This window comes from Emys orbicularis, chromosome 5 (genome assembly GCF_028017835.1).
Source record: "Emys orbicularis isolate rEmyOrb1 chromosome 5, rEmyOrb1.hap1, whole genome shotgun sequence".
Taxonomy (NCBI): domain Eukaryota; kingdom Metazoa; phylum Chordata; order Testudines; family Emydidae; genus Emys; species Emys orbicularis.
In genome coordinates, this window is record NC_088687.1 from 124,392,309 (window position 1) to 124,464,397 (window position 72,089).

The following is a 72,089-nucleotide window of genomic DNA, read 5'->3' on the forward strand; positions in this document are numbered from 1 at the left end:
TGTAAGAACAGATACTGCTAAAATATTCCATAACTTCTGCTTCTAGACCCAGCTCTTTGTCATTTGTTGGCTACTCTGACATTTATTCAGATTTTCAATATGGGTTCAGTTCAAGTCCATTTCTGAAAATAGTAGGTGACGTTTCAGGGCTCGGGGTTGGGGGGTTCATTTTATCTAAACTTGTTAACTAATCCCTTACAGCTAATCAGTCTGAAAACTGCTTCTTTATAAACATTAAATATACCTGGGTTTCAAATGCAATAATGTCTGGTGCAGAGACTTAAACTTGGAAATTCATTTAGGCATTGGCAAATTGCACGTCTTTTTAAACAGAATGTTACTTTCCGAATAAAAATGGAGTGTAACATTGTTTTAAAGGATGTGCTATGAAGCGTAAGGTTAATCACTTTTCAAGAAAATAGGCCTGGTTCTCCACTGAATTGTTCCAGTTTCTTGTCAGTTTAACTCCATTATAACTCCATTGAAAACTGAAGTCACACAGTGGTGATTCAGGCCTGAAAAGTTTAAGAAAATAAGAAATTGAGGTGTGGTGGGAGGTTTATTTTCCTCCTACAATATTTCACAGTATTGAAACCACCTAAAATGCTTTTTTGAAACAAAACCTAGTGTGTCTTGTGGAGCAGTATGCAAAATAGAAGTGCTACCTTTTAACAATTCTTTGCAAAAGTCCTCATTTACATTATACTATATTTTTTGCTTGATGGGATTTTCTTTACAATTGCATTATGTTTTTTAGATGTACTGTTGCAACAGTGAAAAGTATATACACAAAACACTGAGACACAACTGACTGACTGAGCGCACACAGTTTTTTAATTGAAAAAACCCCAAACAATCAGACCCCTGGTTTATTGAAGGACTGTACGACATATATAAACTCTTCTCAGTCCCCTAAAATTAAATTGAAACAATGCTGTTCTAAACACTGGAATTAAATGCATTTCTAAATACTGCAGTTCTGTACACTGGGAATTAGAACCATGTTGTGATATAAAAAGTAAAGTTTCTGATGTTTTTCAGATTCTTTAAAACTTGTGATTAAAACCTGTGGTTTGAATTACTTGCTTTTGCTTTTTCTTTCCTAATCCTATCCATTATGACCAATGCTTTATATATGACAATGACATGGGAAATAAATAGTCTGCACTAAAGTTAGCAATTTCTATCAAACTGTCAACTTATCATTTCCCCTAGAGATTAGCATAAGTCTCCTGACACATTAGCCTTGGTTTCCACATATGTCAAATGAAGATCACACTGGGAAGATTAGTATACCAATCCTTTTAGTTCAAAAGAAATTATTTTATACTGTAATAGATCTACTCTGTATTATTTAGAGATTTATATCTTCTGCACATTTCCCAGACATTGTGCTGAATAATGCTCTAAAAATGTACTGATTTCTCTGCTGCATTGTTAAGTTTTCCCAAGTAAGAAGGAACACACAATGAAACTGGGGGAAAATGCTGTCTAATAGATTTAATTCTGCAGAATTAAGTTTCCTAAATCTGCCCTCAGATGCAGAAGCATAGCTCCATCTAATTCTGTGAGACAGAGAGACTCACACATCTTAAGGCAGAAATCAGCACTTACTACTTAAAATCACCACAAATCTGTTTATTGCTGAAACCGTTATTTTGCTGGCAGGGTGACACAGCCATCCCCCAATCTAAAGAGGACTCCTGGCTCAGGAAGTACTTCTGAGATCTGTTTGAGAGCGTGTGAAGGTTACGGCAATACAGCAGCAGGAAGGTGAGCTGTCTGTGCCCTGCTTTTCAGCATTAAAAGACTTGTTCCTTTCCTGAATGATCTTGTCCTTGCTCTCATTTTTCTAGAATCTGTGCCTGCTTGTGCTAGTTCACCAATAAACTTACCATGACATCGCATAAGACCACAGAGATACAATACCAGGTACTACTAATATTTTTAAACGTTATGAGTTCCTTGATCTTTGCTTTATCCTCCCATAGTCTGTTCAACTGAATTCCAAAATAAGCTTTTTATAAAAAATTCCTAAAATAGATATAATGCCATGTATACTGTATACAGTACCAGAAACATGACCTGAATAATCCTATCCATATTTTGGCATTTAAAAGGTCTCCAAGCAGCCCTGTTCAAAGAAAAACAGGAAGATTGAATAATCAGAGAGCTAATGGTGTGGAAATATATTATCCCTCCTATATTTTTTTCTTTCTTAGCAATGTGTTAGTGTAACCCATGTGCCTAATAGGGAGAGATCTCTTTAAGAGACCCACAGGGCTGGTGCTACCATTTAGGCCAACTAGGCAGTTGCCTAGGGCGCCAAGATTTGGGGGCGCCAAAAAGCGGTGCCCCCAATTTTTTTTTTTTTTACAGCGGCCGCTGCGCTGGGAGGGAGAGGGAGTCTGAGCCGCCGGCAGGCAGCCCAGGGGTTCCCCTGGGTCAGCGCGCTGCCGGCAGCCCAGGGGAACCCCTGGGTCAGCGTGCCGCTGGCAGCCCAGGAGTTCCCCTGGGTCAGAGCTGCCGCACGGATCCCCGGGCCAGGGGGTGGGGAGCTGCCACGGGGGGGTGCCTCAGGGTGCGGGGGGAGCTGCCGCATGGCTCCCTGGGCCGGGGGGGGGGAGCTGCCACGGGGGGGCGCCTCAGGGCAGGGGGGGGAGCTGCTGTGGGGGGGGCGCCTCAGGGTGGAGGGGGGGGCGGGGAGCTGCCACAGGGCTGGGGGGGGGGGCGCAAGGTGGAAGTTTCGCCTAGGGCGCGAACCTTCCTCGCACCGGCCCTGGGGGTCAGGAGGAGGAGTGAGTTGTGTCTGGGTCATTGTTGCTAGGCAGATTTAGCACTCCACATCCAGAAGCTTCTGGATGTTGGGTGTGGTAGTTTTGGGTATGCTCCCATAGGTTCCCAGTTGCTGGGGTCAGACTCCATGAGGACAAGCAGTCAGAGTAACTGCTTTACAAAGGGCCATGTGCCCTGTGTGAGTTGGGAGAAGTTGAGCCCAGGAGCAGAAAGCAGGCTGGTGTCCCTAACTCTGAAGGATTTATATTGTTAACCCTTTAACAAGGAACCATGGGCAATGCTAATTATAGCAAGGGGAAATTGGGAGGCGGAAATAATTTGTTCTATTTTAATTGTATACTTTGTTTTTAGCCAAACTGTTTGTTATATTGTCTCAACTAGTATGAATCCCCAACTTTTCTTTGAATCTAGTAATGGGGAAAAGGTCATTTATATTTTGCTAGTCTCGGTTTTGTATTTTCTTGTAACAGGGTGGGCTTTTTTTTAAATCAATACACTTAACTGAGTGATTGGCTAATCAGTTAGCTGATTGGCTAACAGTGATTTCAGCAGAGGAAGAGTCTGCATGGATTCCAATGGAAGATTCCCACAAGCAAGTGGAGGGAAGATGTTGTTTTTGGCTCAGCAGACTGTATAGATTTGGTCAACAAAAACTCTAACTGAGACTCAGGTGAACTCAGCCTAAGCTTTTGGGAATTCTCAGTTCCTTCTCACTGCGTTTCTGTGGGGACTGGCCCGTTTAGATTTAGTTTGTTTTCTTCATTTATGTTTGTGTAAGTGTATAATGTAAGTGGATTATAAAATAGCCATGTTGTACATATTGGTATTACTATTATTGTTTCTTTATTCTAAGATTTTATAAGTTGTTAATTTATTAAATTCATTTCTTTAGTTCCTTTTGGGACTTGAATGTGGGGAGATTGACCCTGTGCAATCCTTGCTGAAAATCCTTAGAGACTGAATTCTGGGTCTCCAGCTACTTTTCTATAGGAGTTGGGGGGTTTTAGGCACTGGAGAAGGGCAATGAAGAGAACTCTAGCCCACCAAAAGGTTACATTAGGAAAGCCATTTTTTAACAAGTTTACTTTGATGAAGTTTCATCTCCTAATCTATTGCCATAGGGTGCTGCAGCTGAATGAGAATGTAAAAAATCACCAGGAAACCTAACTTTAATGAAAAAGTCTTTTAGAATGTAATAGGGATGAATCCATTAAGGCTGATGGACAAAAAGGATGTCTTTTCAACCATGTTAGCTCATTTGAGTTAGTGTAACATGATTGAAAAGCCCTGTCAATATGAAGGCTAATGTATCAAAGGCATATTTATAGCTCTTATTGTAGCCTAGGATGATAGCCCAGGCTACAACATAGTCAGATAATATGGCCTCAGACTAGTTAACCTATATCTTAATGGGTTTTTCAGTCATGTTAAATGAGCTCAATTGAACTAACATGATTGAAAAAAACACAATCATTTTGTCCATTGTGACACTATGGCTCTAGAAAAAATGTAGAAGATTTCTCTATAAAATAACCTTAAAACCCACAGAATGTCCATTCTAAGGAATATTTAAACCATTTTATGGAATTTAATTAGGAATTATACCCTTGCTGAACATTGATATAGGCTGGTTTAAAAATTCTGTAGAAAGATTATTCAGTATTAAATATTATCAGACTGTAAGAAAATAGTTACAGCAAGTACCAGATATCACAAATGCTACAGATTATTTAAATGTATCCAAAAAATTTATGTTGGACTCTGACCACATGATGTTTGAAACTGAGCTAGTTACAACTGTATTGAGACCTTACTGTTGCTAACATGGGTCTGTCATAGTTCCCTAACCAGTGTGGCAGAGATTTTTCTGACAACCATTGGTGACCGAATACATGTAGGCATCCTTTTAGCAAGGTTATATCACGTTTCCCTGAAAAAAAACAATCTCCATTTACACTGGTTCTGGAAACTGTGCTAACAAGAACTGTGTTTTAACACAATTTGTTGCTAATGTGGGGCCTAATCCAAACCCTACTGAAGTCAATGGAAATAACTCCCCTTGATGTCCCCCTATAAAAGCGGAAAGATGCCTGTTGATTTTAATGAAAGCTGGATGAAGCTCATGTTTTCCACCACCACGTTGATAGAGCTAAAAGGGAGAATGCTACCGCCACCTCAGTTGCTGCCCTCACTCCTGTCACTGACTCCTGCTATCAGAGAGAGATCTCCTGATAACAGCACACTGATGTGTTCAATTTCAGCTTGAGAGGAAAAAACAATCATAGATCATAAGTGACAGCTTTTTCCTTCCTAAACCGACTGATTTGACTTAGCAGACAGAGCTGCAGTAGATATAAAAAGAAATATTTCAAAAAAACCTTACGCCATGACATGCTGGCCCGGTTCCAGTTCAGTGTCACACCAGATAAATGGCCAGAACGTATGTATTCTTGTGTCTAGTGCCTCTGCCCTAAGGTGCTTAATCAGCTCAGTTTATAGTGACTGGCTGATGCCACCATATAAGTCCTCTGCATGCATTTTTAGTGAATAAAGATATCTCCTCCCTATCCATCACATGTCAACTTTCCATGCACAATAGCTGCTTAAACAGGTCAACAGTAGTTGGCTGAAATGAGAATTCACTACTAACTCCAAGCTTTCCCTAACTAAGCTTCTAGAACAGGGGTTCTCAAAGTGGGGGTCGGGACCCCTCAGGGGGTTGTGAGCTTATTACATGGAGGGTTGCAAGCTGTCAACCTCCACCCCAAACCCCGCTTTGCCTCCAGCATTTATAATGGTGTTAAATATATAAAAAAGTTTTTTTAATTTATAAGGGGGGTCACACTCAGAGGCTTGCTATATGAAAGGGGTCACCAGTAAAAAAGTTTGAGAACCACTGCTCTAGAAGAATGGGTGTTTGGACACTCCTCTGTTACCATGGAGACCCAGAGAAGTCAACATACTCTAAGTCAGTGTTTCTCAACTGCGACCACCAGGGTCTTTTCTTGTGGCCACAGCCTCCTGGGCTGTGATTTGGGAGGGGGAAAGCAATGGCCCCTCTCCCAGGGCCACCAGCAGGGATTGGGCCCTGTCCCCTTCTGGAAACACAAAAGCTGGAGGTTCAGGCAGCTGGTGAATTTCCCACTTTCGTGGGGGGCAGGCTTTGGCAGTGGGGTTTCAGGCTCCATACATGCGGTAGAAGGCTCTGGTTCCAGGCTCTGATCCCAGGCTCACCATCGACACTAACGTCCCTCGTCCCTTTGGCCTCCCTGCCCACCTCCCCATCCAGGGCTTAATTTCTCCCAAGGCTTGCTGAGGCTGAGTAAATCTGCTGTGAAAAGTGATATTAACAAACATACAAATATCACTTTTCACAGTAGCAGACTTAGTATCTAGCAAGTTTTTTTTAAAAAAGCAAAAGAAACAACAACAAAAAGACAAAAACATGCAAAGCACCTTATCTGTGTTTCTATTCTGTTTAGGTCTAGTAAAGAATACAGACCACTGTACATTATTTTTATTACTGAGTCTGAAAAAAACCCTACATAAATAATTTACAATGATTTGGACGTGTATATATGCATATTTATTTGTTTTTTCCTAAAATTAATTAAGTATTTTAGGAAAAAATTGTCAGCGTGGCCACCAGCAAGAGTTGGTGGCCGCACTCGGAGGCCACCAACAAATTTGTTGTGAGAACCTCTGCTCTAAGTCCCACTGTAGTGTACATGACAGTTCTGCATCGCCATAGTAACAGAGGAGCTTCTAAATCCACCCTCCCCATCGCTGCGTGAAAGAGAAGTGTTTGAGAATAGAACTGCAAACAGGCCAGATGAGGAGAGTGGCTCAGCAGAGTGGAGTCAGATTACATAAAATTATAATAAATAATAAGAGGTATTTTAGTTATATAAAAGAATAAGGAAGAATGAGGTTGAGTCACTATGTGCCGTGGATGGGGAGGAGATTAATGATACTCTAGGATGGCCCAAAAATAAATGAATGCTTTGCCTCAATTTTCAGTGAGGATGATAATATGGGCATAAAGGTAGGGTGGCTAATGAAAAAAAGTGTATAGAAATGGAAATTACCACATCTGAAGTAAAAGGGAAACTTAAATAGCTTAATGTGTTCAAACCAGGGGGACCAGAAAATTTCCACCTAAAAATACCAAAAGAACTGAAATATAAAATTGTTAGTCCAGTAGCAAGGATTTTTCAAGCATAGTACCATATGACTGGAGAATAGCTAACATCATACCCATATTAAAGAAAGGGGGAAAAGTAACTCAGACAATTGCAGACCTGTTATTCTGACCTCAGTAGTATGCAAGGCTTTAGAACAAATAGTGAAGGAATGAATAATTAAATTCATGGAGGTAAAAGGAAAAGGGGATGTAATGCAACATGGGTTTAACAAAGATATATTGTGCCAGACTAACCTGATTTTCTTCTTTGAGAAAATACCTCATTTTTTTAAATAAGGGAAATGTGGTATATCCAATATACTTGGACTTCAGTAAAGCATTTGACATGGTACCACATGTGAAATTACTAGTTTAAATCAGAGAAGACAGGGATTAGTACAAGAATTTTAAGGTGGAAAAGGAACTGGCCATGGGGAGAAGGCAGTAGGTTGTGCTGAAAGGTGAACTATCAGACTGAAGAGAGGTTACTAGTGAAGTTCCTCAAGGATCGGTCTTGAGACCAATCTTATTCAACATTTTTATTACTGGCCTTGGCACAAAAAGTGGAAGCAGGCTAATGAAATTTGATGGTGATAAATTCGATGGGCGGCATCCTCAGTACAGGAGGAGGATTGGAATATTATATAGGAAGATCTGGATGACCTTGAAGACTAGAATGACAGAAATGGGATGAAATTCCATAGTACAAAGTGCAAGGTCATGACTTAGGGTCTAATAATAAGAATTTCTACAAGCTGGGGGCTCATCAGCTGGAAGTGACATAGGAGGAGAGACATCTGAGTGTGTGGGTCAATCACACGATGACTGTGAGCCACCAATGTTGTGCAGCTATGGAAAAGGCAAATATGATGCTAGGATGTGTAAGGTGAGGCCTTTTCAGTACAGCTGGAGAAGTATTGGTGCCATTGTACAAGACACTGGTAAGAGCTCATGTGGAATACTGTATATAATTCTAGTCACCCATGTTCAAGAACAATGAATTCAAACTGGAACTGGTGTGGAGAAGAGCTACGCAGATGATTAGGGAAATGGAGGGCCTGTCCTATCAGAGGAAACTGGAGGAGATTGGTGTGCTTAGCCTAGCAAAATGAAGTTTCAGAGGGTATATGATTGGTATGTATAAATACATCAGGGGGTAAATACCAGAGGGGGTGAAGAACTCAAATAGGCAACATCGGCACAAGAACAAATGAGTATAAACTGGCCATGAACGAGTTCAGGCTGGAAATTAGAAAGTCTCTAACCCAATAAGAGCTGTGGGGGCAAACAACTTAATTAGTTTTTAATGAGAACTGAACACATTTATTTGTGGGATTGTCTGATGAGGTTGCTTCTGCTGGTAGGGCCTTATCGTGGTAGGGTTCAGCCGCCCTGGGAGTCCCTTGCACTTTAGGTCTTATGTTCCTAAAATCTCATGCTTCAAGGGTCAGATGGTCACCTGAAGAGGTCAGGAAGGAATTCCCCACACCTCTAATATATTATTTTGTCGTTGTTGTTGTTTTTCCTGAGATGGGGAAATGGATGGGATGGGCCAGTGCTCTGAGGTAGCACCGAGCAATCTCTCTCTCAAGTGTTTGGCTGGTGGATCTTGCTAACATACTCAGGGGTTCCTGACCGTAGTGGTTGCATGACCCCATTTTGAGATTTTACTGTTTTCTGTGAGCTCTGACAACAAAGGAACATAACAACCAAGGAATTTACACATTAAGCATGTTATGTAATGCTCTCTAATGTGATATATGGGCTTGTGTGTTGCAACACAGCTTCTCTAAGTCCAGGGATGTGGTAGAAATTGCACATCTAATCTCCAGTGTCACATCAATAGTAGATCTTGATGGACACAATTGAGCTGAATCCAGCTTCACACAAATACATGCTCACAAAAGGCACTATCAGTTTCAAGGTATGTGTTAAGGATGCAGGATATTCATTCTTGACAATGAACCAGAACTCGTTGACATAAAGTTCGGCATATGTGCCTCACAAGAATCGGTCCCAGGAAAATTCAATAAGCTGTTTGATTTCAACTGATGGCAAATTCATGGCATCAGGTTTGCACTGAAAGTGTGTTTTGCATCCAACCATACTTTGTCGTGTTCAAGTTGGGGAAAAAGGATGAAAACTGTCCCAACTGGCTGAAATGCTCAGCCATCACCTGTGTGGTAGGCTGAAAAATTTCATTGTCAGCCAGGAACTTGCAAAGCTTTGGGAAGGATTCATAGTTTGTTTCTGGAAGAATAATCTATTGAAGACCATATTCTTCATGAATCCTGTGATTCGGTCAATCAGCTGAAAGATGTGGGTGTTCTTTCCTTGCAGACCTGTATTCAATTCATTCCATTTCCCAAATATGTCTGTGACATAGGCAAGAAGGCACATCTTTATTTGGTCACATAGAAAACCAAAGAAGTCACTGTTTTTGCAGTCCATTGCATAGGCATGCAGCTTGTCTCTCAATTCAAAAAATCATCCCAGTACTTTTCCTCTCAAGAGTCAATGAATTTCAGTGTGGAACAACAATATGTCATGATCAAACCCCATTTCTTCACACAGTTTTGCAAACAAATGTGTGTGAAGAGACAGAGTATTGCTGTCACAATAGATGAGACCTGCTAAAAAACTTTACCTAGCTCTGGGCTCAGAGCTTTAGATGCCAGTTGTTCTCTGTGACTCATTCAGTGAGTCCACACAGCAGATGGAGCAACTTTCTTCACCAAGGCATGCAGACCTGCTTTGCGGCTTGCCATAGACAGAGCTCCATCTGTACAAAAGCCCACCATGCAATCACATGGTATATTTTTGTCTTGCATGTAGCCATGTGGCACATCGAACATTCCATATGCCGTCTCATATACGGGAAGAAGGAGACAGAACAGAATGTCTTCAAGAATTTCTCCCTCCCATGTGTATTTCACAAAAGCCAAAAAATGTTCATCACGATCCTCCGTGCTCACATCAACTTGAAGAGCAAAAGGATCCATGTTTTTCAAATGCTCCACCAGTGTGTTTTCCTCGTCTGCTATCACTTCAGCCCTTCACTTCACTGTGTTGTTGGAGAGTGGTTTGGCTTTGAGTGTGTTTGCCTCAGTTTCTTCACACATTACCTTCACCACATTGACTGCAGCTGGCAAAATCGAAGTGTTTACAACAATTGGCCTGTGCAATGTTGTAATTCACCTCAAATGATGCCTTTTGAGCTTGGTCAGAAATGGACATGGCTTTCTTGAGTTGCAATTGTTGACGTGAAAGTTATTCTTCCTGGTGCTGGAAAAGTGACCTTGGTTTTCCTATGTGTTCCTTGTGAAGGGTTTCCAAGGGATGATTAAGTTTATTAGGCCTCATGCTTTCGTGTGACATAGTAGGCATTTTGGCCTCTCTTTGTTCTTGACCAAAACACTGGTGAAGCCATAAGCAAAGAACGCCTCATCGTATTTGCGAGCACGTTTCTTGCACTCTTGTTTTTCATTCAGAACTTCATTGCTAGACTCACTGCTGGAGGCTGAAGAAAATACTCTGGATAAAAATGAGTCCTTTGTGTTTATTATCAAAAATCAGAAAAAGGAATTCACTGTTAAGCAAATGAGGCCAGGATTTAGGGAGGCTCTGTGCAGTGATACTAAAGCAGCACAGAAACAGTGACTTACAATGATTCTTTATCCTTGAGTGCCAACAGGCATTTAGGGTGGCATAAAAGAAAGTATGGGACCTGTCTTAAGGAGCTTACAAGCCACTGCAGAGTCCCATCTCAGAAAAAGCTAGCACAGGCTCCTACCAGCAGAGAGGATGCCCTGTTGATGAGGCTGCTGCCCACAGATAAGGATCTTCTCCATTCAAGTCCCTCAGCCTGATGTTTGCATACGCAGATGGTGCAAATGGCCAAATTGGCATCCATGCAGCCACCTCCACACAGCCAATGTGTCTGGACCTGCTCCACAAATGCCGCACCAAGCCACTGTTTTGAACTACAAAATGGCGATGTCTACACAACCTGACCTCACATGCAAAGTACGGATGAGGTCACGCTGTGCGTAGGCTGCCATTTTGTAGCTCATAATGGTGGCCTCTTGATCTGGCATTTGTGGAGCAGGTCCAGATATGTTTGGGGGCAGATGGCATCATCTCACGGGTTGAATCTGGCCTATTGGACCCACAACCTCATCTGCTAATGGCTTGACCCTACTTGGGGTCGCAATCCACAGTTTGGGAACCTATGGTCTAATTGATTTCCCCCCCAGATCAGATTTGCAGTGAAGTTGGGGAGGTTTCACCTTTCTCAGCAGCATACGGTGCAGGTCACTTGCCGGGATTCTTTACATGTCTCTCACTTAATCAATTCCCTGCCATTTCAGGGACACTAGGCATTGCTGCACCTCAGTCCCTTCTATTCTCTGCTTGTGGCACAAAACAGTTTAGTCTCTTGACGACTGTAATACTTTGGTCTAATTTTGGTTGCTGGGTTTAGTTTGTGAGTGCTGCTCGGTGTTGGTGGCCAGTAATATACAGGAGCTCAGCCTAGACGATCTAATGGTCTCTTTTGGCCTTAAACTGTATGACTCTACATAAAGACAATGATCCTACCTTCTTTTGGCCCTTACTTGAGAAGCACCAAGTGATGCAATTCACCTTACCAATGCTGGGAGCCTGGGTGACAAACAAGAGGAATTGAAATTGCTCATTTATGAGCATAAATTTGATCTAATTAGTATTATTGAAACCTGGTGGGATGATTCGCACAATTAAAATGTTAAAAGCAATGGTTTAACCTATCTAGGAAGGATCGAGTGGGCAAAAGGGGAGGAGGGAGTGGCACTCTCCTATGTTAAAAATGGCATTACCTGAGTCACTGATAACTCAGAAGAAAATGATCTTGAATGCTTATAGATAATTTTACTAATAAAGCACAAGATGGGATATTAGTTGGTGTCTGCTACAGACTGCCAAATCACAACCGGGAACAAAATGACCATCTCCTTATGCACCTAGGGACTGCAATTTGATTGACTTTGATTGACATATGCTGGAGATCTCCTGCTGCCAGTACTAAAATACCCTTGGAATTTATAAACATTATACATGACAATTTTCTAATTCAAAAAGAGTTGCAGCCAACACAGGAATTCTTTATTAGACCTTGTATCCTAACAGACAAATAGGAACTGATCACTAAAAATTAATGGTAGCTTCACTACAAGTAATCATGAACTGATCACATTTATAATGTGCAAGTGGAATAATGTCCCGACCAGTAATGTAATATACTTAGTGCTTTAATGGGGCCAATTTCACAAAGCTGAAAACAATTAGGAGTCAAGTCAGCTAGGAGGGAATAATTCAATCAGGAAAATATGAATGATCATTGGGAATAATTTAAGAACACCTTACTAGATGCCCAAAATTGAGGAAGAAGGCTGAGCTAGCTTTAAAAAACAACCTGGCTTAGAGGGGAAGTTAGCAATTGTAGAAAATTGATAAGGAAAGCAAAGGGACACAAGGAGAAATCTATGACCAGCAGAATTAAGGATTGTAAAAAGGAGTTTTTTAAAATAATTAGGAACAAGAAGTATCCTGAAAATGGTATTGGTCCATCACTAGATGGGAATGGTAGAATTACCAATAATGATGCAGAAAAGGAAGAAAGATTTAATAAATATTTCTGTTCTGTATTTGGGGTAAAAACAGATGATGTAGTCTTATCATATGGTGATGATAATACTCTATCCATTCCACTAGTATCTCTGGAGGATGCTAAAGTTAGACATTTTAAAACTCTTGGACCTGCTGATTTAAAAAGTGGTTGTGGCACTTACTGGACCATTAATGTTGATTTTCAATAAGACTTGGAGCACTGGGGAAGTTCCAGAGGACTGGAAGAAAGCTAATGTGCCAATTTTTAAAAAGCGTAAATGGGATATCCCAGGTAATTATAGGCCTGTCAGGGGGTGGATCACTTAATAATTGCTCTGTTCTATTCATTCCCTCTTAAGTATCTGGCATTGGCCACTGTTGAAAGACAAGACACTGGGCAAGATGGATCATTGGTCTGACCCAGTTTGGCTGTTCTTATGTTCTTCTTTTTAATAGTGAGGGTGATTAACCATTCAAACAGATTACCAAGGTTCGTGGTGGATCACTGATCATTTTAAAATCAAGATTGCATGTTTTTTTCTAAAAGATCTGCTCTAGGAATTATTTTGGGGAAGGTCTATAGCAAGGGTAGGCAACCTAGGCCAAAGGCAGCACGTGAGCTGATTTTCAGTGGCACTCACACTGCCCGGGTCCTGGCAACCGGTCCAGGGAGCTCTGCATTTTAATTTAATTTTAAATGAAGCTTCTTAAACATTTTAAAAACCTTATTTACTTTACATACAGCAATAGTTTAGTTATATATTATAGACTTATAGGAAGAGACCTTCTAAAAACGTAAAACTGTATTACTGTCACACGAAACCTTAGAGTGAATAAATGAAAACTCAGCACACCACTTCTGAAAGGTTGCCGACCTCTGGTCTATGATGATAATAAAGTGTCTAGAGCATTATTTTCAATTTAATTATTTTGAAATTTGATGTAAAATATGTTAGATTAATTTATCAAATATTTGCATGATTTAGTTAATGATATTAACTAAGACTCGGATGCCAGTAACCATATAGGGGCATAGCCCCAAGAAAGGCACAGTGCCTTCTGGAACCTTCCCCAGTTGTGCTTTGCAGGGTATAGCAACCTTCCACTTGGAGCACTTGGATACGTGAAAGGGCACATCATCAGTGCTGCAGCATTAATAACAATAATCAGGGCCTTCGGTGGAGTCAGAGGAAAGGAGTGCGTAAGGGTGGGGAAGGGAACAGCGACTGAGTACATTACCCATATGTACACAGACTGTCTCTCTCTATCCCCCTCTAGTGGCTGGACTACAGACGTTTATAATTCTGCTACTGCCTCTGCTCACAAACCTGTGCCTTTTAGCGCAGATAGTAGAGACTCATGCTTTAGATCCAGAAGCATCACACTGCAGTTGTGTGTAGACCCATTTCCCCCTTTCTTCTGACAAAAATTGCACCAGTTGGTAAAAGTCTTCCAAACCTCCATGGGATTTTTTTTCAAAAGCATGGTCTCGGCCTGAATAAAGCTTGGCAGACTGGGTCTTTCTCTACATTAACTCTGAATAGAAGGACCCAGCACTGACTGCACAAAACATTAAGGGAAGAAAAAATCTTGAAAAGGTCCTGAATGAATCTTCGAACAGCTGCTCACTGTTTATGCAAAGATATGCTTTGTAATTGTATATGGAGCGTGGAAACAAACAGGACTGTAACAATGAGTTGACTATCATTCAAATATGTCAAGTGAAACAGTAAAGCAAATCAAAGTGCCAGAGGGTAGAGCTGAAGCTCAGTAATGGGCAATTAAAAGAGAAAATCAGCCAGAGTGACAGAAAAACAGGACAAAAGTGACAAAAACAGGGTGACAAAAACATAACAGGAAGCAAACCAACTTCATACCCAAAGGCAATACATTGTTCAGTGCTTTCATTGTTGGCTTTTGAGTTGTGGAGGCCTGATCCACCACCAAGGGGATTTTGGTAACAGATGTTCTGATAATACATTCAGTAAGGGCAAAGGGAAACTAGAAACAGAACAGGCGTGGTTTTCAGCAGGTTCAAGGTGGGGACCTTTTAGCTATGTCAAGATAACTGTAAAAAGGTAAAGGTGCTGCAGTATGTAAAAGGTTAACAGGTCCCAGCTGATCACATAGCTGCAGGGGGCCGAGTATAATAGGAAAGGGAAGCTGGACTGACTGATGGAACACAAGTCTGAGCATTATTGTCGAGTGTTTTTCAGTTGATTTGTGACCCCTTACTGGATAATAACACAACACTGAGAAAAAGGCCTTAAAAGGACTGAAGCTTGGAGCTTTATTTCCCTTCCCTGGCTGGTAACACTTCCCACCAGCTAACAGTAACCCAGAAAAGTTTATAGAGAACACAGGGTAATGATTAAAATGGTACACTGTTTGTGTAACCTTGGGATACAATGCTGTGCTTTGTTATAGTACCTTTTGAGCTAGATGGCTGCTTGTAGAATTACATATAACACAGTTGCATACAGGGTTTGATCTGCTTCTGTGCAAGTCCAGAGAAGGAGTTTTACCATTTCATGCCCACAAGGAACAAAACTGAACCCACATACATTAGAGATGGAAAAGACCATAGTTTATCTGGTTAAATTATTACTATTTATTAATAATTGATTTCATGCTGTGTTTTGTATAAGGCATAGACATAAAGGCAGTCCCTGCCACAGAGAATTGTTGTAATAATTGGGCCTACAAATTTACCCTAATTGTAAGCTTAATTGTAAAAGATATATGAACATTTATAAAATATTACAATAAGCTATAATAACAAATGTTGATGGAAAGTAGGTCACGTTGCTTTTAATAATGAATGTTATGAACAGTGCAAAGAGAATCAGACAGAGACAAAATTACTCCAAACCGGAAAAAAAAGCAACATTACTATAATTCAAGGACTATGTTAAAATCATGCTTGGTAAACACAAAAGATGTGAAACCAAAAATTAACCAAAATCGGTATGTTGAACATAGGCCTAACTGTTGAACAAAATATTAGGGTGACCAGATGTCCCGATTGTATAGGGACAATCCCAATTTTGGGGTCTTTTTCTTATATAGGCTCCTATTACCCCCCACCCTCTGGTCCCGATTTTTCACACTTGCTATCTGGTCACCCTAACAAAATAATGACAGGATGATCTATTCTTCTCATCATTCCCTTTGCAGGTCCTTAAAGAAAGCAACTGTGGGGGGAGAATAAGGCAGAAAAGATGGAGGCTACTGAAGCGAGCTTCACCATCCTGGCTGCCACCCCCAGCATCACCTGGGATCCCAGACCTTATTTGTTCTAATCCTAAGAAATGTCCTGACCAGACTGGGCCAAAGAGTGGGACCCAAATAACATCGCCACTTCTACTGGCTCCAGCTGAATCCCAAACACCACCAGGGATGAAATGGGATCAGACTTTGACAGTAGCAGCAATAACAACAGCTCCGGCCCATCTCAATAAATTCCTTCTCTTTTCCCCAAAAGAACAGTTTCAGGCTTTAACAACAATAACAGCTCCAGCTTATCTCAACTACGTGAAAGGACAATTACCATCTTTAATACCATCTGAGAGACTGGTATTAACAGTCTCTCAGATGGTAACCTCCAGTAACCCTCAGATGGTAACCTCCAGTAACAAGGAGGTTTTCCTTTTAAAAGCTCTCTCCAGCTACAGGGAAAGGGAACAAGAAATATCATTAAAATGAAAGCCTTACTTAACACTTTACATTTCAAATACTTGAACTGTTTTTCCTTCTCTATATCTTTAATAAAAAGTTAAAAGTATTTTAATGGTGTGTTTGCTAATGGTACTAAGAAGGTCTCTGTCTACCAAAACCTCAACTTGTTTAATATTAGATAGTAACTGGGTTATGATAACACCATTAACCCATACATTCCATCTAAATTAACACAACAGAGCTTGCAGTCTAAAAGATAAACGCAGAAAGCTAAAATAATCTGGGAGATTGAGTGAGTTACTTTAGATCAATCTCATGCATCAGGCCTTAAGTTTCTCTCTACCTGTTAGGGGTTAAGAGTAAACTCCCCTGTTGGGCAGATTACCCTATGTCAGTTTACTGGCGGATACTTGAACCTTCTTCTTAAGCATCTGGTACTGGCCACTGTCAGATAAGAACTGCCATAGTTGATCAGGCCCAGGGTCTATCTAGTCCAGTATCCTATGTTCCTAAATGTGATTGTCATTTCTTTCACGCAGGAAAGAGGTTTGTCTTTAGGAAAGACTGGATAGCACAGTGACACTCAGACTGAGGATCGCGAGCCAAAAGTGGCTCTTTAGTGTGTCTCCTGCGGCTCTTTGCAGCACATGATATTAAAACACTGTGTGATTTAATTATTAACCAATCTAAGTTATTAACCAATCAGGATGTTTTTACTATGTTATTAACCAATAGTAATAGTTGATAAAATATTAATACTTGGCCAGTCATTTGGATGAATTCACACTACTGTGGCTCTTTGGAATAATGTTGATCGCTAATTTTCAAAAAGGTCTGAGGATCACTGAAATAGCATGTTTGGACTATGCATTTTGGGATTGGGATCGGATCTCCATGACAATCCATGGCCGGATTGCTCCATATTGCACATTTAGTAGGGTTAAGTCACATTTTAATAGTCCAAACTGGACAAAACACTAAAGCAGCGGTAGACAACCTATGGAACGCGTGCTGAAGGTGGCACGTGAGCTGATTTTCAGTGGCACTCACACTGCCCGGGTCCTGGCCACCGGTCCGGGGGGCTCTGCATTTTAATTTAATTTCAAATGAAGCTTCTTAAAATTTTTTAAAACTTTATTTACTTTACATACAACAATAGTTTAGTTATATATTATAGACTTATAGAAAGAGACCTTTTAAAACGTTAAAATATATTACTGGCACACGAAACCTTAAATTAGAGTGAATAAATGAAGACTCGGCACACCACTTCTGAAAGGTTGCCGACCCCTGCACTAGAGTATGTGCCACGAGCATGCATCAGCAGAGGAACTGACTATAAGACCATAGAAGGTCTTTTCTATTCCTAACATCTGTGGGACTGCTCCTGCTCCTATGGAAATGAACTGTAAAGTTTCTCTTGACTTTTATAGAGTAAGGATTAAGTCTGAAATCTTCTTCTAAGCTTCCTCTCCACCTTTATAAAACATGTAAGTATTGAACCATTAATGGTCCAAAACATAGTAGTAAGATCGTTAGGGCCACTTGTGTAGGAATCTTATAGGATAATGTTTAATGTTAGTATCCCATTCCACTGCACTGTATATCATGCCATCAAAGCAGCACAGCTCACTTGACCCCTCTGGAAAAGATGCAGCCATCATCCCCATCACAATCCTACCTCCAATTCATAGTGGAAAGAACCAGCCATTTTCATTTTAAGGTTTCACCTTTTCTCCTCCCTATATAAACCTTTCCAGCCTAGTTGAACATTTTCATTTACATTTTATCAGACTTTAAAGCTTTGTTCCAAATCTCACTCTTTCCCAACTTTTAAAATAAAATAAATAATAATAATCAAACCTTGTGCTTTGATGTTAGATAATGTTTCTTAAAGGTTAATTTTCTATTAAAAATCTTCCTCCTTATTCCTCTTCTTTCAGCTTTCTGTGCTATTAGCCGCAATATGTTCCTAACTCTTTTTTTCAGCTCCCCAAGCTCTCAACCTCCTGTTTTTCTTCCCTGGTTTCTAACAGAGTTCTTTTCACTCTATGACTTAACTTGGTTGATCTCCCATTTCTATTCTTTGGCAATATGTGTTTCATTATAATTTCCATAATCCATTTAGGTACTCAAAGCTGTTATCTGATTTATCTCAGAAACACTCCTAATTCCAAACACGTAGTATTATATGTGGTGAAAGCTCAGCTCTTTGTTCTTGTCAATAATGGTAACATATTATGCTCTCTTTGCCTTCTAAGTATAAAATACGTCTCAAATGATGTGTTAATTAATACAATGCCTCTTTGAAGATCTGAAAATTGTCTACTTTCTCTGAAATTCTGGTTTGCAGTGCCAGAGACCCTTTCCTGAAAACTCTTATGAATGTGCTTAACTTTACACATGTCAGTAGTCCAAACTGAAGTCAAAGGAATCTATATTTGTTATTCATTTGTTTGAAGTCAAACGGGACAAATGCTGTGGGTAAAGTTAGGCATGTAGGTAAGTGTTTGCATGACTGGGCCGTAGTCTGTGGACTTGTGTGATTAAAGTAAGGCATCCAATACATGATTTTTCTATTTATCCCCATCCTCCATTCTAAACTATTTCTCTGTTCTTATATAGAGCCCATGTCTGTAATATCTGAGCACTGACTATGGCTCTGATCCTGCATTGGGATATGCCAATGTCAACTTCTGCAATCATATGAAGTACCACTGAAGTCAATGAGATGTCTGCCTGGACACACATTTCTGCACTAGTGGATTTGATGCAGGATGAGGGCCTATGTTAAGTAGTCACAGAGTTTAAGGCCAGAAGGGTCCACCAGATCATACAGACTTATGTTCTATATATCATAAGCCACCAATACCACCTAGTCCCCACACACTAAACCCAACAACAAAAATTAGACCAAAGTCTTATGGCCCAAAGGAGACTGTAGTTGCTGCAATCTGCTGGAAATCCGCGTGGTTTCCTGCCAGCTCTTCCAACTTCCTTAGCAACTTCCTTAATTCTTCCTTAGCAGTGCTGGGCCAACTCACCAGGTAGACTGTTCCAGAGCAAGCTTCCAGGGTCCTGGCTCACAGGTTTCCCGATCTGTCTGGCTCTCAACCTGAGCTTCCAGGTCTCTGGGCAGCTTCAGGAGACATTTCAAAAAAGCCAAACTGAAATGTCATTTTGGCTTTTTCAAAACAAACTTTTGGAATTGCTGTTCAGTGGGAAATTACATTATTTCATTTTTTGTTCCATTCCAGAATGATTTATTTTTATTTTTGAATTTCCTATAGAATGGGAATTTACACATCTGGTCAGCTCTGCTGAGAAATGTTCAGGTATTTTTCCTACACTGATACTTTGGAGCATTTCTTACCCCTACCCATATAAGACCATGTCATCTGAATCTTAGGTCACAATCATTTGAAATGTTTATTGCTGTTTCCAAAGTGACACCAAAAGATGTCCCTGACCCCATCTTCCCTGATAAAAGTGCTAGGGAAGGGAAGGACACCACCATCATATGACCCGGATGTTTTCTGAATCACTTCTTAGCTTCTGCTTAATTGTGTAGCTCCTAAAGATCTTCTAGTCAACAACTCCAAGGCTTAGTTTCTATAGCAACAGTTAATCCATGTTCTGCTATTTGGGGTCTTTATGCAAATACATATTTTGCATATAGAAGCCTTGTTTTATGTTAATTTTTGGCCTGCAACAAGGATTTTATCTAGAAATGTCACAATACTTAAACAGGCAGAACAGAAAAGAGGTAAAATAACTACCATTCAGGTTTTGCCTCTAAAGACCAAGTTGGAGTGGCTCTGATAAAAACTGGATTTCACTTCTTGCTGTCTGCCTTTGCTATTTTTTTCCTTGTATAATAAATACAAGACATCAATATTAGAACCTTGTCTAGTGAAGAGCTATTCTCTGACATTGTAACATAGCACAAAACAATCATTTCATAATGTTCATATTCTCTGTCAACCACAGTTTTGAAACCCCCCCAAAGATTTATTTTCATTATTCACCAGTCAGTGTCATCCACACTGGTGCCCATCTTCTTCAATCCTCCTGTTTCAAGAAGTTTTTCCCATTAGTACAATGTAATCTATTGTAAATTCTTTGGGGGCAGAAAACATGTCTCATCTATGGAGTAGAATCTTCCACCCTTACTCAAATTGTATAGTGCTTTACTCCTAAAATAGTCCCATTCCTTTTAAAGAAGCCATTTGTAGAGAAAAATAGTGCTCACCGTGAGTAAGAGTGTCAGAATCTAGTTCAAAGAGCCAGATTCTGAATAGTCTTACTCACATTAAGTAGTACTTTACTACATGAGTGGTCCCAGTGATTTCAATGAGACTACTCCTGTGAAATAGTATTAAATAATACACTGAACAGAGATAAGTGAAAAATAATTCTTTTTTGAACACTGTCATTAAGCTGCAATCCTGAACATTGTGAAGCAGGGATAGCTCAGTGGTTTGAGCACTGGCCTGCTAAACCCAGGTTTGTGAGTTCAATCTTTGAGGGGGCCACTTAGGGATCTGGGGCAAAAATCTGTCTAGGTATTGGTCCTGCTTTGAGCAGGGGGGTTGGACTAGATGACTTCCTGAGGTCCTTTCCAACCCTGATATTCTATGATTGATGCTTAGAGATAAGGTAGTAGCCCTGGAAAGCTCAGTGATCAGTATAGAGATTTAGTGATGACACATGGCTACATTTAGGCTTACAAGGAGTTATAGAAGAGATTGAGGAGGAGGATCAATTGAGAGAGTTGTAGAATGAATTCATTGGGGGCAGAGAAGAAAAAAGAGGGTGATGTGAAAAGCAATGACTAAGTAACTGTGAAGTAAAGAGCATTTGCTTGCAAAGCTAACTTTCACTGAAATCTGGGAGTTGTACATGAAAATGAAGGCAGATGGAATGTTTAATGCTACCAAAAGAGATCATGTCAATTTCTATGAATTTCACAAACATTTGTACTTTTAACATAAGTAAGGCTTCTATCCTGCATGTAGCAACTTTATGAATATCAAAGGAACTAGCCAGTGTTTAAAGTTAAGCAGATGCATCTTTGCAGGAATGGGGCATAAAACATCAGTAATTTTTCATTAGAGCTGAGTGAAATTTGGAATTTCTGTGCTGAGGAAAATTCCAACATTTCAAAACTTGTTTTAAAAGTTGAGATTTTATTGGAATGGAAATTGGAAACAGATTTTGATTTGGAAATTTCTAAACATTTCATTTTGATATTTTCAGTCGAAATGAAACATTTTGACATTTTCCAAATAAAAATGTTTTGCTTCAGTTTGTTGAAATGATCCAGAACAGTTCCTTTAGAGTCATTTCAATATTAAAGTGCATTTTCCTATGGCACATTGCCTTATGGGAATTGTAGTTCTCGCCCTCATTCTCTCCTTGCCAGACTATATATCCCACATGTACTCAAAGTCATGTGACTCCCATGATGCCCCACACAGACAGAAATCTATTTGCATTATAGAAGATGTAGTCCTCTAGGGAGTTTGGCCCATAGAAGAGAATGAGGGTTGGAACCCCCTTTAAGGCAATGTGACACTAGGGAATGCAATTTAACTGTTGTTAATTGATTTGAAATTAAACATGATGGGCTAGTTCAAAAATGAAATATTCCAATTTGGGTCAAACTGACCCCAAATTAAATATTTCAATTTGATTTTTCCAATGGAAAATCAATAATTTGGGACAAAATCAAAATTTTACCATGGCAAAGTTTGCTTCTGCAGAAGCTGCATTTTCCATTGGAAAATTGTTCTAAAGGAAAATTCCCAACCAGCTGTACTTTTCCAGCCTTTGACAGACCTCAGGTAGAGATACACCAAAAGGGCAGAGTTTGGATTTGAAATTTTCTATATAATAACTTGGGGATGTTCAATCCAGCATTTTAGTTTAAGACCATCACTTGTTTCAGGAATTGTATGTTACTTACAATGGTTCAAATGAGACTTGTTAATACAAACATAGTGAGTAAGGCCTTGCCTAGAGCTAGTCAAAACTTGGAATTTCTATTTCATGGGAAAATTGGACACTTTGAAATTTGTTTTTGTTTCAAATTAGAACAAAAGCAATTTTTTTTTTAAAATTTCCCACAAAACATAAATTCAAACAAAACTGTTTTGAAATGAAAAAATTGTTTTGAAATAGAATTTTCAATTTGTCTTTTCATTCTTATAATTTTTTTAATATATCAAAGGATCTCCTGTTTGTGTTGTAATGAAACAGTTTTAGACTTTGAAAATTTGAATAAGAAAAGAAGATAAGCACTCAGTGTAGTAATTAGAGGAGTAGCTGTTTAATATCCTTGTATTTGCCTGGAATAATTTTTCTAGGATACTGACAACAGCTGCTCTTCTAATTAGTTCACTGAGTATTTACCTTCTTTTCTTGTTCGAAGTGTTCAAATAGGAGACACTTTTATTTAGAAAATAAGATGCACGGAAGGATTTTAAAAACACATTTTTCAACTCATCATAGTATGACATCATAAAACAATGTAAAAATAAAAAGTAATATGAAAACAAAAAATAAATTTCAAAATTTTTCTGAAACAAAATTTTCCATTTTTTTAAATTTCAAGGCCCTGGACTGGGACCCAGTGGAGTAGGAAGGGCCCGGGTACCCCTACACTGGCCCCCACCCCTTTGGGTGATGGCCCACCCCCCTCTGGCTGATAGGGTGGAGAGCCCCGCTAAAGAGGATAGCCATATTGACCCTGGCCGCTAGGCCACACAGCCTTGCGAGGGAGGGTGGTCAGGTGGACATAGCCATGGGGCTACATCACTCTTGCCCTGCCCCCAGAAGAGGGACGGGGTGTACACGCCCCGGGATAGGATGCATCCAGCGTCACCTGAATTCAGTGTCTTTTGGTATTTTAGGCAACAACAAAAATGATTTGTTAAGCATTGTAGCCACTGCATCTTATAACCTGTGTTTTGGGAAGGGTTGTCTGAGAGTAATTCACTTTCACAGCAATATAAAAACAATTTACATCATCAGAGATTCATTTACAAAGTGCTAATTATGGAATATTGACATACTAATTAAATTAGTTGCAACCACAGTGTAATTTTAAATCAATTTAATATGTTTTTCTTCAATGTTTTCCTCAGTACTGTAACACAGTCTTTGTAATGTGAAAAATGAATTTCTTGGCCTTTAAAATCCCTTGGGTCCTGGTGGAGGAATTCTTCTGAATGACAACAGACTTCCTGTAAAAGAAACAAGGAATATTAGAGTAAAGAATTTGCATAGCCAAACTTTGCCCTCAAACACGAAATCATCTGTAGTCAATGGGTGTCAGGGACCAGGGCGTGAGCGGTCTGATCTAGTGTTTAGCGCCAGAGACTGGCCCACAGGTTAGAGCTGGGGTCTGGCATAATGGTTGGAGCCAGAAACAGGAAGTCAGAGCAAAGCAGTCAGGAACCAGGAAACAAGCCAAGGGTCAGAACTGGAGTCAGGAACTGGACAAGGGTGCAGAGCAGAAGCAGCCTGGAATCAGACAGGGGCAAGGCTGGGAACAAGGCTGACATCACAGCTGCAGGAGTAAGTGTTGCTCACCCAGCAACCTGCCACTGCTGCTGAGCTTAAATGCAGACCTGTAGGCTCCTTGCAATCAACTGGGTGGGCTGGCCAATGAGATCAGTGGTGACCAATTGGTTGATCGCGATTGACTGGTCGAACCTGGAGACTCTCCCAGTCGATTGCGATCTCCAGCTGCTAAAAGTCTGGCAGTGCAGTGAGGCTGCCACTAAAGCAGGCTTCCTACCTGCCCCAGCCCCACGCCACTCCCAAAAGCGGCCAGCACACCCCCGTGCCCCTGGGGGAGAGGTGTGTAGGGGTGTCCCTCCGTGGGCTGCTCCTGCCTGCAAGCACTGCCCTCGTAGTTCCCATTGGCCAGGAATGGGCAACTGTGGCCAATGGGAGCTGTGGGGGTGGTGCCTGCAGAGGGGCAGCGCGTGAAGTGACGTGCCCCCTCTCCCCCCCAGCAGCCACAGGGGTGTGTTGGCCCCTTCCGGGAGCGGTGTGGGGCCGGAACAGGCAGGGAGCCTGCCTTAGCCCCGCTGCACTGCCGACCAGGAGCGGCCCGAGGTAAGTGCTGCCCAGCGGGAGCCCACACCCCAACCCCCAGCCCTGAGCCCCCTCCAGGAGCCAGCACCCCGTACCTCCTCCTGCACCCCAACACTCTTCCCCAGCCCAGAGCCCCCTCCTGCACCCAAACAACCTCCAAGAGCCTGCACCCCTCACCCCCTCCTGCACTCCAATCCCCTGCCCCAGGATCAGCCCGGAGCCCCCTCCCACACTCTGAACTCCTCGGCTCCAGCCCAGAGTCCGTACCCTCTCCCAAATCCCAACCCCCTGCCCCAGCCTGGTGAAAGTGAGTGAGGGTGGGGGAGAGTGAGCGAAGGACAAATGGGGGGATGGAGTGAGCGTGGCTTTGGGGAAGGGGCGGGGACTCGGGGAAGCATTGGGGTAGATCCTGGGTTGCACATAAATTCAAAATGTGATCTTGTGCGTAAAAAGGTTGGAGACCATTGAATTAGGTGATCTTGCTGCAGTGTGGCTGAGCTTATTAACTGGTCCGAGGGCTGATATGGCTAGTCCCAGGTTCAGATGAGGGAATTAAAGCCCATTGTTTCTGACAATGGGAGTTGCATATATATTTCTGAGGATAGAATTTGGTCCATTATATTTGCATGTTACATTGTAGACATTCTTAAACATAGGAGTATGTGATTAGGCACCAAAGCAGGAGTAAACAGCAGAGGAGAGGAGGCTGGTAGTAGAGAATCTAGATGAAATGTATTTTCAAAAGAGGGAGAAGTTTTGCCTGTAAGTCAGCGCTTTCTGGGAGTGTGTGGGGCGATATCTGTGGTGTGGTGTGGTTCTATAATAAAAGAAAAATCATGCTAGAGTTCCAAGAGCTCTTTCTACAGGAACACTGGAATTATACATTCTGCAAGTGTGAGACATGGAATACGCCTTCATTTTCAGAATGAGAATTCCCTTAGAATAACATATTGGAGAAATTATTTCCTTTTGGCTTTTTACCACAAGACTTCTACACTTTCATGCTTTCATCCAGCCTAAAGGAAAGGTTATATACGCTTCATTTAAAACAATCACAAACCAAAACACCTGTCTTGAACCTTGGCTACTGTAAGTGATGTAGCTACATGAAATCAATAAAGCTAGGCCAATTTACATTAGTTGAGGCTCTGGCCTTCTGGAGCCAAACATCCTTGAACTTTTGGGAAATTTGGATATGAATTTGAATTCAGCGGACATCCATCTCTATCATGGGCCAAAAAATAAATATAAAACCTCGGCTTCTTCTACCAGTCCTTCAAATTTCAGGAAAGTTTGGATCCAGAGGCAGACTTTTACAATCAGATCCATCTCTACTTTTCACATTAACTGCAATGTGAAACAGAGTTTTACTGCCTCTCTGTGTGGAAGTCCCCTACACTTAAAAAAAAAATCAGTTAATTCTAATACATCTTCTCTGCCAAAAGAGGGGGGAGGGATAGCTCAGTGGTTTGAGCATTGGCCTGCTAAACCCAGGATTGTGAGTTCAATCCTTGAGGGAGCCACTTACGGACCTGGGGCAAAAGTCAATATTTGGTCCTGCTAGTGAAGGCAGGGGGCTGGACTCAATGACCTTTCAGGGTCCCTTCTAGCTCTATGAGATAGGTATATCTCCATATACACCTCTACCCTGATATAACACTGTCCTTAGGAGCCAAAAAATCTTACCGTGTTATAGGTGAAACCATGTAATATCAAACTTGTTTTGATCCACTGGAGTCCCCAGCCCCCCAGGATCACTGCCTTACTGCATTATATCCAAATTCATGTTATATCAGGGGAGAGGTGTATTTTTTGGGGAAGGATAGCTCAGTGGTTTGAGCACTGAAAGCTATAAGCTAGAAGACTCTGTTAATTGGCTGAGCCTTAGTCAGTGGGTGGGGCTATCAAGAAGGCCAGGGCTTTTTAAAGCAGTGCGCAAGCAACCAGGGAGCTTTGTGACCAGGGGCTGCTAACAGGGAGTTTCGCAAGGGAGTTCTCCAGGTGAAGGAGGAGGAAATACAGCACCCTTGGGGTAAGTGGCTGTCTGTAGTGTGTGTTTGTGTTTGGGGGTTACTTGCTGTGTGCTGAGCTTGTGTTTGTCTGTCTGTTTGGGTGTTTGTTTGAAGGACTGTGTGCTGTGGCTGGCAGTTGGAAGCTGTGAGCTTCAAAGTAAGGTTTGAAAGCTAGAAGCCTCTGTTAATTGGCTGAGCCTTAGTCAGTGGGTGGGGCTATCAAGAAGGCCAGGGCTTTATAAAGCAGTGTGCAAGTGACCAGGGGCTGCTAACAGGGAGTTTCACAAGGGAGTCTGGAAGGGGGCAAGGTTCACTTGCTGTTCTTTAAAACCTGTAAACTAAACTACATTCAAAACTTCTTGATTTAAACAAAACCCCTTCATTAACTAGGTAGCTGCAGGAGACAATGCAGGCAGAAGCCTAGCAGCAGAGTGGGGGCTATCCAGTTTATTGCGCTGAGTGCAGCATGTATGATTACCTGCCCTGTGGGCGGGTGGCATATGTGTGCATTCGGTGCAAGGAGCTCCTGGCCTTCAGAGACCGCGTACAGGCTTTGGAGGCCAGGGTGGTGGAACTGGAGGAGCTAAGGGAGGCAGAGAGGTATGTTGATGAGGCTTTCCAGGACACTGTAGAATTGTCCCACCTCCGGTCAGACAGCCACTGCGCTGTTGAGGAGGATGAAAGGCCCAGGGAAGCAGAGCAGTCAACTGGAGCAGTGGGAAACCTTCCCATAGTTGGGACCCTCCTTACAGATAGTGTTAGGGTATCCTCTTGCACTGAGGTTACCTCTCCAGGGGAGGGAACTCCAGTCACTAGGAAAAGGCAGGTGTTAGTAATGGGAGATTCGATCATTAGAAACCTAGATAGCTGGGTTTGTGATGACCGGGAAAACGGTATGGTGACTTGCCTGCCTGGTGCGAAGGTTGCGGATCTCTCGAGGCATCTGGATAGACTTATGTGTAGGGCTGAGGAGGAGGCCGGTGGTTGTGGTACATGTAGGTACCAATGACATAGGGAAGGGTAGGAGAGACATCCTGGAGGCCAAATTTAGGCTGCTAGGGAAGAGATTGAAATCCAGGACCTCTATGGTGGCATTCTCAGAAATGCTCCTAGTTCCACGCGCAGGGCCAGGTAGGCAGGCAGAGCTTCAGAGTCTCAATGCGTGGATGAGACGATGGTGTAGAGAGGAGGGGTTTAGATTCATTAGGAACTGGGAAAACTTTTGGGATGGGGGGAGCCTATACAGGAGAAATGGGCTCCACCTAAACCAAAGTGGCACCAGACTGCTGGCACTTAACATTAAAAAGGTTGCAGAGCAGTTTTTAAACTAGGAGATGGGGGAAAGCCGACACAGAGGAGCATGTGGATTGGACAGAGACTTCTCTTAGAGGAGAGTCTATTGATAGAGATTCTCTAGGTTATAGTCAGGAGCAGAGGAGGGAAGAGGATAATGTAAGGACCAGGTCAGATAAGAAACGTTCACATAAAGAATCGGACACATGAGAAAAGGGCAGACAGATAAACAGTGACAAGTTTTTAAAGTGCTTGTACACAAATGCTAGAAGTCTAAATAATAAGATGGGTGAACTAGAGTGCCTCGTGATAAAGGAGGATATTGATATAATAGGCATCACAGAAACCTGGTGGACTGAGGACAATCCTGGTGGACTGGGACACAATCATTCCGGGGTACAAAATATATCGGAAGGACAGAACAGGTCGTGCGGGGGAGGAGGGGAGTGGCACTATATGTGAAAGAAAATGTAGAATCAAATGAAGTAAAAATCTTAAGTGAATCCACTTTCCATAAAATCTCTGTTTAATTTCATGCTCTAATAAGAATATAACATTAGGGATCTATTATAGACCACCTGACCAGGACAGTGATAGTGATGATGAAATGCTAAGGGAAATTAGAGAGGCTATCAAAATTAAAAACTCAATAATAATGGGGGATTTCAGTTATCCCCATATTGACTGGGAACATGTCACCTCAGGAAGAAATGCAGAGACAAAATTTCTCGATACTTTAAATGACTGCTTCTTGGAGCAGCAGGTACAGGAAGCCACAAGGGGAGAGGCAACACTCGATTTAGTCCTGAGTGGGGCGCAGGAGCTGGTCCAAGAGGTAAGTATAACAGGACTGCTTGGAAATAGTGACCATAATATAATAACATTTAACATCCCTGTGGTGGGAAGAACATCTCAACAGCCCAACGCTGTGGCATTTAATTTCAAAAAGGGGAACTATGCAAAAATGAGGGGGTTAGCTAAACAGAAGGTACAGTGGCTAAAGTGAAATCCCTGCAAACTGCATGGATACTTTTTAAAGACACCATAATAGAGGCCCAACTTAAATATATATCCCAAATTAAGAAACACAGTAAAAGAACTAAACAAGAGCCACTGTGGCTTAACAACCATGTAAAAGAAGCAGTGAGAGATAAAAAGGCATCTTTTAAAAAGTGGAAGTCAAATCCTAGTGAGGTAAATAGAAAGGAGCATAAACACTGCCAAATTAAGTGTAAAAATGTAATAAGAAAAGCCAAAGAGGCGTTTGAAGAATGGCTAGCCAAAAACTCCAAAGGTAGTAATAAAATGTTTTTTAACTACATCAGAAGCAGGAAGCCTGCTAAACAATCAGTGGGGCCCCTGGATGATCGAGATACAAAAGGAGCGCTTAAAGACAATAAAGTAATTGCGGAGAAACTAAATAAATTCTTTGCTTCAGTCTTCACGGCTGAGGATGTTAGGGAGATTCCCAAACCTGAGCCGGCTTTTGTAGGTGACAAATCTGAGGAACTGTCACAGATTGAAGTGTTACTAGAGGAGGTTTTGGAATTAATTGATAAACTTAACATTAACAAGTCACCGGGACCAGATGGCATTCACCCAAGAGTTCTGTGAAATGTGAAATTGTGGAACTATTAACTAAGGTTTGTAACCTGCCCTTTAGCTATCTTCCAGTCATTGGGTACAGAAGCAGATTTAATGTAATGCCAATATTTAAAAAGGGCTCTAGAGGTGATCCCGTCAATTACAGACCGGTAAGTCTAACGTCAGTACTGGGCAAATTAGTTGAAACAGTAGTAAAGAATAAAATTGTCAGACACATAGAAGAACGTAAATTGTTGGGCAAAAGTCAACATGGTTTCTGTAAAGGGAAATCATGTCTTACTAATCTATTAGAGTTCTTGAAGGGGTCAACAAACATGTGGACAAGGGGGATCCAGTGGACATAGTGTATTTAGATTTCCAGAAAGCCTTTGACAAGGTCCCTCACCAAAGGCTCTACGTAAATTAAGTTGTCATGGGATAAAAGGGAAGGTCCTTTCATGGATTGAGAACTGGTTAAAAGACAGGGAACAAAAGGTAGGAATAAATGGTAAATTCTCAGAATGGAGAGGGGTAACTAATGGTGTTCCCCAAGGGTCAGTCCTAGGACCAATCCTATTCAACTTATTCATAAATGATCTGGAGAAAGGGGTAAAAAGTGAGGTGGCAACGTTTTCAGACGATACTAAACTGCTCAAGATAGTTAAGACCAAAGTAGACTGTGAAGAACTTCAAAAAGATCTCACAAAACTAAGTGACTGGGCAACAAAATGGCAAATGAAATGTAATGTGGATAAATGTAAAGTAATACACATTGGAAAAAATAACCCCAACTATACATACAATATGATGGGGGCTAATTTAGCTACAACGAATCAGGAAAAAGATCTTGGAGTCATCGTGGATAGTTCTCTGAAGACGTCCACGCAGTGTGCAGAGGCAGTCAAAAAAGCAAACAGGATGTTAGGAATCATTAAAAAGGGGATAGAGAATAAGACAGAGAATATATTATTGCCCTTATATAAATCGATGGTATGCCCACATCTTGAATACTGCATACAGATGTGGTCTCCTCATCTCAAAAAGGATATACTGGCACTAGAAAAGATTCAGAGAAAGGCAACTAAAATGATTAGGGGTTTGGAACGGGTCCGATATGAGGAGAGATTAAAGAGGCTAGGACTTTTCAGCTTGGAAAAGGAGACTAAGGGGGGATATGATAGAGGTATATAAAATCATGAGTGATGTGGAGAAAGTAGATAAGGAAAAGTTATTTACTTATTCCCATAATACAAGAACTAGGGGCCACCAAATGAAATTAATGGGCAGCAGGTTTAAAACAAATAAAAGGAAGTTCTTCTTCACACAGCACACAGTCAACTTGTGGAACTCCTTGCCTGAGGAGGTTGTGAAGGCTAGGACTATAACAGCGTTTAAAAGAGAACTGGATAAATTCATAGAGGTTAAATCCATTAATGGCTATTAGCCAGGATGGGTAAGGAATGGTGTCCCTAGCCTCTGTTTGTCAGAGGGTGGAGATGGATGGCAGGAGAGAGATCACTTAATCATTACCTGTTAGGTTCAGTCCCTCTGGCATTGGCCACTGTTGGCAGACAGGATACTGGGCTAGATGGACCTTTGGTCTGACCCAGTACGGCCGTTCTTATGTTCTTATGAATACCAGCAAGAGGAAGAGAGCTGCATGAGCTCTCTAAATGAATATTGAGTTATTTTTATATTTTACTGTGGTGCTGCGAGAAGGATATTATAAATTTGGGGTATGCACAGATAAATGTAAGAAAAGGAAATAATTCCATTTTATAACTTGTAGTTTCATGGGATTTTTTTTATTACTGTCATTGCTCAATAGACTTGAATGTTTTGGTTTGCATACCACATTAACACTGAGTCTGTCACTTAAGGGTGAATTACAAGTCAAGGGGTTAAAAGCATTGAACCATGTGAAGGATTTACCGTTATAGTATGAGCTGGAGAAGCAGAAATGATACAACTAATTTCAGTGCTCAGCTAATATATACATAACAGCATGTACCTGAAATGTGTGACAGCTGTTTTGTAAGTGCCTGGTTGTAGTCTACTATTATATGAAGAGGACCATCTTCGGAGCCCATCACTTACTGGGTTCAATTTATAAATACTTAGCTTTATTGAATAATAATGATTTGGGGCTATTTATTATGGCCCCACCTAGCAGCCAAGGCCCCATTGTTCTGAGCACTGCACAAAGATGATGTCGTACAATTTCATGGTCTCCTTTTTCATGCATTTTCACCTATAAGCAGTCAGAGTACTCAGAATAATGACACAAGCATGAGCTTGGTAAAAGCAGAACCACATCTGTTTATTACCAGAGGAGGGGACAGAGGCAGTTCCTCTCCTGCTGATGATGTTGCATACAAAACCAGTTTTGTTTTCTGGCCAAAGCAGGGTCCAGACACATCGCTGAACTTCTGTATGGTCAGTGCAGACAGCAACTCCACCAGTAGATGGTGCTGTATCTTAGCATGAAGTTGTTTTGTTTGGACAAATATTTCTGATGGGAGGTGTTTGAAGGAAGTTCAGGCCTGCCTGTGCATGCTAGGTTTGGAAACCCTCCAGTTTTGTCCTGAATTTCCAGGAATTAATCTTTAATTAAAGATTATGTCATGTTATGAAACTTCCAGGAATACATCCAAGTAAAATTGGCAACCCTAGCGCATGCTGGAGTTGTTAGTTGCAGTGTCCAAATAAATCTTGCAATTTCTATAGCGAGTATTACATGCCATTTCAGAATTGCTTCTGCCCCTCTGGGATGAGCCACACCCTCTAGGGGCTGTGTGTGAGTATGTACCAAGAAGCACTCCCACACCTAACTAGCCCAGTAATTGTCAGCAGAGGGGAAAGACTTTTCCAAGTGAAAGCTGTAGAGCGCAGTCTGCTTGTGTGTAGTCCGGTCGTTCGACGATGACGTTTTCATGCTCTCTCTTTTTGTGGATTCTTGAGTGACTCTGAAGTCCAAAACGTGACGCACATCCTCATGAGCAGATTGAACAAAGTCATTGGTGAGCGTCTTGGTAGCTATTGCAGTAGTATAATGCTTTTTTCTTGCAGCTAACAATCAATTATTTCTGTCCTCTTCAAAGGCTTGGAAAGCTCTGAGTGTTGTGTGTTGCCATGCTGATCTATTTAACGCAGCCTTCTCAAGATCATTCAGTTTTATTGCACCAAAGTGTATGCTATTTTTGATGCTCTCCTTGTGGCGCTTTCTGGGACGACCTTGATTCTGGTGTCCTTGTGCCAATTCTCCATAGAAAATTTTTATGGGGAGTCAATATTCAGGCATCCTAATGATGTGTCCAACCCAGCATAGTTGGGCTTTTATCAGCATGGCCTCGATGCTTGTGGCATTTGACTTTTGGAGAACTACCAGCCTGGTAATTTTTTCCTGCCAGCGGATCCCCATAATGGCACGTAGAAACCACATATGGAAGGCGTCTAGCTGTTTGATATGCCTTTTGTATGGTGTCCAGGTCTCACAGCCATAGAGGAGAGATGTGAGCACAAATTAATTATAAAGTTTTATTTTTGTTGAGAGGGTTATGTTGTGGGATTTCAGGACTTTGTTACGGCACTTTCCTAATGACTGAGAAGCTTCTGTCCAGTTCGTGATCTCTTTGTCAAGACGGTCCACAGGCACGGCCACCTGCAGCTCCCAGTGGCCGCGGTTCGCCGTTCCTGGCCAATGGGAGCTGTGGGAAGCGGCGCAGGCCGCAGGGACGTGCTGTCCGCCCCTTTCTGCAGCTACCATTGGCTGGGAACAGTGAACCACAGCCACTGGGAGGTGTGGGCGGCCATGCCTGCAGATGGTCAATGTAAACAAACTGTCTCGCGGCCCACCAGCGGATTACCCAGGTGGCCCACCACTGTCTTTGTGCCTCCTTCAATTTTCATCTCACCTGTCACTGCAAACTGAGCAGATGTCCAAGGAAGAAGTTTCTCTCTCTATCATGGAATATCTCTATATAGCAGATACAGTAGAATAAATGCATCCAGATTAATCCCACACCTTCTTAGGAAGGGAGACATCTCAGCCTGATGGATCCAAGTTTCAGTTCAAACCATTCTCTAGCAACAATTTTTGGAGGGTAGAGAGAAAAATTCAACTTTTCGAACATTCAAGGAAAGGCAGGAAATGAAACATCAGCTAGATATGCGCTGTCCATACCAGCTTTGGATGCTGTCCCAGTTAAAATTTGGGGTTTGGACTTCTATCTTGGTATTGTCAGCAGTCCCCAGTCCAATGCTTGATCTGGCATCAGAAATGAAGTGGCAAGTTTCCCATCTCACTATCTCCACACTCACTTGGCCCCTTAATTCATCCACTCCCGGTTCCCCAGCAGCCTCCACTTATTGTTGCTGTCTTCTGGGAAATGGCCCATAAGTTCCACCCCTGGCTCTTGGGCTTTCCAGAGAGGTGTCAACTTCAGAATTGTCAAGTCAGTCTTTCCTCTGCTCCCAGGCCCACAATCCAGTTGGAAGCATCTTCAAGGTACAGTAGTTGGCCCAATGCTGTCTGCCCTACACCTGCGCGCAGCACAAGGGAAAGGCACGGTCTGGTACAAGCTGCTGGCAAACCCAACCAGGACCAAAACAAACCCCCAAAAGCGCTTGTGTGATTCATTGCTTTTGAATCCTGAAGCCAAAACTAACATTAGGTATTATGGTACTGGTAGATGTAATAGAGATAGCTTTAACACATGAGATAAAAGAAGGATTCAGAGTTTGGAGGTGTTCAGATATAGCGTTTCCATTTGGATGTTTTTCTAGAATCAACTTGTGGAGACCACACAGAAGGAAACCAAAAAGAGCCTTTATTTGATACCAAAACAAAAGCTGCAAATTCTGGGGGAGTGGAAGATAGGAACTGAGCTGCCACAACCTTAATCGGAGCCAGAGAAGCATGCCCGCTATAGCTCATTATGAGGTATTATGCCTACATGTGATTTGCATTCACTGTAAATTAATGTAACCAGAAATGTTGACACTGAGATTATGGAAAACATTATGCACTCGCAGTGTACTTGGCTTAAAAAAAAATGAACTACTTAGGAGCCAGTATAAATAAAGGATTGAAAAATTAGGCCACAGATATTTGAAGACTAGACAATTCCAAAATTTTCTGGAGGATCAGTGAAATGGGGACAGCTAAATTCAAATCTATGGGTAGGGTTCATGTTATAAAGATGGTAACCGCACCATAATTTATTTAATACTTGTTCCTAAATGCTGCCAATGGTTTCTTTGTAAATATTGAAAGCAAACTCTCATCCTATTTGTAACAAAATAAAAAAGCCCAGATTAAAATTAATCAAGTTATGTGATGCTTTAAACAATAAAAGTTGAAACTGACAAATATAACATTATATCAAATAGCTTTTACTGCAGCAGAGATAAATACTTTACAATTACAAGATGGAACATGAAAGTCCTTTGGCAGAATAGAATAGACACGCAGGAGTCTGCTTAGTTAAATCATGTAAAGATTTACACTCCAATAATCTAAGGGTCTAATTCTCCTCTCATTTATGCTAGTTCAATCAGGAGAAACTCCACATACTTCAGTTCAGTTACTCCTATGAAAAACTGATGTGAGAGGAGAGTTGGATCCATATGGGAAAAACATACAGATGTTACATTGATGGGTTCTATTATAAGAATTTAGATAAAATAAGATAGAAGTAGACTGAAGAACAAAATTACCGCATGGGGAACTCAGTCATATATCAGAGGGGTAGCCGTGTTAGTCTGAATCTGTAAAAAGCAACAGAGGGTCCTGTGGCACCTTTAAGACTAACAGAAGTATTGGGAGCATAAGCTTTCGTGGGTAAGAACCTCACTTCTTCAGATGCAAGAAGTGAGGTTCTTACCCACGAAAGCTTATGCTCCCAATACTTCTGTTAGTCTTAAAGGTGCCACAGGACCCTCTGTTGCTTTTTTCAGTCATATATGTCATAAGTGAGGCTGGTGGTGCTGCCTATTATTAAAGTTGTTTGGACTCTCCCTAAAGCAAGATCCTGTTTTCAGTTGTTTACAACTTTGTCAGACATTAACCATTCAGGCTAAAGTTTTACATGCTATGTGTCTGCCCCAGGCTGAAGTGTTCTGGAAAATCTCGGCTAAATTTTGGCACTCAGTTTTGTTCCTCGGCACAGACTACAAAGTCGTAGTGAAAGCCATCTCGCTGCGGCTCAGGTCTGTGCTAGACAATGTGATTTACCCCACCAGACCCACACTGTCCAGGGCCAGACCATCTTTGACAACCTCTATCTGGTCCAGGATCTACTCCATTTAGTGTGTAGGATGGGTCTGTCACTTGCCCACCTGTCCCTGGATCAGGTGAAGATGTTTGATAGGATGGATTACAGGTATTTCATGAGCACTCTGTGGCATTCAGCTTCAGGCTACATTTTGTGGGGTTTCTGCAGATGCTGTATTCCTCTGCGGAGTGTCTGATCAAGCTCAACTGGGCCTTGACCACACCTGTCACTTTCAGTCAAGACTGCCCCCAGTTCGGCCAGCTCTATCCCGTCACTATCTAGCCCTTCCTCTTCTCCTCCACAAGAGGATGATGAGGTTGGTCCTTCGTGATCTGGACTTGTGGATGGTCCTGTCAGTGCCAATGATGTGTTCCTCATAGCCCAGTACTTGGGAGACCGGGCAGGAGTGGAGGCTTGTCAAGCTCTGTTTGGTGGCTTCTCACAGATCAACTGGGTCAAGAGCTGTGGTCTGATGATCGGGGATGGGTGGCATGTGGGTTCCCTCCCACCCACATTCTGTGCCATCTGGTGGGGTACAGATCTGCTCCTTTATCTGGGCATGTGCATTTCTACCACCAATACCTCCTCTCTTGAGAACTGGAGCAATCTAGAGGCTAGGGTTTCTGACCAGTTGTGGAGGTGGATGGGGCAGCTCTGGTACTTTTTCCTTTAGGGAAGGGTGCTGGTGCTCAACCAACTGGCCCTGTCCATGCTCTGGCATCAATTCAACACTTTAGCCCACCCCTCAGGAAGCCTGACCAGCCTCAAGAAAAAGATCCTGGAGGGCTGCACTAGGTCTCTGTGGGTGTCCTGAGCCTACCCCTAGGGGAGGGCAGACAGAACCTGGTCCATATCCACAGCCAGGTCCATGCCTTTCCTCCAACCCTGCAAAAGTCCCTTTATACTGCAGGTAGTCTGGCATGGAGTGTGTTGGCTCATGCCTTCTCCTGCTGCCTTTGATACAACCAGCAGCAAAGCTTTGAGTCCTCATCAACCTCCTCCTGGCACTGGCCAAGATGGCCACCCATCACATCAGGAGGAGGAAGCTGGACAGGGGGTGCTCTGCAACTGTGGGGCCTATCTCTGGTCCCTTGTTAAGTCATGCACCCAAGTAGAGTTCCTCTGGATGGTGTCTTCTGACTCCTTAGATGACTTTGAGGAGCAGTGGGCACAGCCGGAGCCCTTTGCTCGGTGTCCTCTTTCATTTCCCTAAATTTTACCCTTTGAACTTCACTCCCATCCCTGTTTTTTCATTTGTTGTCCCCAGTAGTTACTTGTGGCCTGGCTTCAGTGGCCTCTCCCACTCAGTTGAGTGGCGGGGTCTTTAGCTATGGGTGGGCGTAGGCCTGCTGTCTCCTGGCAATCACAATAGTACACACCTTTCAACCTCTGCAATGAATGAGGCAGAAGTCCAACCGATAGCAGCTTCCTTCACAATCCTGCTTCTCTGACAGCAGAGGAATGCAGAGATTCAGTAATGCTGGGGCCAGTTAGAATCCTCGCATTCAGAAACCTTTCCTGATCATTTTTCTATTATTAAGGAATCTCATCTTTACTGCCAATGGATGAATGTACTATATATCTAGAAACCTGGCAAAGTATTATATTAAGATTTGAAGGTGAAACGGTGTTATTGGTAGGTGCATCAGGAAGTTGAACTAGGGAAGTAAACCCTGGTTTTCTCTGCTGCCAGATGATGGTTTTGTGTTTTTTAGTTATTTTTCATTGACCTATGTTATTTAAAATCAAAAGATGAAACATGCAGCATAATAAATACTAGAGAATCCCTTAAAATATCCAATGTCATGATCTGCCCAGTAGGAAACTAAGGGTTTGTCTATGCTGACTTTTAAAACCCACTGCAGTGAGTCTCAGAGTCCGTGTTGACAGCCTGGGGCTCACAGGGCTTATGCTATCACACTAAAAACAGCTGTGTGAATGTTGCAGCTTGGGCTCTGACTTCCCTGAGCTTCAGAGCCTAAGCTCCAGCCCAAGCCTGAACATCTATACAAATGTTTTTTTGCACTGTAGTGTGAGCCCCATGAGCCCCAATCTATAGACCCAGGCTTTGATGGTAGACATCTCATACCCAAAAAGGGTTTTGGTTTATTCCCATTGAAATACATCAACATTTTCACTGATGTCAATGGGACAAGAATCAGACCCAAAATGTCTTAACTGAGTTTTAACCCCAATTGTGAAAAGATTAATGACCGAATCAAATGTTGGAGGTGGGAGGAGGAAAAATTCTATCTAGAGTTTCTATTTGACAAACTCTAATGAACCAATTTTCCCTATTTGAAGGTTCAGAGAATAAAACAATATATCTTAGTTACTGCATTACAGGATGAAGATTTAGATGTCCACTTGCACTAGAGAATTATAAGATACAGCCGTCATATTGTATAATGGGACAGTAGTACAGGCTTTGAGATTCTATAGATTTTAACTGATTAGTAAGCTCACTTGATCCACTCCATCCTCTCTGCATTCTTAATAGCATCCCAGTCTAGACAAAAAATATCAGAGGAAAATGAAACAGGAAGAGGCAACTGAGAGATCAAACCATTGTCCAACCATCAGCCCAAATCCAATTTTGCCTCTGAAGATCATGAAGCCCCCGTATTTATTCTATTTTTTCTCCAGCCGTGGCAGATTGATGAAACTTTCAATGTTCAGAATTTGAAATTCTGGGTTAAGTGAACCAATCCATCCTTAAAGAACCATTGGAACAGCTGAGAAGCCCAACTTCTTTAGTATGTTTCAGGCCATGTCATTGCCCATTGGGACTGCTTTCTGCTACTAATCCTTGCATCATTCAGTGAGAAATCAATGGGAATTAGGTGTCTAGGTACTTCTGAAAATCCCACTAGGCACCAACCTGCATCTTTAGGCACCTAAGTACTTTTGAACATCTGGCTCTGAGTGACTTAGGGAGCTTAGCTAAGCCCCTTTGAAAGTCAATAGTACTTAGACGCTTTTGAAAGTTTTACCCAAAATGAGGAGTGAGGAGGCGTGTAAGTTACATGTTGGTAAATGGGTGCGAGTCTACGTAAGTCAAGTAGTTTAGTCTCCTTTGAGCTATAATAGTTTGGTTGTTGGGTTTAGTGTGCATGTGCTGGGTAGTGTTGGTGGCTCGTGATATACAGGAAACACTGTTCTACAGCCAAAATGCTTCTGAAATAAATGTAGTCAAACTTTACTAATTCTGGGTCACTGAGAACGAAAATGATGCTTAAAATTGTTGATTGGCTCTAGTTTTCAAGATATGCTATTGGGTCAGTATATACGACCCTTGACTTGGGAATGGCGGAGGATAAGTGAGTTATAAAGGGAAGGGATCTCAATTTAAACCAGAAATGAGTAAAATACATCTTTGACTGGATCTATGAATAAATCTATGACTGGGTTTGGACAGTACTTGCTTTTTAGGCAAAACAATGAATGATGCAATCTGAAGCTGGTATTGCGTCATACATGATATGAATTGCATCATGTTATTCCTAGAAGTCATGGATGATGCAATCATAACGAAGCTTACATCACTCTGCTGAACAAATTGCCCTATATCAGCTCTAGAAATCATCCAGTGCCGTGCTCTCTTATTTGTCAGTGTTTGATTTTGCAAAGGGACACATTTCTGTTTAGCCAAAGTGAGCAGAGATGCCTCGTACTTGTGTGAACAGTGCAGATAACTTCTGCTATGTTTGTGGTGAAGTGACTTTTGCATCACAAAAGCGCAGTATAACCACTATGGTTAAGAAAGCCTATCACCTTTATTTTGGCTGCAAAATTGGAGATCAGGACAAGAGGTGGGCCCCACAAATATGCTGCAACACTTGTGCAACAAATCTTCGCCAGTGGTTGAACAGGAAAAGGAAATCTATGCCTTTTGCAGTGCCAATGATTTCGAGAGAGCCATCATACCAGCAATTGTTACTTCTGCATGGTGCCTCCAGTTGGGAAAGGTGTGTCAAAGAAGAAAAAGTGGACTGTGCATTATCCAAACATTCCATCAGCTATACGCCCAGTACCCCACGGAGAAGGACTGCCGGTTCCTGATGCACCAGAATCATTCTCACTTGAGTCAGACGAGGAAGAGGATGCAACTTCTGGTCCTGAACCATCAATGTCACAGGACCCACATTTTCTCCCATCCTCCTCCTCTGAACCACACCTCATAACACAAGGTGAACTGAATGACCTTGTCAGGGATTTGGAACTACCCAAGAGTAAGGCAGAGCTGTTGGGCTCCAGACTACATCAGTGGAATCTCCTGGCAGGTGATGTTAGGGTTTCCATGTTCCATGACCGTCAAAAGGATCTTGTCCCATTCTTCTTCATGGAAGGTGATCTTGTAGCCTGCAACAACATCGATGGTGTGATGGCAGCCCTCAACATCGTTCACGATCCAGATGAGTAGAGACTGTTCATTGATTCATCGAAGACGAGTCTTAAAGCTGTTTTACTGCATAATGGCAATGTTTTGCCATCAATTCCAGTTGGTCATGCAGTCCATATGAAGGAAATCTATGACAACATGAAACAACTTTTGAGGTGCATAAACTATGACCAACATCAGTGGCAGCTTTGTGGCGATTTGAAGGTTGTTGCTCTCTTGCTTGGTCTGCAGACTGGATACACAAAGTACTGCTGTTTTCTCTGCGAATGGGATAGTCGTGCAAGAGATTCCCACTACATCAAGAAAGATTGGCCACTCCGACAGTCATTGGAGCCTGGGAGGAAAAGTGTTCAGCATCCACCACTTGTTGAATCAAGGACGATTTTGTTACCACCCTTACACATCAAGCTGGGTCTGATGAAGAACTTTGTCAAGGCCATTGACAAAACACAAGCAGCTTTCAAGTACTTCCCTGCAAAATTTCCAAGGTTAAGTGAAGCTAAGATAAAGGAAGGTGTCTTTGTTGGTGTCATAACTATAAAGGGAAGGGTAACAGCTCTCCTGTGTACAGTACTATAAAATCCCTCCTGGCCAGAGACTCCAAAATCCTTTTACCTGTAAAGGGTTAAGAAGCTCGGGTAACCTGGCTGACACCTGACCCAGAGGACCAATAAGGGGACAAGATACTTTCAAATCTTGGGGGGGGGGGAAGGCTTTGGTGTGCTCTTTGTTTAAGGGGTTGTTCGCTCTTGGGACTGAGAGGGACCAGACATCAATCCAGGTTCTCCCCATCTTTCTAAACAAGTCTCTCATATTTCAAACTTGTAAGTAAAAAGCCAGGCAAGGCGTCTTAGTTTTACTTTGTTTTCTCAACTTGTAAATGTACCTTTTACTAGAGTGTTTATCTTTGTTTGCTGTACTTTGAACCTAAGACAGAGGGGGGTCCTCTGAGCTCTTTAAGTTTGATTACCCTGTAAAGTTATTTTCCATACTGATTTTACAGAGATGATTTTTACCTTTTTCTTTAATTAAAAGCCTTCTTTTTAAGAACCTGATTGATTTTTCCTTGTTTTTAGATCCAAGGAGTTTGGATCTGTATTCACCAGAAGTTGGTAAAAGGAAGGAGGGGGGAAGGGTCAATTTCTCCTTGTTTTAAGATCCAAGGAATTTGGATCTGTATTCACCAGGGAATTGGTGAAAAGTTTCTCAAAGCTTCCCAGGGAAGGGAATGGTGGCAGCGGACCAGAACTAAGCTGGTAATTAAGCTTAGAAGTCCTCATGCAGGCCCCCACATTTGTACCCTAAAGTTCAAAGTGGGGATACAGCCTTGACAGTTGGTCCTCAGATTCGTGAACTTCTTCGAGATGATGCATTTGACCATGCACTGCGTGGCAAGGAAAAGACGGCATGGAAAGCCTTCCAGTTAGTGGCAATAAATTTTCTCGGAAACAACAAGGCAGACAACTACAGGTTGTTGGTGGAAAACCTCCTCAAGGCATACAAAAGCCTTGGTTGCAACATGTCACTAAACATACATTTTTTGCACTCTCATCTAGATTTTTTTCCACCGAACTGCGGAGCAGTGAGCGACGAGCACGGCGAGCGATTTCACCAGGACATTGCAACAATGGAGAAACGCTATCAGGGCAAATGGAGCCCATCAATGCTTGCAGACTATTGCTGGACAGTGACCAGAGATGCTCCATTTAATGAATACAAGAGACAAGCCAAGAAGCGCCGAGTAGACACTGAATAGGACTAAACTATGTACATAATAGTTTTTTGCCTTTTGTTTCATAATAAATTTTATTTATATAACCCTTTTGCTGATTTTTAAAGTGTTACATAAACAGGACAGGTGAAATATTATCATGTAAAGCAACCATAAACACATGAAAAGACCTAGGTTTACAATTTATGATTAAAACTCTACTATCTACACAATATACATAGACATAAAATGTAAAAACTTAAATATCTTAGAAACAGTAGCCAATCAGTTGTTTTAATTGACATATTTGAATTCAGCACATCAAAATACATAATAAATAGCACATTTTATCTCTGAAGCAGACAACTTCTCAAAAATTGTAGACCAGTGAAATCAGACTAGATGATCCAGTGGTCCCTTCTGGCCTAAATCTCTCCCTCGAAATTGAGGGAGCCTACCCTGGTATAACATATGCATTGAGGAGGATCAGAAGAAAGTGTAAACTGCACTGGTTTAGACTCTTCTGAATTTGGCCCATAGATTCTAAATTGTAAAATCTCACAAAGTACACAGCTATAAACTATATACATGCATCTTAATATAGGAAAATTAAGAAGAGTGCCTAATCCTGCCAGTGGAATTTTTGCTACTAATATGAATGGGATTAGGATTTGAGTGTATTATTTTTTTGTTTAGGTACCCCAATGGAATAGAATCATAGAAATGTAGGGCTGGAAGGATCCTTGAGGTCATCAAGTCCTAGGCTTTGTAAAGTGCTCTTTAAGGAGAATGGCTATAAACAAAATAAAAATTGCCAAGCTCTTGATAATAATCTTGAAAAGGCAGAAGCTTTGTGGAGAGAATCTGGGATTTCACCTATGCCCTCAGACAATAAGAAGTGGCTTACTGTTATGCAGAAGCTTATCATAAATCATTGGAGATTCTGATTATTCCACAGAAAAGAGTCTCTTGACCATGGAAAAAAGTAGTCTTGAACTGATAATGCCGAAGTTAACAATGTTTTTCTGTTGCTAGGCTTAGGCCCTTGAAAATCTATATTCAAATAAGCTAGAATTTTAAAGGGCAGTGAAGTTTACATATGAAGCCTTACAGAGGGCTTATAAATCAGAAAGTTGAAAACAAAGTACCAAGTCTATCTTCTGTATTCTGCTGCAGCTATTAAAGTAGAACCAGAAGCTATGCAGTATTATTACTGATGCCTTTCAATGGAAAGGGTCTTATTGCGAGGCAAACTTTCTCTTTGAATGATTAGAACTGCTTTTTCATTCCTCTTCCTGGAATCTATATAGCTTCAAATTTATAGACCAAGATTTTCAAAGGCGATTAGTAATTTTGGGTGCTTCAACTTTTGGGTGCCCAGCTCAAAGGGAGCCTGTTTTTTCCGAAAGTACTGAGCAACCACATTCCTGAGGATCAGAGCCCTCTTTGGTGTCTCAAGTTGGGCACCCAAAATGAAGGAACCTGAAATCACTAGTCACTTTTGAAAATTTAGGAATGGTCTGTTGAGATTGTTTTTGTATTTTGGGCTTCATTCTTAATACTGATCTTTAAGTTCTTAAAATCAGGGTGATCTTGGGTCACAGAAATATTCATACACAAGTAATGTGAAATCATTGTATTGGGGTTTTGCCTGATCTTGGTTTTGAACATATAGCATTTTGGAAATGCAATTTTTGTTTGTTTGTTTTTTGTTTTTGCAGTGCAGAGGTAAGTTTCAGGTCACCATATTTTATCAAAACATTTAGCTCATCTCAAAGTTCTTTAGACCTGACAAGACACTCTTGTGGGAATAAAATTACTATTGAAAATCTGAATTCTCCTTTGGCTTTAACATATTCCTAGAAATGCCCAGGCCTTATATCAAAAGGAAAAGACCCCTGTTCCAATAATTTCTCCCTTTTAAGCAGAGTTGAACCTAGGTGTCTTTCATCCCCAGTGAGTGCTCTAACCACTTGGATAAAAATTATAAGGTGGGCACCATCACCACCCCCTCCCACATTTTGAATGGGACCCAATTCAGTAGGTGGCTGTCACATTCCAGCATGCAATCCAGACCAGTGAGGGGTTGTCACCACCTGCCCTGCAATCTTGGGTGCCTCACTAAACTTTGCTGATGTAGACCCCAAAACTGGGATACTAACAAACAGGCAGGTCACACCTTGAGTGTCTGCATATATCTATAGTCCTGGTCCAGCACTCTGACCCCAGCAGCCTGTCAGCAACATACCAGCCACACTCTGGCTTCCAGCAGCCTTGGTTACTACTTGCAGGGTCACTCCAACACACTCCCAGTCTCCTGGACAGTTAAAATATTATATGTCCATTGCCCCGGTAAGGGGTCAATATCTAAGAGCCTGCTACTTTAACTACAAAGGGAGAGAGTTTAAGTGAGTTCAAGCATAAGGCATTAATGACAGAAATGGTTACAAGAGAAATAAAGATAAAATACTTTCTAGTAGCTAAAACTTAAACTAGACTTGGTTCTAGGTAAAATCCTTACCACGTGTTCTCAGCAACAGGGCTTACCAAATTCTCAGGTCAGAACTCCTCCCAAACCCCAAAGGCTGGTTCCTTTGTCTTCTTTGGTGAAAGAGAGAGAGAAAGAGAGAGAGAGATCCTGGGATATTTTTGCCCCTCTCTTTTAGTCCAGCACCCTCTGAAATGCATTTTCCTGAGAGTTACCTCTAGAAAAAGTTCCTTCCCACGATGAGGAGGGAGACATGGCATCTCATGGTGAAAGACATTCCGTGCGGTTTACTAACATGCAGATTGATCTGTTCCAGCATCCCTTCATTGTCAAAGAATGGCCACTTGATGGGTGATTGCCAATCAACTTTGATGACACCTGGATAGAGACATTAGCTTGTCCTTTGTCTTTCAGGAACAGATTTACCCCCTCCCCAGGCTTATCTGGTAAACACATTTCAGTCATAATTTCAGTTTATGTTCTTAACTTTACATATGTTGTTGCTACATACCTTTTACTAGGCTATTATTGACCAGCAAGTTATTAGTTTTCAAATGATCTCTCACAAGACATATTTTGTACAAAATTTCTTACAATGATGTGTGGAGTGTGAATACAAGTGGTACATTCAATCAGAGGCCTCAGAACTTACCTACTGGATCAGGCCCCACGTGTGAGTTAGGTGGGTGAATACCTGAGTTTCCCCAGTTCACGGATAGCTCTGAGGCTTAGGTGGGAGACCAATGCCCAGGTACCTTGAGTGATGCAGCAGTGCACATGCAAGAAGCAGAAACGTAAGCACTGAGTGAGTTTAGGCACCTCCAGGATTAGATGGGAATTTTGTGGATCGCAGTGGATCCTAAAACTGAGCCTTTAGGTGCTTAACTCTGAGGTTTCGGTGCCTAAGTACCTTTGTGGACCTGGGTCCCTGTATGATTGAGATAATAACACTTCCCTCCATCACAGGGATGCTACGATGATAAATATATTAATGACTGTGCCATGTAAGTACCTAAGATTGACAGGGGATGGGGAGATGCCACTGGCTTTTCTCCTTTCCTTCAAATTTTGGAATGGTTATCGGCTACAGCCCATCTTTCATTTGTGTTCTGCTGGAACCACGTGCAAATCTAGTGTAAGGAAATGCAATTCTGCTGGCTTCAACCAAATTTCATGCACTTACTCCAGCTCTTTGAAGCACATTGGACTTAGCCTTGCTACAGCGTGTAGTCACGGAACACATCCCATCACGTTGTGTGGGGGCAGGTGGATGATGAGAGAGGCAGAAATGTAGCTCCATTGCCTGAGACATTTAAAACTACTGTGTATATGGGACAAAGGAAAACAAATCCTATGTCTAAACACACGATAGAGAATTGACTGCTCCTTTGGACATGTGTCAGTACAGACGGTCAGGTGGGTGGGGAGAAATTCCAGCCAAATTATCAACATTTGAAGATGATTTTGTTTTTGCTGGTTTTCATCCTGGACCAATCACTTTTATTTTCTCTCTCTTTTTTTTGAAATTCTTAATTCTCAAACAATTTTTCCAATTTCAAAATAGAAAATGTTAGTTTTTGAAAAAAAAATTTAAGAAATTCCAGCATGTGATTAAGCTCACCAATCAAAATTGAAAAGGGAAAAATTGGAGGGACCTAAACAGTGAAAACAAAAACAAGGTTTCGTCAAAAAACTGAAAATTTTGAGAGTCAAAATAATGTTTCAAACATTATTGTGTCTACCACTTTGGAATAATGGTCAAATTTCATCATTTTCAAACACAAACATTTCAGACAACTCTAAATTCATGTCTTTCTGACATTTATGTACAGAGCATAGATAAAATATGACAAAATGCTTTAGAAATGCAAGCAACTGATGTGATGTGACATACGATACACATGATATCTCAGCTTTCATATAATGTGTAGAGTGGATATTGTGGGGATCTTGTTGGTAAGGTTTTTCCATTTCTAATGTCTGAATCTCTTCATTTATAATTGCGAGAAAAACAATGAAGTCTCTGTTTGTTAAAATTCAGTCATTTTCCCCTTGCGAGTTTTTTACTCTACAGAATGATTGATTAAAAAATAAACACATTTTATTTCACCTAGGGAAAACAGTATGTATGTAGTGGGTTGTTTTGGCTTGGCCAGGGCTAGTCTGTAAAATATTTCTTACTTTGATCATTTCACTTTACCTCTGAGTACAATGTGGCTTTTTTGATTAGTGTCTTTATGATGGGTTCCTAGTATTGGGTAGTGGTTTGTATTACTTGGAGATAGTCTTCTAAAGAGCCTCTGGGACAGATAATTCAGTGCCCCATAAGCAAAGGCTTAAAAACATGAAACGATCTTTAATAAAGTCTCAAGATTTATCTGCTCTGTAGGTCATTCTGCAGTCTGTACATTTCCTCTGTACAATTCTGACTACTTAGTCTTTTATGATACACTTTCAGTTCAGGGACTTCTTTCACTATGGAAGAGCATCAAAGAACAAAATCACTAAGTATTTTATTATTCCAGTCTGCTGCTGTGACCCCTATCAAAACTGGCATTGAGATTATTGGATAAATACTCAAGTTTTTCATCATTTCTACAGTTCATTTTAAAACAGTATCCATGCCATTCTAGAACATTATATTTCCCTTAAAACAGCACAAAAACTGTGTAAGTCAGCAGTAACCTCATGATTGCAAGCCACGTATGTCTCTTGAGTCTAAGTATCATTAATCTTTTCTATCTTTATTTGTCTAATACCAACTTTGAGAAACAGAATATTATTTTACATAGTTAACACGTAAACTTTGATAGTACTGTATAACTTTCATTCTCTTGATTGCAACTTCTACTCCTGCTTGAAACTGTGTGAAGTCTTGGGGGGAGGTGGGTTCTAGAAAATATTTATCTTTCTTTCAGTTTGAGAGATGGGAGAAAAACTTTTGTTTCACTAGTTTGATTAATCCTTCCCATCTCTCCATCTTCCCATTCTATACTGACACCGTATAGTATAGAATGTTAGGATATAGATATTCAGGCCTGTCTGCAAAGGCCTATACTTTAAGAATTTAGGTGTATTCTTGTCACTTAGCTAGTTATAGAGGTATAAAAGAAAATCAAAATCACTGTCTGCTGGTGTAAGGGCCTTCTCTTACTGTGACAGTCTGAGGCCCTGTTCTTAGGCTAAGGCCTTTGGCTAAGCAGCGGAGGCAGCCATAAGCTGGGAAGTGAACGGTCACATCCTCACATTCCAAACTAGGCACATTGCCTTATTTCAATCTGGGGCTGTTAGAAAGGTGATCCGATCTATCACCTCCAGATAAAGGAAAGAGCCTAGAAGATGTAAAAGGAAACTTAGTTTGATAGCATCCTGTCTGGCAAGAACTCACTTATCAATAGCTGGGATGTGAAATCCTCATTTCTGTATTGTTCTATCACTGTAGTTTCCACTTCCCTATTGTTTGTCTGTATAATCTCTGTCTGGTTCTGTGATTGTTTCTGTCTGCTGTATAATTAATTTTGTTGGGTGTAAACCAATTAAGGTGGTGGGATATAATTGGTTAATATAATAATAAAAATAATAATAATAATAATTATTATTTTTATTATTATATTAACCAATTATATCCCACCACCTTAATTGGTTTACACCCAACAAAATTAATTATACAGCAGACAGAAACAATCACAGAACCAGACAGAGATTATACAGACAAACAATAGGGAAGTGGAAACTACAGTGATAGAACAATACAGAAATGAGGATTTCACATTAAATTGTTAAATAATTATGTTACAATGTGTTAGGATTGGTTAGTTAAATTTCAGTAAAATGATTGGTTAAGGTATAGTTAAGCAGAACTCAAGTTTTACTATATAGTCTGCAGTCAATCAGGAAGTAAGGGGGGGAAATGGGAACAGGGAATGGGGTGGGGGAATTGGAATCAGGGACACAGGAATTGGAATCATGTTTTGCTAAGGGGGGGAATGGGAACAGGGACACAGGCAAGGCTCTGTGGTGTCAGAGCTGGGAAGGGGGACACTGAGGAAGGAAACTGGAATCATGCTTGCTGGAAGTTCACCCCAATAAACATCAAATTGTTTGCACCTTCGAACTTCGGGTATTGTTGCTCTCTGTTCATGCGAGAAGGACCAGGGAAGTGAGCGGTGAAGGAATAAGCCCTCTAACAGACCAGTGGTAGGCAACCTGCAACCAGCAGGCCACACATGGCCCATCAAGGTAATCTGCTGGTGGGCCGCAAGACAGTTTGTTTACATTGACCGTCCGCGGATTACCCTGATGGGCCACATGCAGCCCGCGGGCCGCAGTTTGCCCACCACTGGTATAAACACTGTCATTCTGTCTGTTAGATCTGTTAGTAGCAGCATTTAAAGTTCATCATGCCTTAGTTCCCATTGTGACAAAGCTCCGAGCCTGTATTGGTGGGTCCTGCGCTTCCTGGCAGATACAGTAGCCTCAGAAGCTCGCTAAGGCCCTCAGTATGACCTCCTTTTCTCGGTATGGCGGCAAAGGTTATAGCTTATTGAGCTACTTTCATCACAGGCCGGTATGGGAGGTGGGCAGGTGGAATACCCCCAGTCTCTGTTGTTCCTTAGAGCTCCGTAGGCACAGTTTGGTCTCCTGCCTGATTCCCTTCTCCAAGGGATCTCTGTAGATCATGGGGAGGGGAAAGGAGGGAACCCAGGCCTACCCTCTACTCTGGGTTCCAGCCCAAGGACCCTAATGATAGCAGCTGTTGGCGGCTTCCCTCCTCCACTGATGCTGCTTCGACTCCCTGGGCCACTTCCCCGTGGTCTCCTTTTCCAAGCTTTACCCTTACCTCACGGTTCAGTACTGCTTCCTCTCCTCCAGCTCCTCTCAAGAGAACAGGAAAGGAGAGATTTTAAAGCAGTATAAGTGGGACCTTAATTGGTTCCAGCTGTCTCTATTAGCCTAACAGCCTTTGTCAGTTAATTGAGGTCAGGTGCCGGCATTAGCCTAATGACCTTAACTGGTTAAATTGGCGTCAGGTGTCTTGATTGGCCTGGAATAGCCCTTGTTTGGCTATCCAGGGAACAGGGACCTGCTCATTCTGAGGCTGAGATACCTACCTTCCATTACCCTCCTAAAGCTCGCCCACGTCCCGGTACTCAAAAGGATTACCCTCTTATATCCTTCTGGCCTGAGTGCGTCACACCATATAATATCTTAGTTCACATGACAAGCTGCCTGGAGTGGCCACCCTCGGGGCAGACTGTTTAAAGCAGGGCACAAACCCCAAATTGGTTGTGTGTGCTATACTTAGATTTCACCAACCAAATATCAAGTGTGAGCTCCTCAAGCACTATAACAGCTTTAGCATGGCATCACAGACAGTCCCCTCGCATACTCTGGTCTATCATGCCACCCAGGAAAGCCTGTCTTTGTAATAGATGGTCGCTTACACCAATAATCACAACAATATTCAGGTTACTCCCAGTCCCAAAGGACCAGTCACTTACCCAGATCAGTTGCATCCTAGATCTCTCATCAAAGACAATGATTGTAGCCAATCCTGTAATAAACTTGCTAAAGATTTGTTAATTAGGAAAAAGAAATGGGAGCTATTTACAAGGTTAAAGCAGGTAAACAGACACACACACAAATGACTTTCAGTCTCAGATTCCAAGAGGTAATAGAAGCTGCTGTAATATTCAAGCTCTTTGGCCTGGGTTAGCCCAAGAGGTCTTAATCAGCTGGGGATCTCTTGCTTAAGAATCTTTGCCCCTCAGACTTCAAGCAACATGGAGGTACAGTTCCTTCTTTTCAAGGATTTTTATTCTCTTCCCCCAGTGTTCAAGCTGATAGGACGAGCCCACCTGCACATCTCCTCTTTGTGGGTGTGCGGGGAGGAGCAATCAACACAGTCTTTGTTCTTGATGTTTCATAATGGCTCATTTGGTTCTTTTTGGTATGCAGGACCTAACACCACCTTAGGAAGCCAGCATTTCTACATTAATTAATGCTCCTCTCCTGTTTGATGACTTACAGGGTATGTCTACACTTCAGTTAGACACGTGCCACTGGCCTGTGTCAACTGACTTGAGCTAAGGGGTTGTCTCATTGCAATGTAGACTTCCGGGCTTGGGCAGGAGTTCGGGCTCTAGGACCCTGCGAGGTGGGAGGGTTCCAGAGCTCAGGCTGCAGCCTGAGACTGAGAAGTCTACACTGCAATGAATCAGCCCCGCAGCCCAAGCCACCTGGCACAGGCCAGCCACTGTTTTTTATTTGCAATGTAGCTACACCCACACAATTTCAGAGGCTTACAATGGAAACACTTGATATAACCTTATAACATGGGGTACAGATCTTATAAGTAAGATTAATACATGCAACATCCTACATGCAGTTCACAAAGTCTAAACCCTAACACATTCTTCTTAATATCTATTTTAACAATGGTAACACACAGGTGAGCCAAACTCCAGCTATGCATTTGTCAGCGTTTAGTGAGTCCTAGGGGCCTTGGCATGAGCTGGCATCTGGTCTGCCAGCATCACATCACATATATAATATTTATTATATGTGTTGTATAGCCCATCCTCCCTGCAACAGAGTCAGACACCCCCTCTCAAGGTAGTTTAGGAATTGGGAAGGGCATGTGACTGGATGGGATAAGGGTCAAATGACCAACCAAGACTCTATATGAAGAAGCCAGGGGCTCAGGAAAGGAAAAGTCCTGAGTAGAGAGAGGCGTAGGCAAAGGCTTGTGCTAGGTAGTAAAGATCTCCAGGAAACAGACAGGCAAACTAGTTAGTGGAAGCTGAGAGAGTCCTGCAGAAAGTAGGGCTTGAGAGAGAACCTGGGAAGGGTTGGAGTATCCATAGAAGGCCCAGGAAAGAGGTCTTAGGAGGGTGGGCATTGAGCAAGAGTGCAAATGAATGCACCTGCCCAGCAAGGAGCTGAGGGAAAGTCCAAGATTGGAAGGAGTCCAGACAGGGAAGCAAGGGGTCTGTGTATTTGGATATTTTCTTCTTGCTACAGTGTCCCTGACCTGGAATCTAGAGTAGAGGGAGCATTTGGGTTTCTGTACAATTTTACCGGGAAGCGGGGTGTGGAAAGTCTCCATAGTACAGCTCTGCTTCCTAGGGGAGGATAAGCTGATACCTTGTGGGAAAGGACTTTACCACTTCAGATGAGCCCTAGGAAAGGATGAACAACCTGAACAGCCCAAGGATGGCAAACCTGACCTAACAGGATGAAGAATTGAGTTTGTTTGTGAGCTTCTTCTGTTAACTCTGGGAGGGGTGGACATTTATGATGGGCAAAGGGCTAAGTCACCTCACATGTGCTGGCAGATGGAGGACCACCACAGGAGGAAACAGGGAATCTACCATGTCAGGGGAAACGGAGGCAGACCTGTGACTAGAAGCCAGGAGAGGTAAGTCCATCTTAACACTCCTGTCACCTTCATCAGCAGTATCTGAGTGCCTTGCAGGGATTTAAATAATCTTCCTATTCCTCATGGAGAAATAGCTTGAGTAGTTTATAGTTTGTGTGTGTTTTCTGTGTTTGTCTGAAGAATTTACGAATCCTAAATCAAAGAGATGAGTTTATATTTAGTAATGATCAGAGATTTGGTGGTCAGTCTTTTCTGGCACTGAGCTCCATTGCTTTGGTCTGGCTTCAGTGAACTTTGTCGTCTTTACTCATGTGCCTTTCCCTAGTAGATGGCAGTTTCATGTTCCTCTGGAATGTAGTTGTTGTGGGAGAGAGCTCTCTTTGCTAGGTAGGGCAAGTCCCATGGTAGCAAAGGTCAGGACACAATATCAGCACTGAGACTTTAAACTGCATTGCATAGTCAGTAGAGCAGCAAGGGTTCAGCATGATCTCTTTGCCCAAACCAGTGGGTCTCAAACTTTTTTACTGGTGACTCCTTTCACATCGCAAGCCTCTGAGTGCGACCCCCCCTAATAAATTAACCACCCTTTTAAATATATTTAACACCATTATAAATGCTGGAGGCAAGCGGAGTTTGGGGTGGAGATTGACAGCTCGCGACCCCGCGACCCCCTGAGGGGTCCCAACCCCCAGTTTGAGAACTCCTGGCCTAAACAAATGAGCTGCTGCATTTTTTTTACTAGCTTGAGCTGCTTCTGTGTGTGATTTCAAGATGAGTTACAATAATCGAGCCTGGAGGCCATAACAGAATGGCAAACTGTGGCTGGGTCTGTTTTGGATAGGATAAGTAAGATGCAGACAGAAACAGGCAGTTTTTACCATCATAGCTATTTGGACAATACTGACAAGTCCAAAAGGATTTAGTAACTGTGGACTGATCTAATCTGAGGGCAGCCAGAAGGGAGCATGAGATGCCCTCTGTAGGATGTCATACAGGAGACAAGCTCTTTGACACACTTCCTTCTTCCTGTCAGCATCACCTTAGTCCTCTCTGAGAGCTTGTCTAGGTTAGGGAAATTTGCAGTGGTGTATCTCTATTTATGTAACACTTCCCTAATCTAGACAAGCCCAGAATTCAGCTTTAGGCAGCAGCTCATCAGCCAGACCCCGTTTTCAGCTAGGCACTACGAAAACTGAGTGTTTACTTTTACATAAAGTTGAGGCAGACATGGGTGAGTGCCATGTCTGTACTGCTAGCACTTGTGCCAGCATTGTCTCACCAGCTCTCACAACTGCTTCTTAGAGCTGTTGAAGAATATATGGCGGAGGACTGAGTGTGTGATATCCACACCCTATTTACACACACAAGGCCTATTTATACACACTCTGCAGTCCTTGTGTTGGTGAGTACTTAGTCTTGTTGACTTCAATAAAATTACTTTTGTGTGCTACGCAACACGAGTAAAAGATGCAAAACTGGCTCCAATTTTTGTCCACTTTGAACCAGCCTGGCCTCAGCCTGCACCATCATACCTAGAAAAGCAGATGCTCAAGCAACCTACTGTTCAGTGTGTTACACACTGCCTCTGCCTTGCACAGTCCGTTTGAATGCTGTAGTTAAACCAAACCAGTCTTGTAGGACTCAGGCTATAAAAACTCAAATACTAAAGCAACAACATCCCTGATACCCAAGTAGTACAGGCTGCACACCAGAGAGCACAGCAGAGAGCAGAGTCCTCTGGAAGGGGGTGCAGACCAGTGGACCCTTGAGTGAGGCCAGCAAGGAATGGGAGCCAAGAAGGGGGAGATGGTGTCAGGAAAGCAGAGGCCGGGATGTGCTGGTGGGAAGGACTCTTGATGTAGGAGCATGGTCTCATTGGGGGGGATGACTTGTGTGTAGTGGGGACCTGGGCATAAAGGTGAAATAAGAACTGGGAGCCTGAGTGGGGTCACGTTGGGGTCAGAGTCTGGAGCCTGTGTGGAGATGCCTCAGTGTGTCAGGGGGGAGGAGAGAGCCTCAGAATGGCAGGTGCCGGAAGGGATCAGAGGATAACAGTGCAGCAGCAAGGTGAGAAGAAGAGGAAGTAGCTGTATAGAGGTAGCAAGGCCAGTGCAGACTGTCCCTGCCTGTAGCCTGTTGTGTGAAAGGGTTTACAGCAGCACTACTACTCCTGTAGTCTGTGTAAACCCTTCAATCTGTGAGAGCTTGCAGTAACCTGGTGTCTTCTCCACCCTACAGCAACCTCAGGGGGGCTAGATTCACAAAAAGGACTTAGGCACCTAACCTGACACTTTAGGTGCTTAAATCCCAGAATCAGACCCCACTGGGATTCACAAAACCCCCTCTCAGCTGCCACTGATGCCTAATCTCTCCCAGGAGCTAAGTGTCTGCCTCTGAGTGTGCACACTGCTGACCACTCCAGGTGCCCAGCTGCCTAAGTCTCAGTGCAATGCATGAACCAGAGGATGATAGGCATTCCTCTGCCTAGCTTGCCTACAGGGCCCAATCCAGTAAGCAGGCTGAGTGCACACCTACCAGATCAGGGCCCCATAGGTGAACTCACACAATGTCTGTGGGGGAGGAGGATGACCTCCATCCTAATTACGAACCAAGTGGCTAGGGCACTCACTTGGGATGTGGGAGACCCTTGGTTCAAGACACCCCATGCCACCACCTGAAGGAGAAAAGGGATTTAAACAGGGATCTGTCACCTCTTAGGTGAGTGCCCTAACCACAGGACTATAGAATATTCTGATGTACCATTCCCTCAGCCTCTCCTGTTAAAGCTGTTCCACTGTGAATCAATAATTTAACATTGCATTGGAGCAGAGGGACTGGATCCTGAGTCTCCCACCATTAGCGCTCTAACTACCAGACTACAGAGTAATTTTCATGCTTGTGCTATTTCTTTCTCTGGCCCAATAAGACTTTCATTATGTATTCACAGTGGAACAGGAGAGACTGAAAAAGCCCCACCTGAGAATATTCCCTAGCTCAGTGGTGTTAGGGTGCTTACATCGGAGGTGACAGTGTGGTTCAAATCCCTTCTCCCCCTCCAGGCAGTGGGGAACTTGAACCAGGGTTCTCCCAGGTGAGTGCCCTAACCACTGGGATGAAAGTTATGAGTGAAGTGGTGGTGCTGCTGCTGCTGCTGCAAAAATGGCATAGGCACCTAACCCAAAGAGAGGGTTTGCAACTGAAAATCCCAAGCAGAGGGAGGTGCCTTCCGCCAGCCTAAATTTAGGAACTGAACTCCCTAAGAGGGGGAAGGCTTAGGCCACACCCCTGAGCTTGGCACCTCCCACTGGGGGGGGGAGCCGCATAGCAGGCCGGCTTTTATGAATTGCATTCAGAGGTGCCTAGCTCTATCCCTCTCCCTTCTTTGAATAGGTGCCTAGGTACCTACCTCAGGCCTTGTGAATCCGAGTGACTTTCTCAGTGCCTGAAAGGTGTGGTGATGCTCACCATCACCATGCCTAAGTTCTTTTGTGAATCTTCTAGCCCAGGGTGCTGTGCTCTGGCAGGAAGGGCTCGCACACTGCAGCTGTACATCTTGACTCTCTCTCTGCTACTGTTTCCCAGTTACTGAACAGCCCATCCAGAAATGAGCCTGCCACTGAGCTGGGGAAGCACCACGAAGGGTACATTTATACTGCATGTGTCTTTTGACGGTGTGTAGAGTACATGCTCACATATCCCCCTTCATATGGGTATGCATAGCAGTGCAGCCAGTGACAAATAGCATAAGAAACTTAAGACACACCTGATGGGTGTGAGTATGTATGTGAGTAAATACTGTACACTCTTTAGTTGCCCAAGCCATACCTCCCTGTCTACCCTGCCTCCCTGCTGCTGGAGCATATCTCTCTCTCTCTCTCTCTCTCTCTCTCTCTTCTGCAGAAAAAAACTCCCCCAGCACAGAGAGGTTCTGGCAATGCGGGAGGCAGCAGGGTAAAGCTGTCAGCTCCCCACTGCCAGAGCCTTTCCTCACCCACGGGAAAAGACTCTGGCAATGGGGAAAGGCTATGGCGGGGGGAGGCAGCAGGGAAAGTCTGAGCTTTCCAGAGCCTTTCCTTGCCTCTGAGCCTTTCCCTTTGCAGATCCTTTCTCTGACACCTGTAGCTACACACCTCAGTGTAGACACAGGATGCTTTTTAATGCAGCTTGTAGCTATGCATATGCTACACGCTGCTGCCAGTGGTGTGTGGTGTAGACATATCCTAAAGCAACAGGAGGCCTTGCCATGGAGAGACAGGAAGGAAATGGATCCCACCACCCTAACCCTAGCCTCACTTGGGAATTCTCTGTAATTGATCACCTTCTCCCATTCACTCATGATACAACTGTAAGCACTATACAATACCCTGCCCTTCTAAGTAGAATGTAGTGTGCTAGATCATCAACTTGTATAAATTGTCCTAGTTCATTTGAAGTCATTTAAACTATGACAACCTATGGCAGCTGAGGCTCTGGCTGCATGTGTTACATAAGCTGAGAGGCTTGGTACTCTGGCTTCTTATCACTGTGGTTTCTATTAGGGCTTATCTACACACTCTCTTTGTACCACTATAACTGTATTGGTTTAGAAACCACTATGGCTAAAGAAGTACAACCCCTTAGTATGGGAATAATTATACCTAGATGAAGGTGTTATATTGGTATAACTTATTCCCATGAATTAAAACTGATAAGTTAGAAGTACAACAACTGATTGTAGACTAACCGTTATTCTATGTTTAATATGTGTGAAATTATTATTTATATTTCTGACTGAAATCCATACTAAATATTTTTAATATGATGCAAAAACCTGGGTTTTATAATATATATATATATATATATGTCACCATAAAGAGAATAGGTATTAGATGCAAATGATATGTTGTACTGGGACATCTAAATATGTAATAAGGTTTGCTTGTTGCTCATAAAAGAGCAATAATGTTCTTAAAATATTTACTGAATCTATTAGAACTTTCAGGTTCTCTGGAAGTTTTTACTGACGCTGAATGGTATAGAAGACAGGAGTTATAACTTTTCAGAATACTAGAAAAAGTGACTTAAGTGGAGAAGAAAGTGAGGTTTAAAGGGCTGGCTAGTCAGGGAGCATGAAGATAGTTGAAAGTTCATTCTAAGAACTAGCAAATCCTTACATTCTGAGAGTACTGGGAGGGGGCGCCTGAAAACCAGACTCTCAACATTGAAAGTTGTGACTTCAATGGAGTTTAACCAGGGATGAATTTGACCTGTTCAATACAGTATGTGCTTTCTGACCTACTCTATTGTAACTGATACTGACTATCTAAGAGAACACAAGTAAGATAATTATAACCATTGGGTAGATTCTTACAATCTAAATGAACCAAATTCCCTCAATTGCCTTGTTTGGATGCAGCCTGCTACAAAGGAGACATGCACGCTCCTGGACACCTTGCTCTGTTCATTCTCATTATACTCAATTTAAAATACAGATTATTTTGGCTGAAAGTATATGGCTGCAGTTTATGTCTGGAAATAAATGTAGCATTTCCTGAGCAGAAGTGGGGGCACTGGCTCTTGTCTCTATTTCAACAGAAATGACAAAACACATGAGCAATTTTATGTAATACTTGGATAGGAATTATTTGAAAAGAAATAGTACTAAATATCAGACAGATACAATTAGACAATTGCCACATAATTATTCATTCAACTATTTGTTTTTCTGAGACATTTATAACCACTTGGGTGCTTAGCAAAGAGAGGTGTTTGCATGCAGAAGAAAAGGAAGTCTGATGAATCTCTAAAGGACATTTTACTCTTGAAAAAATATGCTTGCTTTTCTAAGTAGTTGATGGCTTTTTAGGGTCAGGCAGAGCAAGGGACCTGGTTTTGAGTCACATAAAGTATAATAAATGGGCTCTGAGCATACTGTACCTTTACTTGTCTGTTTGGCATACCCACTTTCAGATGTCACCAGCCTCTGCTGTTTCTAAGGTAAAGAGCGAAGAAATTCCATTCCAATATGTTAGACATTATTCATAACCTTAAGTATATACTGTAATTTAAAAAGTAAAGATTAAAGAGAAGACAAAGCAATACTATGTTTTCTGAGTGGTGCATATTTATTAGCCTTACTAACACAGTAGGTATAGAAAAATAGACAAGTTTTTAGCACTATAAATTGCTATATTTTCAACTATATATAAGAGACTAAGTAATTTATGTTGGGAATACCACGTCTCTTATAATAAACTTGTTTTTCTCTTAAAGTGGGAGGCAAAAATAGTTAGAGCCCAGAAACAAAGAATTAAAATTAATCAGTGGTAGCTGTTTTCTCTAACCTTTAGCAGGGTCAGATTAGCTAACTGCTAGGAGCAAGGAGCAAATTAAGTAATGAGGATTGGACACAGGTAACTGCAAAGCAGTTATATCCGATAGCCTAGACACAACCAGACACAAAAAATCTGCTGTCTTGCAAAATACCGGTTTTAAAGAAGTTTGACAGGCAAATACTACTGAGATTTATTATAATAAAGATTAAGGAATAGAGGACCAATGTGACTCAGTGTTTCCCACGTGAAGTGGTTTGAATTCCTCACAATCCTTACGGAGGGCCAAATTTCTGTTGTCTACTTATGAAGTAAGGAATTGCTCTTTGCCAACCTTCCTCACAGAATCTGGCCAATTTGCAGATTTTGCAATGCGTTGCTCTACCAGTCAGTGCCACAAGCAAAGCTATTGCAGGAGTAATGTTCTGGCTGGGAGTCCTCCAGAGAGCAGCTACACTAGTTGGTGTGAGTGATGCAGTAGATGGAACTCTTCCCCCCAAGCCAGTACCTCAGCACAATGCAGAGACACTAATCTGTTAGATTATTTGTGCTCATATGTAAACCCCAGGTCATTGCTATTGGTTTAAAAATTAAGAACAGTTGGTGGTTACTTATTTTATTCTTAAAGGCAGAATTGAATCTCTTATGGACATGGCATTTTTAAAGAGCAGTTGTATTAACTCCAGTAACTTGTGCATATTACAGCTCAATACTTCCATTTTACCTATCTGAATTCCAACTGCAGGGTCTATTGTCTATGGTAGTGAACTTTCATCTAGATACTTATAGAATCCCCATCATCAGTATCTGAGTGCCTGTTGTGTAGCACTTAAAATGGCCACATTCCACCCAGTAAGAGGCTGGATTTCAGTTGCTAGTGAAGCTAGTCCTGTATAGATTCATGGAAGATAGGTCCATCAATGGCTATTAGCCAGGATGGACAGAAATGGTGTCCCTAGCCTCTGTTTGCCAGAAGCTGGGATTGGGTGACCGGGAATTGATCACTTGATGTTAACCTGTCTGTTCATTCCCTTTGGGGCACCTGCCATTGGCTACTGTCAGAGGACAGGATACTGGGCTTGATGGATCTTTGGTCTGACCAAGTATGGCCGTTCTTATGTTCTTATATTTATAACTGGCAGCATGCTTTGGGATCCTTTCAGGATTGAAGGTTGCATGTAAGTGCAGTTTCCCACTGCTGTTTTTTGTGGGACTGAAAAAAATGAATATAAGATGGTGCTAAGCTCTTATACTCAGTCAGATTTGGTCAAGTGAAATAAAAGCAAAATGCATCCTAAGCTGATCTTAACACTTTCAATGCCCTTACAAACTTAGATGCTTCTCACCACAGGCTGGCTGGTTGCTCGTCAGTCAGGCTCTCCCCTTTGATCAGCACTTCAGTCACTTGGTGGTGGTGTCTGTAGATATAGGTGGAAGAGAGAGGAAGAGCATGGTAAACATCTCTTCCTTTTATCATGTCCTTTCCTCCCTCTTGGCTTTGCTCCCTCTTCCCCCTTCAGAGTCAGGTGAGCATTACTGAGTATCTCCAAGCAAGGTTGAGCAATTCCCCTGGTGTGGCCTCATGCAGGTGAGTCATTGCATTGTAGCTCCCTTGCTGAACAATGGCTGTTGATTGGTTGTTTGAAACCCCCCCACCCCCGGGCGTTGGTTACTTTCCTTGCTGTTGCCTCTGGGGAGCTAATATCTGGCTGATTCCCCAACTTACAGCATGTTTTAGTGACAACCATACTACACAATTCTCATAACTTCATATGCATTCATGATTTACATATATGGATAGAGAAATGACTTTCAGCAGATCATAACCTTTTCCCTGATACCTTACAAGGTATGCTTTATACGTAAGATCACCATTATATGAAAATGAGGAATATGGGGGTTACAGTACGCTCCCCCAAGGTAGAGAATGTCACAGTGATCTTCTTTTCTGACTTGATAAAACTCCAGTGATTTCTATCTTCTTCTTGCCTTCAAGAGTGAGGCACCTCTTGTGGTCTCATAAATAACAAATACTAGGACCTGATTTTTCTCAAAGTTACATCAGTCTCACAGCAAACTACATTGAGTTCAGAGGCTTTACTTTTAACTCTGAAAGTAAGAAGAGAATCAGACACCCATTTACTAGCCATGACACCAGGCACCAAGACAGAGGCTGATATGTTGGGCAAGGAGGCTGGGAGGAGTGTGCAGTTGCTGAAATTGTAAAAGTGACAAGAGAAAAGAAGCTGAAGGAATATTATATATGTTGGGCCAGATTCTGCTCTCATTTGCATCGAACTATTGTTTTTTATTTGTAATGGTATGGGGCCTTTATTCATTTTACAAAATATGCCTTTCTGATATTTATGGCATATATGTTTGACTTACACATCTATGCATAAAATAAGTTTCTCTATTTGTTTCTAAACATAAGGCCAGATCCTTAACTGGTGTGAATTGCCACGTTTCATTTGAAGTCAATGCAGCTACACAGTTAACACCAGCTGGACATCTACTCCATAGTCTCTCAAGAACACTTTATCAGACTATATACAGACCTATTAAATACTGTGTAGTGTTGACCTTTGGTTTCATGCCTTATACATTTTTGATAAATCTTCAATCTGTCAGATAAGAATCTGGCATCAAATATTGAAATAGTTCTTTATAGCTGATTGCTTTTGATCCATTTGACAGCTCCTCACTCATATGTAGGTATGACCATGCAATCCTATTAAACAAAGTTAAAGTGTTCTTTGCCTTTATTACAATTAATGCCTCTCTCCATTCAGTAAGTAAGTTATCATTAGCTAGGGCATGTGGTGTGGTGTGGTCATGGGTGTAAAGTAGAGATAGATCCAAGCTGCAAAATTCAGATCCAACTCCAATGTTCTGGAATGTGTGGGTCAGAGTTCTGATGTGACTTGCGAAAAAAACCCAGATCTAGATGATCCAAAGTTTCCCAGAGTTCAAGGGTGTTTGGGTCCAGGATGTGTTTAGAATAATTTCTAGTGTAAACCAAGGAAAACAAAGATAGGAATCCTTGGGGCTACAAGACACATACACTCACCTGGGCTCCCCACCATCAATAGAAACTTTCAGTGCCTCCTTTAAGGAGGGCAGGCTGCTTGCTCCTCTCAAAGAAGCCCTGGTACAGCCTATGGTCAAGAAACAATCCCTTGACATTGACTACCCTGCCCATTGTTGGAATTAATTGACCTGAGGACACACTGCAGGGCTCATCATCTTATGGAGGAACCTTCTGGGAGGGAAATGTGGCTGGTAGTTAGGGAGGGTTGAGTTTTTCCGTTTATCCATGTGGTACAGTTTATAGCTTTGTGGGATTGATGTGGTTCTCTTAATTTACATAGATTTTGTTTTTAATTATTTAGGATGTCTTAAAGTGTGAGGCACCTGTTGTGGTCTTATAAATAACAAATACTATATTTTGGTATCCTAAACATACACTGTGTTAAAATGTTACATACAGTATGTGGAAAAGATCCTATTTTGGAAGCTGCAGCAACAAACCGTGCTCTGGCTTAATTCCAGGCCTTTCAGCTCTGATTTTATTGCAGCAGGCAGTAGTGCCAACACACAAAAGAATGTGCTAAGCTGGTGATGATGCACTTATAACATGCTCCCACAGTACTTACACCTCTTTATCACTGACTTCCTACAGGAGAGCTGGAACAGTGAAACTGTGTTCGCTGTGGCTCATCTACAGTGTGGGCATTTTCCTGTCTGTCACAGACACTGAAACCATCTCACTAGAGATGAATTGCTTACTGAGACTTGAGCAAGTCTAGCTGCAAGAGAAATTTTTGAGTACAGACGCTCCCCGACTTACGCAAGCGTTCCATTCCAGAACGCCTTGCGTAAGTCGAATTTTGCATAAGTCGGGAACGTGTACCCGACAATTACGCGCAAAAAAAAAAAAAAAAGCTTATAGAACTTACGGAATTTTTTCCGTAAGTGTGGATTTCCGTACGTCGGGTTTGCGTAACCTGGGGAGCATCTGTATATAATGGTGGTGCCCTTCAGGCTCCTATAGGCTCAGCATATACATTGTATTCAGGGGGCTGGCTATTAAAGTATGCTTGACCAGAAACAGGTTAAAGAAGATCATGTGTGTACATGTACCCTTACACATATATTTTGATTTGACAAATTAAAAAATTCTTAGCAAACTGAAAACAGTGGGTGACACATTCTCTCCTAGTAATACTTGGCATTCTACAACCTTTTTTCCAGTTAGCCAGTTCAAAAGCACTATTTAGCAAGTAAATGAAATGGAGGCACAAATTAAAGCCAGCTATAATCATTAGGCACCCAAATCAATATTTGCCTACCAAAAGGGATGTTCATTTCAGATATGCTTGAGCACTCCCAGTTTCCATTGACTAAAATTGTGGCAACTTTTATTTAGGAGTTCAAATGTGGATTTGAGCTGTTCAATCATCAGCTCCCAGTCCGTTGTTTAGACTACTAGAGATCTTTCCTTCTTTTTGCCTACTTATAACTTAGAGGATAGAACCAGCCTTTAGTATAATGTTTACTGGTAAAAATAACTTAAATACAGCTAAAATGCACTGCTTTAGTGTTTTGGCGTCTGCATGGAAAAACAAAGTGAAGATTATTGCAAGGCTTATGGAAAGTCTCCTAGCTGCTGGTAGGTATCTCCTCCCTGATATCAGTAATAGACTGAAGTGAAGATCACGAGGCTGCTATGCATTATTGTCAAAACGACAAGATGCTAGTTCTGGGAAAGAGGTCCAAGCTCTTTCCAATCAGCGCAGGTACTGATATGGTATAGTTTATTTCTGAAAATCCTACAGCAGTAAGTATCTATTTCTCTTTGACTGGCTAAAGTGCTTATGTACACAAGTACTCCACTCAAATCAATGGGGGCTGACCCCATCAAATCCACTTCTTCCCCATCTCGAGATCCAAATCCTCTACAGAAGAATGCACAAAAGTGCTCAGAGGGTGCGGGTAACAAAAGCTGCTTTGAAAAAAAGAGAGAAAACACTTGAAACAAGCACATTGGCTCAAGCACCTCAGTTCCCATGTCATGAACAGCTGGTGCAGAGCTACTGCACTGATGCTCAAAAAACAATTACCCATCAGTGCTTCACAGAATCATAGGACTGGAAGGGACCTCAAGAGGTCCTCTAGTCCAGTCCCCTGCACTCATGGCAGGACTAAGTATTATCTAGACCATCCCTGATAGACATTTATTTAACCTAGTCTTAAGTATCTCCAGAGATGGAGATTCCACAACCTTTCTAGGCAATTTATTCCAGTGCTTAACTACCCTGACAGTTAGGAAGTTTTTCCTAATGTCCAACCTAAACCTCCCTTGCTGTAATTTAAACCCACTGCTTGTTGTCCTAACCTCACAGGTTAAGAAGAACAATTCTTCTCCCTCCACCTTGTAACAACCTTTTAGATACTTGAAAACTGTTATCATGTCTCCTCTCAGTCTTCTCTTTTCCAGACTAAATAAACCCATTTTTTTCAATCTTCCCTCATAGTTCATGTTTTCTAGACCTTTAATCATTTTTGTTGCTCTTCTCTGGACTTTCTCCAATTTGTCCACATCTTTCCTGAAATGTGGCACCCAGAACTGGACACAATACTCCAGTTGAGGTCTAAACAGCTCAGAGTAGAGCAGAAGAATTACTTCTTGTGTCTTGCTTACAACATTCCTGTTAAAACATCCCAGAATGATGTTCGCTTTTTTTTTGCAACAGTGTTACACTGTTGACTCATATTTAGCTTGTGGTCCACTATGATCCCCAGATCCCTTTCCGCAGTACTCCTTCCTAGGCAGTCATTTCCCATTTTGTATGTGTGCAACAGATTGTTCCTTCCTAAATGGAGTAGTTTGCACTTGTCCTTATTGAATTTCATCCTATTTACTTCAGACCATTTCTCCAGTTTGTCCAGATCATTTTGAATTTTAATCCTATCCTCAAAGCACTTGCAACCCCTCCCAACGTGGTATCGTCCGCAAACTTTATAAGTGTACTCTCTATGCCATTATCTAAATCATTAATGAAGATATTGAACAGAACTGGACCCTGAACTTATCCCTGCAGGACCCCACTCATTATGCCCTTCCAGCATGACTGTGAACCGCTGATAACTGCTCTCTGGGAATGGTTTTCCAACCAGTTTTGCACACACCTTATAGTAGCTCCATCTAGGTTGCATTTCCCTAGTTTGTTTATGAGAAGGTCATGCGAGACAGTATCAAAAGCTTTACTAAAGTCAAGATGGGTTGTCCTTATTTTCCTTTTTATAGATTGGCTCTATATTTGCCCTTTTCCAGTCTTCTAGAATCTCTCCCATCTTCCATGACTTGTCAAAGATAATCACTAATGGCTCAGATATCTCCTCAGTCAACTCCTTGAGTATTCTAGGATGTATTTCATCAGGCCCTGGTGACTTGAAGACATCTAATTTGTCTACATAATTTTTTACTTGTTCCTTTCCTATTTTAGCCTCTGATCCTACCTCATTTTCACTGGCATTCACTATATTGGACATCCAATCACCACCAACCTTCTTGGTGAAAACTGAAACAAAGAAGTCATTAAGCACCTTTGCCATTTCCACATTTTCTGTTGTTATTTTTCCTCCCTCACTGAGTAACTGGCCTATTCTGTCCTTGGTCTTCTCTTGCTTCTAATGTATTTGTAGAATGTTTTCTTGTTACCCTTTATGCCTCTAGCTAGTTTGATCTCATTTTGTGCCTTGGCAGCTGGTGCAGAGTTACTGAACTGTCGCTCAAAAAAACAATTACCCATCAGTGTTTCTCGCAGGCCTACTCCAAATCCATTGTTCTGAAAAAAATTAAAAAGACTGTACTCATCAGTGCTTTGCACATTGCATTTCTACTCAGATCAAATACCTTCATTTGGTCTCACTCCATTTCTGCCTCGGCAGTTGGCCTGTCAAAGCTGGCAGCCTTTGCTTCTTCATTATTCAAAAGGACAATTATAGGATTACAAGATCTTTCTTCTTATTACATCTGCTTTGCTCCTTCCCACCTGAGTTCTGGTCCCGATAGTCTCTTTTGGGGTGCTACTCTCTGATATGATTTGATATAGTAGGATTTTTCACAGTAGCCATCTATGATGTCCCCTGCAGAAGATAATGATTTCAAGGAGGCAATGAACAGGGAAAAGCACATAGGATTTTAAGAAATAAGTATCCTGTTTTTAAGTTGGTTGTTTTACAATAAGCTCGTGATTTTTTGCTGGGCCATTCCTGTATCTAAAAGAATGAGAGAAATAAAACAAGCTAAAAGCAATAATTGGCTTCCACATTTGCATTCCCTTTCCTGAGTAGTGATAGTTGAGCTACACATTTTAAATGTCTTTCTCACTGCAGTTTTATGTTTTTGCATCTTTAAATTTTAATAAAGAACATTTTTAAAAAAAATGTAGCTATTTTGTTCCAGCTTTTTAGTATATTTTTGAAAAGCTACTAAACAATCCTCATAATCTGGAGTGTCTACTGTGATTTGGAAGCCATAGTATAGGCTAATTTGGAAGCAATATGGTCTGAAGGGACAAATGTAGGTTTAGAAGTTGGGAAGTAGCAAGTTCTGACCCCAGCTGTGCCACAGATGTAGTCCTTTAAGCCAAGGTTTTCAAGTATGACTTTGATTTTTGAACTTGAGATACCTTGAGCTTAACTTCAGAAGTGCTAAGGTGCTCCAATTGACTTCAGCTGGATCCTTAGTCCCTCTGAGAATCAGACTCTGTACATCTGGACCTAAGTGTCTACTCTGCAATTAAAAAACAGTAGCTGGTCCATACCAACTGACTTAGGCTCCCAGGGCTTGGGCTGTGGGGCTGTTTCATTTCAGTGCAGACATCCAGGCTCAGGGTGGAGCCCAGGCTCTAGGACACTGCGAGGCGGTAAGATCCCAGAGCTCAAGCTGCAGCCCGATCCCGGAAGTCTACACTGCAATGAAGCAGCCTGATGAGCCCGAATCAGCTAGTTGCAGGTTTTTAATTGCAGTGTAGACATATCCTAAAGTTTGAGACACCAAAGTCTAGATGCCACTTCTTAAAATCTGGACCATAACCTCTCATCAGTTTTCCCATTTGTAAAGTGTGTGGGGGAGGAGGGGGGGCGGGGGGGGTTAATACCTACTTACTGCAAAAAGACTGTTAGAATTAACTAATGTTTATATTGAACTTTGCAAATGTAATGCTCTAGTATAAGTATTTTAATTCAAATATATGTATTGAAAATGACTTTTTTTAAATGAAGCTCTTTGGAATAGGACTGTGCTTTCCTTTGTGTTCAGAAAGTGCCCAGCATATTCCAGGCACTACCAAAACCCACACAATACATGCTAATAAGAAAATGAGTATATCAGGGCTCAATCCTGCCTATTGAATTTAATAGAAATTTGGCCATTGATTTCAATTGCCCACAAAGAATGAATATAACTGTTATAACGAGGCTTGAAAAGATTAGATTTTCATTGGTAAATGTAGGCAAGTGTTGATTTTACTGAACACACACAAATGACAAATGTTTCCATCAATAATAACCAAAATTTACAGATAGGCAAAGTAAGGAAAATGCTGCTTGAAAACTATTCTGGTTTGATTTAAGGATATTTATTTTGTATATTTTGACATGTGATGTTGACAATTCGTGTGTTAATGGTTATAAAGATTTAACTTTTCAAACGTCAGTGTGTCATTAAATAATTATCTGACCTTCTCATTTTCTGATGCCCACCGTAATTTCCCACAACGATGATAATTTAAATCATTCCTTTTTTTACAAAAAAGCTTAAATATTGATATTGTCCATTGAAATTATAAAAAAAAATCAGATTATGTCAACCCTAATTATAACCCAAGCAGTGTATGAAATCTTCCTTAAGGTAAGGTAAGGAAAACAATGAAACAAGTCAAGCTATAGAGTTATGCTTTCTTAAGACCCTCAATATAACTAGTTATATGTTGTTATTGCTGGCACTCTTTCAAGTACATAAACTGACGTTGCTGTGCTCAGCTTTATTCTGAAGTTTAACAATGAGGAAATCATTGCAACAGGTAAGGACTGATTTAGAGGAAATGGGAAATAAGATCAACTCATTTCTTTGTGTTATGCCCATACATGCCTAGTCAGGCTGTCAATTAACAAAGATTGAGGAAAGAGCAGAATTGTTTCAATGTCAAACTTGTATTTATTTTTTAATTTTCTGTGCGGCATCAGGTTATCTTTAACATACACTTTCCTCAGTCTTAGCTCTAATCCTCTCCTTATTTGTTTTCAATTCATAAAAGGTGCTTACCACCTTAAAGTTCAGAATTTTCCTTCCTTGCATTTTCTTCCCAAAGTCCTTTGTCCATCTTCCCCCCCAACCCTTCAAGCTGCCCATATTGTGCAGTATTCAGCGCTCTCAAGCTGCAGCCAGAGGGAGATCTTGTACAGTGCTGGAGGAAGACCGAAGGCTGAAGTACCTCAGAATGCACTGAAGGAGTTCATAAGCTAAAGAGTGTGGCTTAGAGGCTGAAGTAAACATAGGGTTGCCAACCCTCCAAGATTGTCCTGGAGTCTCCAGGAATTAATGATTAACCTTTAATTAAAGATTATATCAAGTGATGAAACTTCCAGGAATACGTCCAACCAAAATTGGCAACCCTAAGTAAACAGTAGATGTTCAGCACCTTTCAAGATTGAATTTACAGTATATAAAGGGCTGTGTGATCCTTCCGAATATTGGGCCCAATCCTCTGTTGTGGTTGGGGAGTGCTTGAGGCAACAAAGGAGAGATGGGGTGCAGAGATGGCTTGGAGCTGCCTTTGAACACAGACTTGCTCCCCAATCCTGAGGTTCAAGTCAGTGCGGCCTGATGGTGCCAAGTTGCAATGGCAAGTGATAGCTCTGGCAGCTGAAGATAGCGCTCACAATGCTCCCTAACTGTAGGAAGGGATGGATGATGGCATAGGAGCAGCTATCCAAGGATCCCCATACACAGCGGAGATCCTCTAGCTGCTGAGAGTGGGATTTAGGGCAGATTTATGTAGCATATTGAACTCCAGGATTTGGAGCTTAGTCCAAGAGTCATTCTGGGTAACAAGAGTGCATGCAAGAGTGGAGTTCTGGCAAAAGCATCTTCTGCTAGTTAGAAAAAGCACTTTCAAGTTGTATGCCAGCTCTCGACAATACATACTGTAGTAATTATGTTCATATTTGTACTCCTCTTTTGCCCAGTCCTCAGATCTGTACTGAGATGAACAGTGCTTGACATCCAGAATTGGGGGGTTGCTGGACTTATAGGCCCCAATCCTGCAAACACTTACACATGTGCTTAAGAGTTTGCAGAATCAGGGCCTTTGATTGTAGGCTTCCAGTTTTTATCTGTAAAGCAGTATGTGTGCCTATCATGCTATGCAAACAGTACATGAGAATGTTATAGATCACGTGGCTGGATATGAGAGAAATGGTCGCAGATGTTTAATAAGGTATTGATGGAAAGAAGGTGGTTTTGCCCACCAGTGCCACATGTACTTCCAAGAGCAGCTGAGGAACTAAGAGTCGCTTTGTGAGAACCTTCGTCTATGCAGCATTTTGGAATCCTCTGATAAAACTTACCATATCAGTGCAAAGTTAAATTATCACTTTATTGTCATCCTTTGAAGTCCTTCCCTCTCATATTTGTATTCAGTTTCAATCTGCAGGTTAAAACTTTCCTAGTTTAACAAATGGCATTTTCTTCTGATCATGCTTTTAGTGCCTTCCAGCAATCAACTTGCACAGAGGAAGGAGAAGGTCAGGTGAAAGCTTACATGCTGATGTTCTTCCCCCACTCTGAGTTTCAGAGAAAGAATGAGGTCCTTAGTGCCTGGAGCCTTATTTTATATTCCCTTATCCTAGAGGCTAACCTTATTACCTCGAGCTTCAAAAAAAAACCCTGCATAGATCACGTCTGCTAGAAGATGAAGATCTAAGAACCACAGAGCTTTTTTATTTTGAATTATTTTCCAGCCAAAGCACTATCAGCTTGCATTATTTATTTATGAAATGTAATTTCATATGAAATATTGTACATGTGAAAGCTTTTAAAACTCATGCCTTAAAGACTGGAACTTAACAAGTACATAGCTACGTGCAGGGTCCTCGGATGTTGCTCACATCTCAGTAGGGTCTCTAATGGATCTTCCACATCATTTAGTGTCTCGCAAAATATCAGAACACACCAATTCATTTTTCAAAAGCAATTAAGCTGAAGTTATGTTTTAGGGAAGCTGCCTGCCAATTCACCGAAAAACAATGGGTTTTTTTTGTTTTTGTTTTTTCAGTGCCTAACCTTCACAAAGGGGAGCTAATGCAAAAACACTAGGAGGCAAACTCTTATCATGATCTGAAGCTATTTTGCAACCTAGCTCCCTCTAACATTAGTGAAAACTAAATCCTCTTCAGTTGACAACTTACCTCCAGAACTACAGTGAAATCATTATCCTAGAACATTATATACACTCTGCGTATGAGCATGCAAAATCACCAGACTGTCTCACACCCTACTCTAGTGAAGATTGTATCTCAAATCCCATGTTAGGCCTCTTTTCGGTTTTTCATAACTCCCTAATTCCTTTTGGGCTCGAACTTCTCATGCTTTCCCTGATGCTCGAGTTGAAATAGTTTGTTGAAGATAAATGGAAATCAGTTCACCATTTTTACTTCGTGGGTGTAAAACAAACACATGTTCTGATCAGAAACGTTGCAAGCCTTATGTGTATAGAGGTAGAGCTCAGAGGTCTCAGCCAGGGTCAGGACCTCAAATACAATGTAAGAAACAGTCCCTGCCCTGAGGAGCTTACAAGCTTATAAAATACTGTAGCTCAACAACAACTGAAGGCAGAAATATCAGACTTCACTTGTTTTGTAGATCTCATTGTATCTTACACCAGCCTGAAATTCAGATGGTTTTGGATATATGGTTCTGGTTTTAGCCCATTATTAGTTAAACAACTTAGCGGCATGTACTAGGATCTGTGGAAAGCAATTTATCAAAGGAAAATATAGACTGAAGATTTGGGGGTGGGAAAGAATGACTAATTGTTGTAGAGCTATTATATGGTGCAATAATCTCCAAAGAGATTAAATGAAAGCTGTATTTCTCACCTACTATAAACCTTAACTGAACCAAATACTGGAGAATATACTGTTGAGAACTCTCCTGAACTGCGCTAGGATGATCCAGATGACCTCAGAGGTCGTTTTCCACCTGTGATATGTGACTCAATACATGTGTGCAACTTAAAATGAAACTCTCTTCTTCTCCCTGTGAAGTCAGCTCACTTCTACAAAAGTGCTGCTTCACATGAAAATCCCACTCATGTCAAAGCAGAAACTGCATTTAAATTTTACTTTTCCCTAGAAGAAGTTACACCCTCAGGTAAAGTGCCATGAATCTGATTCTTATCTATGCACACTTTATCCTATAAACAAATTAATAGATCACAAGTACTGATTACAGGTACCGTAAGACACCCTCCAGTGGGCTGTGTCTGGGAATGGGGAAAATCAACTGGGGAAGGAGCACAAACAGCCATAGCTAGAGAACGTGACCCTGGGCCAGGGGTGAAAGTAACTTAAGGGACTTACCAGTACGCAGGGCGTACAGGGTCCTTAGCAAGGTGGGGGCGGGGGCTCAACCGGAAGGGAAGGGGTCTCTGGCGGAAGGGGCGGGGCTGGAGCCAGACTCCCCCAGACAGCCCTTCAGCACTGCCCGGACCGGTGGCGAATTAAAGGGCCCGGGGCTCCCAGCCACCATCGCCGCTGCTAGTGCTACCCCGAGGCTCCGGCTGTGATTTAAAGGGCTGGAGCCCCAGGGTAGCACTAGTGGCATTGGCAGCCGGGAGCCCCAGGCCCTTTAAATCACCGCCGGAGTCCCATGATAGTGGTAGTAGCGGCGGTGGCCGAGAACACGGGGGCGCCAGAAGCGATTTTAAGGGCCAGGGGCTCCAGCCACTGCTGCAAGCCACGGGCCCTTTTAAATTGCTGGGCCCCAGGGAAGCTGCCCCTTTTGGCCTCCCTCAGCAGCAGCCCTGCCGGTATGGTATGGTCAGCTGTGTACCAGTCTTACCGGTATGGTGTACCGGACTGGACTGGCTTACTTTCACCTCTGCCCTGGGCACATGACTAGGAGCAAACATGACTAATAGGAAGCTAGTTAAAAGGCCTCCTGATTCTTAAGTAGGGACAGGAGAGACAGTGAAGCCCTGGGTCCCTCCTGTATAGCCAGGAAGGCATACTAAAAAGGAAGTCTATGTCATCTCACCTGCAACTGGTTGAAGTTGGTAAGGCCTCGGCAGGGGTGAAAGTGAGCCGGTACGGGCCAGTATGGTGTACTGGTAAGAAGGTGGTACCGGCCTGCACACAGACGGCAGGGTACTGGCAGGGCTGCCAATGAGGGAGGCAAAAGGGGCATGATTTTAAAGCGCTGTCGCATGATTTTAACACCGACGGGGGTGGTGGTAAAAGGGGCAGCTGCCCTGGGGCAGGCGATTTAAAAGGGCCCGGGGCTCCCTGCCCGCCACTACTGCGCCAGCAACTGGCGCCCCAGACCCTTTTAAATCGCCAATGGCCCCGCCCCTTCTACCCAAGGCCACGCCCCTTCTTCCCAACACCACGCCCCTTCTGTGGGCCAGAGCCGGCCCCCATACCAGTAAGAATTTAATATTACTTTCACCCCTGGGCCTCGGGTGGTTAGTACTGTGTAGTTTCAGTTAATTTGCTCTGGTCTTGCATTATGTTTTGGAGATGAACCAAGCCCAGAAAAAAGGGATGTGAAGAGACTTTATTTTTCCATCCCCAGCCAGTGAGTCAGCACCCTGGCCTACAGTAAGCTGGAGTTCCATTTCCAAAAGCACTATCTTGAGGACACTGACCCCTAAGGAGTGGAGGATCAATCTATCTAAGTCTGATCCATTTATGGCTGGCATCACATCTCTCCTTGACTGTATTGCCAAACAAGACCTATTTTTTGCTCAGCACACTCTCTCTCGTTTGAGGATTGTACCTCATATTGATATTTTTTTTCATTCAAGCTGATCATACCAGAACTTTGCTCCTTATTTTAATAGGAACAAGTGACGTTACTTCAATCAAAGCCTCAACCAAAGGTTTTACAGCTTTAAAATGTGTAACAAGGTTTGAAGAGTAGTCTTTAATAAT